We start from the raw sequence: 72,089 nt of genomic DNA on the forward strand, positions 1-72,089 counted from the left end.
TTTCTCCTTAAATCACACTATTCTCTATCTAAATTAAAGAAATATTTTCTCACCTTAGCAAATACTTTGAGTTTGAAAACAGTCTCAGAAACACACCAATTTGTCTTCAGCAGAGCAAAAGGTATGCACTCCAGAGTCTGCAGCTATCAAAAGCACAGAAATGCTGTAATTCTTCACACATATCTCTCATGTCACCCAATCAAAACTCTTCCCTCACTTTTTTTCAAATGAAAAACCTTCCCCCCTCTGCCATTTCATGCCTTTTCTGCATAGCAACCACCTCTTGGAAGACCTCTGGTGTTTGCAAGTTCACACAACAATGTTGCAATTGAACTCTGAACTCTCAGTGCACCTGCGTATCCACTGCAATCTTTCATTTAATGACTTTTTATTGACCATTCAAAATACATCTTTCAAAGAACTCATCCATGCACCCTAACTTTCTGTTTTCAGCAATCAAAATCCACCAATCACTGTTACTGCTTCATTAACACAGAAACTCCACAGTTTTTTTCATTTTAAACTCTCATTTTTTCAACTGCCATTTCATTGCCACACTTCATCTGACTGCAGCAGAACCTTCTCTCACCATGTTTTCTGTCTGGATTGTTGGACATAGTTATATCCACTGGGCTCACAGGTATGCTGAGAACAGAAATTTACCTAACCTCAATTTACAAGATGTGGAAATTAAGTGGTTTGGCCACAGAGGATTAAAATGTCACCAATTGATATCATTGGTGAAAACCTTTATGCATTTGCCAAAACCTGACCTGTTAATTGTGCACTGTGGAGGTACTGATTTGGGCACTTTGACTGGGGTAGGTCTGGAAATGCTTTTAAAGGACACCTTTGAGCAATTGATGGCACTTTTTCCTCAAACTGCCTTGGTATATTCAAATATATGCCAAAGACAGAAATGGAGGTGGTCAAACCAATTTTGTCCACAAATTGAGAAGTCGAGGAAGCATGTAAACAAATCTGTTTCAGCTTACATGAGAGACCATGGAATGGGCTCCCTGTACAACAATAACTTGCGTTACTACATGCAAGATATCTACAGAGGAGATGGAGTTCACTTCTCAGATGAGGGCAACAGAATTTTCATTCTGAATTTAAGACTGTGCATTGGTACCTACTTATAAGTACCTAAATGTACCATAAACCCAAAAGCTCTTCTCAGAGCTACCCTACATCTGATCACTCACAATTATTATTTTACTCTAACATTTTTCACTAATTTTCAACAAAGTACGCTCCCTAGGGCGCTTCCCGGTACGCGAACCGGGAGCTAACCTCGCGAAATTTTTTTAAAAAATGTTTTTTTTTCGCACATATAAGCCTCCTCAGCCACCCTCAGAAAACCTAGGGGGTCCAAATAAGTCTACCGTGCCCCCTTCTACCCATTCTGAACATTATTTGCCCTCCCTCTTGTATCTTAATTCGACCGAAACACAAAATGGTGGACTCCCGTAACGCTTAAGGTTCGCGAATCGGGGCGCTCACCAGTTCGCGTACCGGGTCGCTCCCTGGGAAGCGCACCATCAAAAAAGGTGGGAAAGTAGTTTACAGAAAAGCAACTGGAGACAATTTCACCAAATATAGATTAGCTCATACTACATACCAATCCCTACCATTTTCACAAATTTGATTGGAATTCCATTTAGCCATTTAGCCTGTAGACCTCTCTAAATACCCTGAGGTAAATTACTTCTCAAAACACATCTGAAGTGTTGGAATTGACAACCAATTAAAATGTTACTTTCATTTTCTACTTTTTTTACCTGACATTTGATTGGTTATGTACCTGAATATATATAAAGAAAGAGAGAGAAACACAGCCATTTTGACTACTACTTCCTGAATTACATTGCAAGATCATTTTCACTCACAACTTAAACTTGTTTTTAGAAGGTGAGATATTATTTTATAAATTTGAAAACATTTTCAGATAGTTATATACTATCCCTCTGTAAGAGTTAGACATTGAGAAAGGCTTCTTTATTATAATTATGGATTGATTTATGTTTCTGTGGTATAATTATGAATTTACTTAGGCTTCTTCACAGGCACTTTTTAATAGTACTACTTCACGCCTGAAACCATACAGTGCCCATAGATTACTTCTCTGTTATAAACTCACAAGTACCTGTCTGAACTTAAACCCAACAGTGCCCTATCACTACTGATATATTTATTTTTTATGCAAATTACAGCAATAAAATGGAAGGTGAGCAGAATGTTTCCTTCGAAATTGTTCTGGACAGCAACAATGAACAAGTTATGGAACCCATTGATGACTTAGAATTCATGGATGAGTCACGGGACTATGAATTACTTCAATGTGTAGAATCTGTCGATCATTTACTCCATTATGATGACGGTCAAATGTGGGAACTTATGTTCACTCAACAAGAGGACATATCGGGCAGTCAAATGCTAGACGTTCTATTAAATTTTGAAAAACAATCTGAAAAATAAAATTGTATGTAATATTAAAAAATTGTTTGAGTCTTTAATCATTTTTATATGTAATTCATAAACTAGTTAAATGTTAGAAATGTTATTAAATTTTGAAACACAATCACAATAATAAATAATTGCTTAAAAAATAAAAAAATAAAAAAATAATCAACAAAACCAACAATCAATTAACATACAGTATTTGAAAAGTCTCTCATTCATTTTTCATTATAGTACGCTGCCCAGAACGCTTCCCGGTTCGCGAACCGGGCGCTACCCACGCAAAAAAACAAAAACAAAATTATTTTTTTTTTGCCCCGCGGGGCCCTTTTAAAGCCTCCACATTAAACCTAGGGGGTCAGGGAGGATATACTATGCCCCCTTATGGTCATTTCCCCCTTTGTTTTGGCCTCCTCTTGTCTCTCGATCCTACCGAGAGACAAGATGGCGGCCGCTCCGGACTGTTTGGAATGTTGACAGACACCGGAGAGCCAATCAGCTTCGCTACGCGAAGTTCCGGTACGCGTAAAGTCCGCGAACCGGAGCGCTGCCCGGAGCGCGCTTACAGATATATATCTTTTTTTAAATGTTAATTTCTCAAAATCCACTGAAGCACATATATTGAGACCTAGCAAAGGCACATCGGGCTACCAGTCCCTACAATTTTGCCAAGTTTCGTGCAAATCCATTCAGCCAGTCGGGCTAAAAGTGAGGCCAACCGCCCTATGGAAAACTCAATGTTAAAAACACGTTTTGGGACCCCCCTTTTTTCTCGGCCCCTCCTTGACGAACTCCCCCCAAATTTCCAGGGGCTGCTCAGAAACAAAATGTTCCATTTTCCAGAAAATTTCAGCCAATTCCGTCAACAAACGCCAAAGTTATTAGACATAGAATTTTCAAAAATCCCATAGGGAAAAAATCCTAACTATATATACCTACTGGCGACCGCCAGTAGGTAATATATATATATATATATATATATATATATATATATATATATATATATATATATATATATATCTTTTTTCTCTTTTTTTTAAATAACATTATATACATTTTTTATTTTTTTTCCTTAAGTTTAAATTCAGTTGTGTTGTTTGTTTGTTATTTTTTATTTTTTTTCCCTTTTATAATATCCTTCAGGTTAGTGCAGAAGGTAGAAATAGCTGAAATAGCTTTTCTATAGGAACATATAGAGACCTGTAAGGACCCGAAGAAATCTATATACTATGTACTACTAGTCACGCCTAAATTAATTTGTTTTATGGGCCTGGGCTTGGGGGTGTTCTCGGATGGATTCTAATAGGTCATCAGCATCATGTACAGAGCGGATGTTATGCATCTTGTTGTTGTACATGATCCGTAGAAATGCAGGAAATCTCATCTGCACCGTGGCTCCCAATGACCTAAATTTGTCCATGCGCTGCCCAAGCTCCCACTGTCTATCCAGTGTAGTTTGGAAAGATCAGAACGTATCTCAAAGAACAAATCAAGGCCCTTCATTGTTCCAGTTTTCAGAGCAAGATTTAGAATCTTTTCTTTAAGTGCATAAGTCAGGAAATTGATTAGCACCTTTCTGGGTTTAGTTCTTGCCGGGTTCATGCGAAATGGATCTCTATGTATTCGCTGAATATCCTTGTCTAATTCTTCAACTGTTTCATCAAGATTAAGGGATCCCTTTAATAGCTGTATTATAAAGCCTTTAAGGTCACCACCTTCCTTGCCTTCTGGAATTTTCAGGAGTCAAATGTTGTTGCGTCTTGAATAATTTTCTAACACTTCGATCCTCTCTCTCATGTGTTCTCCATCTCTTGGAGGGTGTGTATTTTAGATCTAGCAGTCTCTAAATTTGTGGTCAAAAGACCTACTGAGTTTTCTAATATTTCAGTTCTTTCACATAGGCCATCCACCTTTTGACCTAGTACCTCACATGATGCTCTTATTTCACTCTGATTGATTTTAGAAACTGCAAAATCGTGTCTTATCTCCTCCCTCATTGCAGCAATAGAGCAGACTATGGCCTCAAGTGCATTTCCTACTCCCAGATCCTGACCCTGGCCTACTGCATCCTGCTTCTTCTCCTTTCCTGCTGCTAGTGTATCTTCATCTGGCATTTCATCTTGTCGGGTAGGTGTTTCGCTAGCAGTAGCATTCTCTATGAACGTTATTGGATCAGGCGGGATAGGTACTAACAGAGCATCGGACACTGCCACTTCAAGGGACGAAATAGAGGAGGAGGCTGAACTGGAGATAGCAGTAGACATACCCTGCCCTGCTTGCTTATCCTGCTGCAAGTTTTTTCCCATAACTGTGTAGTGTAGTTCCTATTATCCCAATAGGCTCTGCGCATTGGAATAATATCTTCAATAGTATAGACCTAGGGCAGAGGTTAACTAGGTCTTCTACCGACGATATTAGACTTAAAGTTTTGTGTTTGCCAGCTAGCTCAGAGTTCACTAGAAACTTTCTCGAATAGGCAAGGAGGATTTTAACCTCCCTGGATAGACAAGAAGGGATTTAGTTTCTGACAACCATAGAACATGACAACTTTGCTCTCCCCTAATCAAGAGTGTATCTCTAGAGTCGTGTGAAAACAATAGACAACTTATTTTACTCAGTCAGTACGTGCATTCTTAGTTTCACCAGTTTGTAGAGAAATAAGAGATGGGCGTGGTTCAATAAAAGATGTTATTTATTGATCAGTCTCTTTTCTCATACAAGAGAAATGAATCGCTATTATTGCAATACTTGTAGTTAAGTAAAGTGCATACAGTAGAGACAGAATTATAAAATAATACTGTAAAAGCATTGATTAAGCATGGGCGTAAAATCCGCTCCGCTCGCGGATTTTTCGGATTTTCGGCAAATCCGCAATCCGCGAACTCTCGCGAATTTGTCGAAAATCCGTGAATCCGCTCGCGGCGGATTTTTTGCTTGGTTGCGGCGCGCGGCGTGGTGCACGGCGTTCACTTTCCGTCATTTTAGCGTTTGCCGAGTTGTTTTTCTTTGCGAGTGACGCGCCATTTTAGATCTTGCTGCGTGTTCCCGCGGGAGTTTGTCGCCCGCGAATATGTACTCGCGGCTTGCCACCTTGCACAGCACACCTCGCGAGAGTTCGCAATTGCGAACACGTAGTTGCGGCGGAAAGGAACAATCTCGCACTTGCGAAATAGAGATTTTGCAATTTCGCACAAGAAAATCACCAGCAAACAGGATAAACCTTCAGAAAATTATGATTTTTATCAGAATCACTCCTCAGGTTGACATTTGCATGGCCTTTTTTTTTGCAAGGAGTCCATTTTGGGGGGGGGGAGGAAGGAAGTGCCCCACAGTCTCCAACTTCCTGTTCCTGTCCAGCAGGCTCCTCCCAGTGCTTTGTCCATCTCCTGGTCACTTTCATTTGGATCTGGAGCTGGAAGGATTACTTTTTGTGGGTGCTGCTGGATATTTGGATTTGAGGCCTTTTTGACTGTCTTTGGATCACTTTTGGATTAGAAATCAACTTTCACAAGTAAGTTTGTTTGGGGCATTACAGTTGCTGCAAGTACAATTTTTGAACTTTTTCAGAAAATTAAATAAATTATATTGTGGGTAGCCACAGTATCCAGTAGGACCAGGGTTGGTTATGGGTGCATGATACAACTGTGTTGTTGAATTTAGACACCATTGAGGCCATGGATGGGCTGGGATTGTGCAGATTTTATTGTTTTTTGTCGTTTTTTTGGGCCTGCTGGTGTGGCCCTTTGCCCAGGGGTGGTGAGTGAGTGTTGCATGGGCCTAGTCTTTCTGTGGGGTGTCTTCTTGAATTTAAACATAATTGAGGCCATGGATGGGCTGGGATTGTGCTTATTTTATTGTTTTTTGTCGTTTTTGGGGGGCTGCTGGTGTGGCCTTTTGCTTGCCCAGGGGTGGTGGTGGTGCATGGACTGAGTGTGCCTGTGGTGTGGTCTCACTCTCTTTGATGTAAACATCATGGATGGCATTGGATTGTGGTGATTTCTGGTTGTTTTTCTGTTTTTTGGGGGTGTACTGTTGATGTGGACTGGCCATGTGGGTGGTGGTGGTGGCCATCTTGAGTGCTGGCTGGTACAGGCAACATGTGCTTGGGGTGTAAGGGGGCCATTTTGAGGAGAGGCAGTGTCTGAGGCCTGCACTTATTTTGCCTACTTTTCATCCCTTATGCCCAGGGGTAGTGAGTGTTGCATGGGCCTAGTGTTTCTGAGGGGTGTCTTCTTGAATTTAAACACCATTGAGGCCATGGATGGGCTGGGATTGTGCAGATTTTATTGTTTTTTGTCGTTTTTTTGGGCCTGCTGGTGTGGCCCTTTGCCCAGGGGTGGTGAGTGTTGCATGGGCCTAGTCTTTCTGTGGGGTGTCTTCTTGAATTTAAACATAATTGAGGCCATGGATGGGTTGGGATTGTGCTTATTTTATTGTTTTTTGTCGTTTTTGGGGGGCTGCTGGTGTGGCCTTTTGCTTGCCCAGGGGTGGTGGTGGTGCATGGACTGAGTGTGCCTGTGGTGTGGTCTCACTCTCTTTGATGTAAACATCATGGATGGCATTGGATTGTGGTGATTTCTGGCTGTTTTTCTGTTTTTTGGGGGTGTACTGTTGATGTGGACTGGCCATGTGGGTGGTGGTGGTGGCCATCTTGAGTGCTGGCTGGTACAGGCAACATGTGCTTGGGGTGTAAGGGGGCCATTTTGAGGAGAGGCAGTGTCTGAGGCCTGCACTTATTTTGCCTACTTTTCATCCCTTATGCCCAGGGGTAGTGAGTGTTGCATGGGCCTAGTGTTTCTGAGGGGTGTCTTCTTGAATTTAAACACCATTGAGGCCATGGATGGGCTGGGATTGTGCAGATTTTATTGTTTTTTGTCGTTTTTTTGGGCCTGCTGGTGTGGCCCTTTGCCCAGGGGTGGTGAGTGTTGCATGGGCCTAGTCTTTCTGTGGGGTGTCTTCTTGAATTTAAACACCATTGAGGCCATGGATGGGCTGGAATTGTGCAGATTTTATTGTTTTTTGTCGTTTTTTTGGGCCTGCTGGTGTGGCCCTTTGCCCAGGGGTGGTGAGTGTTGCATGGGCCTAGTCTTTCTGTGGGGTGTCTTCTTGAATTTAAACATAATTGAGGCCATGGATGGGCTGGGATTGTGCTTATTTTATTGTTTTTTGTCGTTTTTGGGGGGCTGCTGGTGTGGCCTTTTGCTTGCCCAGGGGTGGTGGTGGTGCATGGACTGAGTGTGCCTGTGGTGTGGTCTCACTCTCTTTGATGTAAACATCATGGATGGCATTGGATTGTGGTGATTTCTGGCTGTTTTTCTGTTTTTTGGGGGTGTACTGTTGATGTGGACTGGCCATGTGGGTGGTGGTGGTGGCCATCTTGAGTGCTGGCTGGTACAGGCAACATGTGCTTGGGGTGTAAGGGGGCCATTTTGAGGAGAGGCAGTGTCTGAGGCCTGCACTTATTTTGCCTACTTTTCATCCCTTATGCCCAGGGGTAGTGAGTGTTGCATACTTGCATGTCCCTAGTCTTTCTGTGGGGTGTCTTCAATGTAAACATCATGGATGGCATGGGATTGTGCTCATTTTTCTGTGTTTTGTCGATTTTTTGGGGTGTATAACTGAACTGATGTTCCTCTGTCTTCCATTGCTTTTAGGTGCACAAGAAGACTCAATAGAACCACCAGTGCCAGGAAGAAGTCCTGCAGCGGTGTGTGCAGCATAACGTCACGCGACGTCACGTCTGGACACAGAACCCTCTGCAACTCGTGCAACTGCTGCCTGCTGACCTGCTCTGAAGAAGATGGCCCCAAAAAAAGTAACCCGTAGCTCCTCTAGCAAGAAAGGTGCCAGTAAGGAGCAGAAGAAGCAAGTTACCAAGGACACTGGTGTGCCGCCCGCCCCTTTTTTTGGGAGTAAAAAAAAAAGTATGCCTGCAGCAGCTGCAGCGGGATCTGCTGGGGACCAAGCTGGCAGCAGCACCCCCGCTCCATTGGGCTCAGTGCCACCACCACCACCACGCCAACTTAAGTCCAAGCCCTTGAGTGCTGCAGAGGCAGCCAGTATACTTCTTCAATCACCATCGACCAGTGATGTTGGCTCATCGCAAGAAAGCAGCAGCAATGTCCCTCAATCATCACAGGTTGTTGTAGCTCATCTGACGAGTGTTGAACAACCACAGCCGCAACAACAATCACATGTGCAAGTACAAGCCCAAGTACATGTGGAAGGAGAGGCAGCGCAAGGAGATGCGCAAGCAGAGGTGCATGGAGGGTCACAACAAGTGCCCACAATAGTTGTTCCTCCCGAAGTAGGGGCACATCAGGAAATCGACAATCAAGGCGAGGTATCATTTGAGGAAGCCACTCCTCCTGATGATCCTTCATTGTCTTCCACACCCCTAGCAAGGAAGAGATCAAGGGTGGTGTCTACATCCTCTTCAAGCACACCTCCTTCTGATGATACGGATCAAACTTGGGAACAAACAAAGGTAGTTAAGCGTAAAAGGAAGCTCGTCCAAAGTCTCAGAGTTATGGAGTGTGATGAGTCTCAACAAGAAGTGGCGGATACTGCTGCTGATGAAGACTCTGCCAACGACGACCCAGTCATCATAAAGGTCACTGCAGCCCCAGCGGGCATGCAGCAAACAGACATTTTGACCCTAGCCCGAAGAGCTGCTGAGCGTGATGATGATGTTGTCGATGAGGAGGCAGTGGAAACACCACAATCATTGGAGTTAAGTAGTACACCAACTCGTCCCGCTTCCATATTTCTTTCTGGCAAGAAGAGACCTCCGTCAACCTCGACCTTAATTAGTGGCGGTGAAAGTGCAAAACGTACAAAAGTTGGGCAATCCACATCCTCCACTTCATCTGGCATTAGCTTCATGACCACCACCACCAGTATCGCCGCCTCCTCCATGTCCCACAGACACTTCAAGTCCCCAGTTTGGGACTTCTTTACTGTTTGTCCAAAAAATCCAAAGTTTGCCATTTGTACCATTTGTAAGCAAGCAGTTAGTCGTGGTAAGCCAGGTACCAACTATGGTACCGGAGGCCAGAGAGGTCATCTTAGGAGACAGCACACTGTCAAATGGTTTGCGCACCTAGATGCGATCAAGAAAGGCCAAATTCAAGGAAACGTTGATGTTTCATCTGATGATGACGAGCAGGAAGAAGACGTGTCAAACACTTCCCTTACACCCAGTACCCCTGTCAGCAGCACACCCAATGTGAGGCACACTAAGAGTGTTGGAGCGAGTGAGACACCAACGCACAAAAGTTCACCAGCGAGCAAAATTGGGTCAACGAAGTCATTATCAGCCCGTAAATGCTTGGTCCAGGGCAACATTAGAACAATGCTTACTTCAGACGTGCCATATGAACGCAACCACCCACTGACGCGTCTGTATAACACTAAGCTGGCTAAAATGCTAGCTGTGGACCTTCTACCTTTTTCTTTTGTAGAAGCGGTAGGTTTTCTTGAATTAGTGGCAACGCTCTGCCCTAAATGGAAAGTTCCGAGCCGGTTCTATTTTGCCAGAGTTGCGGTTCCAGCACTACATGAAGATGTGCTGCAGGCGATTGGGGCAGCTTTGCAGAAGAGTGCTGTTCACACAATACATCTGACAACAGACATGTGGACCAGGGGCCCAGGCCATGATTACATGTGCATCACTGCACACTGGGTCTCTTTTTCAGGTGTTAAAGCAAAGCTAAACGCAGGTGTTGACCCGGACAAAGTTTTCAAAGCTGCTCGGAAACATGCAACACTAGCCATGTTTGGCTTGGAGAAAAGTCACACAGCAGAAAACCTTTTGCAAGAGTTTAACAAAAAGGTCTTGACAATGCTATCCCCCCTAAAACGCAAGATTGGTTATGTTTCCACGGATAATGGCTCCAATGTAGTTAAGGCCATGTCGGAGGGTGGCTATTTCAGAGTGCCATGTTTGGCGCACTGTATCAACCTGGTAGTTCAAAAATTCTTGAGTGATAGAGACAGTGCAGCGTTCGCGGTAATGGCCACCTGCCGCAAAATGTCCAACCATTTCAGCCATTCTTTTAAGGCCCAGAAGCATCTGCGGAGACTGCTACTTCAACGTAGAATGCCAGTGAAAGCACTCATCCAGGAGGTGGCAACACGTTGGAACTCAACCTTCTACATGCTTGAGCGTCTGTATGAGCAGTATACGGTACTCGATCACTATTTCTTCACAGAGGGTAAATCTCAGAAGGAGGACCTGCGGATGACTGCGGCGCAATGGGACATAGTTAAAAGCCTGACAGACATGCTTCGTCCTTTTGAGTTCTTCACGCGTGCAGTCAGCCAGGAGGACTGTAATTTGGGAAAAGCTATCCCATTGTTGTGCATGCTGGAGCACCAACTGATGGCGGTGTCTTCTGAGTTTGAAAAAGAAGATGAAGAAAAAAAAAACATTTCTTTTTGTCAGAGAAATTATTAGAGCGCCTACGTGGTGATGAACGTCTTCAAAAGATCAAGTCCGATCAGCATTACATTTGTGCTACTATTCTGGATCCACGCTACAAAAAGGCGCTGGCAGACGAAGCATTCTTTCCTTTTGATGATGCAGATGTTCAAAAGTACAAACATTGGTTAGCCTGGTCAGCCAATAGGTTTGAAAAAGAACGGCAGGTTATTGAAGGAGAAGCCAGTACATCAGCATCAGCATCAGCAGGCCATCCCCAGTCACAAGAATCCACTTCTGCACCTGTGGCTGGGGCACAAGTGACCTCTCAGCCGTTAAAGACACCGGCAACTGGATCATCTGCACCACACACAATGACAACACTAACAGTGGCTGCGGAGGAGGATTGGCTAAGTTTGATGGGGTATGGTTCTCGAAAAAATGTCACAGCCACAGCAAAAAGTAAGCAAAGTGGAGGAACCGTTGATGACCTTGAGTCGATGGTGCAGGACTATATGAATGACTCAACAGTGGTCTTTCTTAATGAGGAGCCATTGCAGTATTGGCATGGCAAAAAACAATTGTGGCCACAGCTCTACAACCTGGCTATAAACTATTTGTCTTGCCCACTCGCAAGTGTGTCTTCTGAACGTGTTTTCAGTGCTGCTGGTGGCATTGTAACTCCCAAACGGAGCCGCCTCTCGCCCAAAAATGTGGAGCGGCTGACAATGATCAAGATGAATCAGCACCTCATACCACCTGATTACAAAGTACGAGAAAGCACGCCACATGAAGACGAGGAGGACGGCAACATAGATGAGGGGATTTTTTCTCTGTTCGGTGGCACTGACCTCATCCAGCCTGAATTCGCAGAGTATGATGACGAAATCTTGTTCTTATTCCCTGACACCGAGCACTGAAAATGAGACAATCAATCAAGAACTTTCTTTTTCGTCCTTATTCCCTTTTATTCCTGTGTGCTTTGTGTCTCTCTTTCTTTGTTTTGCACAGTTAATTTAATTCAAACTTTAATCACCTAATCCCAAAAACAAGACCATCATCAGAACTGTCTTCACTTGTTTGCTTATTGCTTTGAAGGTGCCGCAGTCTACATTCCTCAGGTTCACAAGTTCCGAAGAACATGCTCCTCTATCCTCCTCCTCCAGACTGCGATTTCCCTCCAAGCAGAGTGCTGGATTACGCCCAATGAAGAAAGACTCAGCACTTGTGGGGGTGTTGTACTTCTTTGCGGGTGAGTTGACGGATTTGGGCCCATTGCTGTGAAGCTCTAATAATGGACAAAAGTGTTTTAGACCAAATATGAGGTGGAAATTTCTTGCCGTTTTTGCTGACTTGCTTGCCTTTGAGGTGCTCTTTGGCGGGGTTCCGGGGGTTTGTGGGTAATTTTTGGTGTCTGTCGAAGCACTGCTGCGACAGTCTAATCTTGATTGCATTTGCTTTTCAGGAAATCCGTGGTGGAAAACAGGAGTTATGATGATTGATGATGATGACCTAGCTGAACAGCGCCGCATTTGGACCGAAGGCCGAGAGATATTGTAAGTATGAGATTTAGCTTTTTCGCTGTTTGGGGGTGTTGTCGGTTGTTTTTTTGCGGGTGGGTTGGCGGGTCTTGCCTGGGGCATTCCTGGGAAGGTCTAATACCGGATAGAAGTGTTTTGGACAAAATCCATAAGGAACAGCCTTTTTTTTGCTATTTCTTCTGACATCTTGCTCAATGTAGCGTTTTGGGGGGCTTCCTGCTGTTCGTGGGTGGGTTGCGGCCGGGGTCTCTGTCGAAGCACTGCTGCGACAGTCTAATCTTGATTGCATTTGCTTTTCAGGAAATCCGTGGTGGAAAACAGGAGTTATGATGATTGATGATGATGATGACCTAGCTGAACAGCGCCGCATTTGGACCGAAGGCCGAGAGATATTGTAAGTATGAGATTTAGCTTTTTCGCTGTTTGGGGGTGTTGTCGGGTGGTTTTTTGCGGGTGGGTTGGCGCCGGCGGGTCTTGCCTGGGGCATTCCTGGGAAGGTCTAATACCGGATAGAAGTGTTTTGGACAAAATCCATAAGGAACAGCCTTTTTTTCAAGGTCAAATTTTGTTCTAAAACACAGTAGTACACCTACCTTGAGGGGAAAGATCCGCTATAATATTTTGGCCATACTTATTGATCCTTAAAAAGGTGACTCAGACAGAGCACGCAATTTCTAAAATATTGTACTGTCTATTAGGGAAATCAAACTGTGACTTTTTGCACCACACAGCGTACATACCTTTTATTTATTTATCAGTGGTATTGTAATAGCACTTCCTGTTTTCCGTTCAATAATTACAGGCCGGGTTTCAGTCAACATCCGCCAGGCAGGCAGTGGACAGGGTGTCTTCTGTCAGTGGTCACCACATTGATGGACGAAGCGTCAGCTGGAATGGAGGAGTGCCGCCAATAAGAGGAATTGTTTGCTGCATGCAACTTACTTACCAAATTCAACAGGACAACTCCAATAACATACGCAATACAGATACAGTATCCATTGTTGTCTTTTATTCTATGAGTGTGACTGCATGTGCTTACCTTTAGTTTGTAACCAAAGATTGTCTGTATCTTCAATTATTGTTTGTCCATGCTCTGCTTTTTTTTTCTTCTCTCAACAAAACCTACCCAAAAAGAAACCCCCATTCCCATCCATTTTACAAACCCTAACCCTCTTCCCCCGGGCTGTGTTGTTTTGCTTGATGTCTGACTAAAATGACATCAATAATTCCACACACTTGCTGGGGAGGATAAGGTCATAGCAGCAACAGGCTGGTGAAGGAATACGAGGATATCTTCTAGACTTACTCAGCTTCAGTACTATATCTTCTAGTAGTAGTAGCCAATGTCAAATAAATTCAACGCAAGTACTAGTTATACTTGCAAGCAAATACTTTACCATTTGTTAGGCTACATTATGGCACTGTTCTAGTGTACTGTCACCTGCTATTTTCTCGATCGTACCGTAACCGTTGTAATGCTACAGTAAGGAGGACAAACAAGGTTTCGTTTTCTTTTTTTCCATAGGCATGCAACTGCCACTGTGTCACACCACTAGTACCACCGCAATGAGGAAATGTCACCCGCCCAGGATTGACAACGTTAATCCCCATTTCACCTGGAGCCAGCCCTGGGCCTAGCCCTAATTTCTAACACAAATTACAGGTAAGATAAGCGTTTGGTGGGAGGTAGTATAATGGAGTATTATTTCGGAGTAGACAAGAGATTGACGGTTGTACTACTAAAGTCCTACGACTGTTCAGGAAAACAAAGTTACTGTTACACCCCCGCCCCCCACCCACCAGACTGAAAAGCAGTAAAAAACAGGTATGGTCAGATAAAGTTGAAAAATATATTTATTTAGCCCTAACAAAATAATCTCCCTCACCCACCCTAACCCCAACGATTGTCTCTGAAACGTCCCAAAACGATCCCAACTCCCAAATCCCACCCCCCAAAAGTCTATAAAAAAAGGGCAAGGGACACTCCACTACTGGAGGGTGCTGGTGCATGATGCGGCATGGGCATCATACTCCTTGCGGAGGGTGGCAAGCTCGGAGCGGAGGCCCTTAACCAAGTTCTTATACCTCAGGACCTCCTGCTCCAGGTTGGACAGGCGGACTCGTAGGCGGCGTTGGCGTTCCTTGCAGCTCCTGTGGGGGGCAGCTGGTATTTCGGTTGCTTGGCGGTGGCGGTCGTCTTTCTTAGCCCGGCTCGGTCCCGCTGGCTTAGTCACGGAGGAGGATGCAGTGGTCACAGTCGAGGATGTTGCCCCGCTCGACTGCGTGTCCTCCTCCTCCTCCAGGGCCACCAGCCGCCGATATTCGGCGACTGTGGCCTCCAGCCTCCGTTGCCGGGCCAATCTAGCCTGCTCCCTCCTTGTTGTTGATTTGGAAGGAGCAACTATATGAAGAAAGAAAGACATAGTCTGTAACCAATGCTCCTTATTAATAACACAAAGTGATTGAGCCGAAAGTTGGGTCACAGAGTACAAGTAGCAAATTGAAAGCACAGTACATAACTATTGAGGACAGTATCTATGTAACCTCCCACTTCTGCATCCTTGCTCTAACAGTAGTGGTAGTTTAATGAACTAATTCTACGACCACTATGGACTTCCATTACAGTCGACTATGACAGTACACCAGTCTTATTCTTCTTCTTCTCTCTTGTTTAGGGAAATGGGTACGTTATCTTATGCAAGCCGGCAGAATGACATGGACACAGCACAGTGAACTTGCACCCGAGAAAAAAAGTTGCACACCATGATGAGTGAGACAGACTTGCGTTACTGTACCGGTCCAGTACATGCAGGTGGTGAAGCTATTACTTTTCTATTACGGGTGGCACTGAGAATACTCTGTTACAAGGGCTACTGCTTAATTAATTTACCTTTCACCCTACAGTGCAAATGAGTACTAGAAAAGGAAACTGAAGAAGCTAACTAATTTGATTATCTATCACTTCACATGGGACGTATTTAATGACAGATGAGATGACTTTAGGTGCTTTGCTTAATATTGAGTGAACAGTGATACACCCACACATGAATGACGTACTACAAGTAAACTAAAGTTATTAAGAGAGGTACGGAGTGTCCACCGTAATAACCAGATATATGCTGTGAATGCAAACGCAATACAAAGTACTGCTACTATTCATGGTAGTATTGGACACATTTACAATTTCTTTTCCTTGCCTTCCCTGCACTGGAACGGACGTGCGGGTGCGGTGGTACATGCTCTTCAAGGTAACACTTACTTCACCTGGCGACCATCTACTCTCTCTAGATACACATGTGCTATCTAAGAGTCAGAGAATACCATGCTCCAGGCATCCATTCAGTCAAAGTATACGCACACATACAGTTTCTGTTTCACCCACCCAGGCTGCTGTCCTTCCACCCATCCTTGCTTCATCATTGACCCAGCCATGCACCATACCATATTCTTTCCTTCCCAGCCACCTCGGGGGCCAAGCAAACACATATCGTTCTTCTTTGCCAGCCATCATACAAGTTCGCGTCCCACTTACTTACACCCTTCTTTCGCTTTTCGTTCATCCCATCCATCACGTTCGTCTAAGAACTTATTGGGATTCTTCTCACCAAAAACTTCACAGCTAAGTCGAAGTACATTTCGAGGAGGCTACTACCTGGTTGATTTGTAATTGTAATACACCCGTGCAGAAAGCACACTATGCAGTCTTCAATCTCAATAAGTAAGGAATATATAGCTTACCTGTTTCCGCCACCACCGTTTGATCCCCCACAGGAACGTCCGCCAGCTCTTCTACCGCCGCCTCCTCCCCAGAGGCCTCCGAGTCCTGGTCCAACACAGCCACCTCCGCGCTGGCCCCGTCACCAGATGTTACACCTACAAAGTACATTTAAGAATGTTAGAATACACCACTCACTACTATATAATATTTGGTCTAGGAGAAATGTTAAAAAAACAGAATACAATGTAATAATTTGTGACTGTCTACTCCATAGTAAAAATGTCCCATTTTCCAGGGAAGGCTGTTGTCTTGCTGCACTTTTATGCACAACTGATGAATGCTTGCTTTTGATTTTTAACACGCACCACTTTTTCTCCTAACAGACAGAAGCTTGACTCCTGAGTCCTAAGAACACGACCAGGATCAAGTTCAAACCAGGTGAGAGTTCGGCTCGACCACAAGAAATGTGTCCAATTAATCGTCAGCACTAACCACTTTTCCGTTTACAGTTAAATAGTTTTATGACAAAGTAGATTTTAATAAATGTGTTTACTTTTAATAAAGCTTTTAAACTTAAATAGACTCTGTGGTTTTTGTTCCTCTAGACTAGAGTGGATGAGCTAAAGGTTTTGGAATTTTTGCAAGCATGAGTGCCTCTGACACTTCTTGACTGTGCTGTGACTCCGTACTACTCTCTTGTCCTGCGTACGATAATCTAGAGATCATTGGGGATCTATAATCGGTGACTTCGGGAGCTGAATGACTCTGCCACACTATCTAGTCAGTAAGGAGACAGTGCATAGAGGTATTGCTGAATATAATGGGAGTCCAATGGAATTGCCAAATGTCCAATCTTAGTTAGCTACACAGACAGACTAATAAGAATAGTCTAGTAATACCACAGGGAGTCATATTCGAGGCAGGATAAGAATTTATATCCAGTCTACAAGAAGATCAAAGACGATTTAGAAAAAATCGAATGAGGAACGCTAGGAAAAAATAGGTACTGTTTATTAAAATGTAAACTTACTGGGGCCAGCAAAGGAGCCCTCGCTTGCCCGATCCTGGCCTGCATCCTCAGCACCCTCCTCCTGTGTCCTCTTGCCCTTGGGGGGAGCTGATGTACAACATGAAAGAAAGAAAAACCAGAAAACATGGATGAGATTTTTCAACCAAATCAAACATTTCAAAAGAACAATAACAACATATTTTGGAAAAATAGCAAATAGATAGACAACTATTCCACGGGATCTATCTCATGTGGTATACTACGTTATTCGTATTGCCTGATTTGCGGAACGTTGACTTAGAAAGTTCCTATGTAACTCAATAAACAGACTACTAAAGAGGTTTGCCTAGGCCTGGCACTGCAGGCAGCAGTGCGCAACATGTGACAGACAAAGTCCATCCTGCTTGCAGATCAGTGAATACTCAAACTATCAATCCACCCGCCACCACCGCCACTATTTCTTCTTATAGCCATGTGACTGTCTAAAGGAAGTACTGGACTTCAGTCTGTTGGGGCTGATTTAGAAGTCCCTTGCGGAAGTTGCGGCTGATTTTCCTCCATTGTTGCGTGCCTTTTCTGACGCAGCGGCAGAACAAAAGACTCGCCATGGTGTTGGTGCGGCGTATATATTAAAAAAAAAACACATATGGGCATATGGGCGATGCATCACGTTGTAAAGCCCTGCGCCATCAGGGGGCGTTCCGGCGCAAGGGAGGGCGTACCTGCGCAGGAACGAATCCTAAAAGTGGCTGAGGGAAATCTACAAGATGTCAATCAGTCACTTTTAGGACAATGATGCATGACTCAAACCCTGCGCGCTTGAAGCCGACGTACGGCTTGATGCAGCATTGGGGAGATAGGGTACCCCAGAGCATTGCTGGAGCTGCGCCATCGTTGCCACGCAACTCCAGCAATGCGCTGCCTTTACGGCACAGATGCGTAAGGCTTCTGTGACGTTTTGGGCCAATGGGTGGTGGTGGCATGGCACACAATTACTGCCGCATCCCTGCTACTTTGCAGGGATGCACCGGTAATTGAAAATATGACCCTTACTGTCTAGCATTACGCAGTTCTTTTCTTTACAGTACACTCATACATAATTTCTCAGGCCAATGAAATGCTTCTGAACACAACATACAAAACAAAGAAGCATAGTAGCAAGCAAGGCTACTGAGAAGGAGAGCAGTGCACCTGAAATGCATAGAAGATTTTGAAATATAATTTACCTCAATGTAATCGGCAGCATTATTGCTCTTGGTAAAGAACAAAGATTTGCAAATAACAGAGCAGGATAAAACAGAGTAGTAAATGTACTACTACTACTACTCACCAAGCCCGGGGACCTCTACGCCGAGCGCGTCCAGCAAGTCCCGCTCCCGGTCCATGACATCGGTCCAGCGGTGGGTGGCCTGGTTATATGTGCGCCGGACCCCAGAGATCTTGTACATGGCCCGGCACACCTTCTCCCACCGCTTGCGACGCTCCTGGATGCCATAGCCGGTCGCGATCTTGCCGCCTCCCAGGATCGTCTTGGGGAGGCGGCGCTGGACATGGAAGATCAGTGCCGCCACTTCCTCCGCGCTGAAGATCTCCCTCGGGACCACTTGCTCCCCCCTTAAACGCCCGCACGGGAGCCGGGCACGGGGTGCGGGACCCTTCCCCTTCTCAGGGTGCTTCCCGGCTCCCTTTACCATGGTCTGGGCAGAAATAAACTTAAATGATAAAGAAGAAATAGAATAGTGAAGAAGAAAAGAAAAGAGTTTAAAAAAGTAGTTTAAAAGTAACTAAAAGCTGCAGAAAACACAAAAATATAGAGGTAGAAAAATAGAGGGATAGATAATAAGTAAAATTAGATCAAAAAAACTTCAAACAAGCAAAGGATGGCAGAGATTGAGAGAGGATAGAGAAAGCATGCCCAGAACCATAGCAATGAATGAGAAACAAGATGGCCGCGCCCGTTCACGACCGCGTGGGTAAGTTCGCGCGAGATTTTCCTTGCGAGTACGCGCGAAATTGTACTAGCGAGCAGCACACTTTGCGAGATTACACATAGCGGGCGGAAACGGAATTACGTCACGCCAACAAGATGGCCGCGCCCGTGTACGACCGATAGGGTAACTTGGCAAACGTATAGCTAGAAGCGCCTCGCGAACACGCGCAAGATCACGCGAACATACACGTCGCAACAAAAACAATTTTGTATTCGCACATATTCGCGGCTTCCGAAATCGATCTCGCACGGATTCGCGCCCCAAAAAACGCGCGAAATTGCAGAAAAAACGATTTTAGCTAAACTGAAAGCAATGAGCAGGTGCAAAAGTTCAAACTTAACATTAGTAACATTCAAGGTAGTGCTTCCTGATGGGCCCCTCCAGAGTTTGCAACTATTCTATGACCCTGCTATGACCCAAACAGCAGGCTCATAGAATAGCACCATAAAGGTCCTGTGAAAAAAAAATTTCACTGCAACAAAAAGCAAATTACAGATAAGGAAGGAAGCAGGTGCCAGCCAGACTGGAACTTTCAAAATTACTGACACATTAATGAAACACAAATTAATTGATGGCAGTTGAAGAAGGGCAGGTGTGCTTGCTTTTTTCAACCACCATAATCTACAGTGATAAATAAACCTAATAGGTGCCAGTGAGGATGTACCAGAGGGTGGCATGGGTGTCCCAGAGGGTGGCAGTGGTGAAACAGAGGGTGCTGTGAACCTGTGATGATAAACCAGACGTAGAAACAACATAGTCGCGGCCGTTGCGAGCCGAAAAGTAAGTTCGCAATTGCGAACTTGTCCCAAAATCGGCGCGAACACGCGCCAACACAAAAAACGGAAAAATCCGCAAATCCGCTAGAGTTCGCGGATCTTCGCGGATTGCGAATCCGTAAATCCGCAAGTTCGCGTACGCGAGATCCGCTAGATCCGCCCATGCTTAGCATTGATATGGTTTCTGAGCCATATGATACTTTAAAATGGATAAAATAGATACATACATATATACATTTGACTAATCATACTCAACTGGTGCTTCTAACCACGCCTACCCCAATGTACCTGACCTAAGCCTAATACGTGGGCGGGAGTAGATAAGTAGCAGTTTAAGTTAAGTTTGTTTTGCCAAGGGACTGACTCGAGAATTCTCTGCAAGGGGTTATTCAGTTCTGTACCTGAGATCTAGAATGATGGAGGGCTGGTATCTCTTATCCGAGGTCTTGATATTCCAGCTGCCTGCGAGGGCTGCTTGGAAGCGCCGGAGCTGGATTTCTCGGCAGGAGAAAGGCAGCGTCTCGTTTCTCAGCGCGTCAGGAAGGCGGGGCAGCGTCTGTGGGCTTCGCTCTCTGCTGGGCTCCTCAGGATGTCTCGCTGCTCCGATCTCGTCACTACCGCATGTCTTTGCTTAAGGCAATGTCGGTAATATTTATACCTGAAAGGTGCCGAGATTGACGTAAGGATGGACATATATACGTCAATAAGGATGTCATATGAACGGGCTCGTTCGCACATTCTTTTGCTGAAGTTCTCGGTGAAATCAAAACAATGGTTATGGGAATTTCCCAGGTCGCTGTAGGTTTGATTTGTTTTGAGAACTCCGTATGCCTTATCAGGGGCTGGAGGAATATCGCTTGTCTAATTAGATGGCATGCGTTATGACCTAATCAGATAACGCGCTTCTGTGCCGTGGTGTGGCTTAATCAGATAACGGTTTTTGCACCGTTGGATGGCTGCTAGTTAATTATTAACCAAACCAGGGTCAGGAATAGGGGAATCGATACAGTACCTATAGGAATACATCACACCCACTCCACGTAGACTATGTCCATATTTACAAATCTAGGCATAGTGAATATCAGTAGCGTTTGTGTATACCGTACCACCCCAAAAATACATTTATATGCATTCCGGAAATTGGATTTTATAAGATATATGAAACACAATCACATATACTGTCACGTATACTATATGCACAAGCAGTCTAATAATGCTAAACATATAACGCATATTTCTAAATTCAGCATAAATAAATGCGAAAATTACACATGAAATGGCTCTAAATACAGAAAAAAAAGTGCGAGACCATTTCATCACAATCATAAAGTTATATATAATAGTGCTAGAGGATAGCGAATGTCTCGTGACTACCTAAAATAGAAATTTAGTTCTCTAAGAATAATGTCTACTTTAAGCAGAAGATAAGTGTCCCAAAAATTGTAAATATTTTGGAATTGGGGAAAAGCTCTTGCAGTCTGAAAAAAATTATGAGAAAATTTTTCATATCGCTTTTCTTTAAAAAGTTGAAGGCCAAATTCAGCATGTAGGGAACTCCGAGTGCCAATTTGCTCAAAGTTATTCCTGCTGTTCTGGTGAAAACATCATATCATTTAGACTGTTGAAAAAACTGTCAACAGCTTCTTGCGTAAGTTCCACTAATTCGGAAAAAGTTGTTACCATGCATTCATGAGCTTGAGCATGATTGCCTCCATTGATGTTTTGATCAGCATAGCTGACTGAAGGTCGTACCTGATCGATGCTGCTTTCATCTTGTACTTCACTACCCCTCAATCGTAGTGGTGAAGACTCCACGAATGCCGTCATCAGGATTGGTAGCCGCTGGGGACAGCACAATGCATGAGCCGTTACCGGACCCAACAAGGTATCTGCGTCCATTGGCACATCCGATTGTAGTGACAGACAGGTGTCCAACATGCATTCTTCGCCGCATAGCAAGCATCTTAATACAGGCATAACACAACTTTGCCACATTGGTCTAAATGAAAGAAACCAAGTCATGTTCAGGTCTCTAAGCCGGGATAGTCCAAGGATTTTAGTTACCCGGTCCCGGTAGCCAATGGCTAGGATCATTTCTTCCCTTGTCGCAGGTGTTTTGTCTGTGACACGGTTTGCCATAGCGAAATAACAGGATCAAAAATAGAATACCCGCTACTAGTCCTAAAAGGAGAGGAAGTCCGCCAAAAATGGAATGGACAAAGTCTGGAAAAATACCCAGGATGGCTTTGAATGGAGTTAAAGCACCCGAAAACACTGCTTTAAATACACTGGAGATACCAGTGGTATCAGAAATATTTAAGATTTCGTTCAGTATTTCTGCGAAATGTATGGGGGAATTAGTTGATAACAATGAATGAATCTCTTCTGTTGTCCTTGCAACTTGGAGATCATACGTTTCATTTGATGACGTGAGCCTCGTCGGCGTCTGTAGGAGCACAGTCTTCATTCTGCTTAAAGTATCTATTCGAATAGAAGCAATTTTCAAATCGGGCCATAACCTTGCCTCCCTGTCTGCAGAGTCGCTGGGGAACAATACATGTTCACAGCACATGACCTTCCTAGTCACACTTATGAGATAAGGTTTTCTGGGCAGCAAACTACAACATCTGCGATCTACTATTAGAATGTAACTCCCGTTCGAGAGTCTCCTAAAGAATGGTTCTATTCGTGTTGCAGGTGTGCCTAGCTGGTAACATGAAAGGTTATTTGAAGTCCCTTCACAGGCTCCGTGCAAACTAATACCCTGACACAGAAGTGTACCGCTCAGTGATCTTGCACAATTATCGCCACTGAGAAACACTTTTTGGCCTTTATTGCTGACACATTCGTGTGTATAGGGCAAGTTCCATATTGACTTAATGTATCCTTTACCCAACCTTTCATACTGGCCTGCCTGTATATATTTTTGGCAGAATTGAAACTGGAAAGTAGTTATCGGAATATTTATTATTCCATGTATTATCCATTCAATTACAGGTCGTTCTGACATTGTCAATGGTAATCTCTCAAGTTTTTCAATGCTGAGAATTGTATAGTCAGCACCCTTCTGTGCCAAACTGATTTGTTTATCAGTGAGATTAAAGATATTAAATAATGACGTTGTGTTGATTAAACGCCAAGGCACATAGCCAGAACGCAAATTTTGTAACGTCCAGCCAAGCTGTACAATAGAACGCAATTGGGACTGACCGTGTTGTAACATCAGCAAGTCTTGCGATATTATATCGATTGCTGAAGACACAATGCTGTCCAGAGAATATATTCTGGAGGACAGAGTCATTAACCCATTGTCCACCACAGAAAGTGATTTTTCCAAATTAATACGGTCAATTTCCCGTATTTTTTCTGCTGTCTCAATTTGAGTTACTTTCCAAACTTCGTTATAAGCTGCATATATAGAGGCCGCTATGAAACGTTTTTGACGCTGTTTGCGTGGTCCCAATATGAAATCACGCAAGTCAGCACCTTCTGTAAGTAAAGTTAGGTGTTGCTTAATTTCAGCCAGTGTGGACGTTTGTAGCCATTGAAGGCAGAGCTTGCCCACGCTGTAGGTGGTTACTATCCCTGGATGTTGTCTTTGGGAATATCTAGGGTCTGGCCTAGTCAATGTGAACCCCTGTTCTTTGTTCAGGAATCTGTCTTGACAGTTATTTGTATCTGTGGGCCAGATCAACCATTTTTTCCATTCAGGATGTGTTCTGTTTTGGTTTAATATATGGTTTACGTCTATCTCAACATCTATACAGCTATTACTGTTCACTGTTGGCTTTGGAATAGACGGTTTGTTCAAATCTTTGATTTTGGCTAAGCCAAGACAGGTAGTTTGTTGAATAGTGTCGTTCAAAAATATAATTTGTTCTGGGATCATGCAGGCTCTAAACAATGATTCTATACCTTGTACTTGCCAATCTCTTGTACCCCAAACAGTTTTTGCTTCAATATTATTTTGTGTTTGTAAGCATGGTCTTCATACCTGTCTTATTTGACAATTTGAAATAAAATGTTTCTGCATTACTTGTGTTAAACCCTGAAAAGTATGAATATTTATCATAAAATGTTTTTGAGCTATCTTTTGGAGGAGTAGCACAATGTTCCCATTGGTTATAATTTAAAACATTTCTAGGTTGAGCAGATTTATGTAGATAATGGTTACCATAATGGTTGTAGCAGAACATCTGATCATAATTAGACGAACCCTGCAAATAATCATGTTCTGTGAATTTAGCAGACATAACAAGATCAGACATCATATCATTGATACTTTCAAAGTCCCAATCATCCGCAAATGAGCTTGGTTTTACAAAGTCACTCAATGAGATCTTGAGTTGGTGTGGATACTTCAGGATTTCAACCGGACCATAGATTTCATAATCAGTTTTGTCCCATGCTGCACCGCCTGGTATAGGATTGGCTGTGAAGTTTACTGAAGAAAGTTCTCTTTTCTCGATGTGTGAAGATGTGTGTGGTTTAAGGACCAAGTTGATTTTCTGGCTTGCTGTGTCCATTTTAGCATATTTCGCCTCAATGAAATGTCCCAAACATAGTACTAGGATGAGCCAAAGAATGAGGATAAATGCACCGAAGGCCACCCAAAATTCAATCCATGGAGAGATCAGATAGGTTTCTTTCAGCTGTTGAAAAAGTTCCTTAGCTTTGTCTTTAAAAGTTTTTGTTGATGGCTGTTTCTTTGCTTCACTCAGGTCTTCAGATGAATCATCGAAGTTGATGAAGTAGCCGGATGCTGTTCTGTCAATTGTTCCAATTGTTTTTGGATTTCGCTTTGTTTCATTAGCAAAGTCTGCAGTTACATCATCATAGGTTGTTGTTTCTTGATGAAAAGTTTTAATTTGGGTTTTAAGAGGTTCAAGTTCCATTGCTTTGTTGCATAGTCCTTGTTGATTCACTGTAGATTTCCCAAATGTGATCAGTCTTCCAGTTTGAGCCTCTGTATTCGTAGCAAACATTGGTGTTCTGCTACTTCTTGGGAGTCCACTTGGCCTACTGTTTGTTATCGGCCACATGATTGTGGTTTAACCAGGTCGATGGATACAACTCGGTTCTCCTTTTTACCAGCAAGGGGCGGTAGTACTACTGATCTTGTCCCGTTGACAGACAAGACAGGAACAGCTTTTCTGTAAGAAGGCCAAATTCCTTCTTTACCGCGATCTTTTCTCTGACTAGATCCCCGACTTTTGGAATCCAGACAGGTCTTGCTGGGACTGGTGGTTTCTCTTCAGTGGTTGTTGGCTGTTGTTTCAACTTTATGTTGCTCAGGTCTTTTCTTGTTTCATTTAAGTCCTGCAAAATAGCCAAACGATCTTTGATATCAAAGCTTTTGTCTTTAACCACTGAAGTCTGACTATCAAGATCTTGGATTATCATTCTAGTCCCGAACAGTAGTTCGTACGGACTGAACCCTTTCAGAGAATTCCTTGGCAGGTTATTTAGACTACGTTGGACACTTAGTAGATGTTTGACCCACCCAGTACCCGAACCTAATACCTTTTCCGTTATAGATTGCTTTATGTCTTGGTTTTTTCTTTACACCATCCCGTATCCCTCAGGAAGGAAGTGAGAAGAGTCCCGCTATGCAATGCTCATTTGGCCATGCTTCCCCATAAGCTTGAGGGCTAAAGGGAATACATTAGTCAAAACGTAGCATGCTCCTAGCGTATATGCCATTCTAGACTCGCAAATCTTTGTATAACAGTCCAGACGTCAGCCGAGCACTGGGGTCTACATTATAAGTGAAAATTAGTCTTTTTATGTTAATATAACGATTTTTCGTAATGGGTACTTTCTTATTGTTGTTCTTTTTCTGGAGTGAAGTGCCATGGTAATAGTCCTCCTCGCTCGCAACTGCGATCTCTATTGCAGTCTGGGCAGTTTTTTACAAAAATGTGATGATGCAGGCTCATGCCTGGCCACCAGTACACTGATTGTAATTCCTCCAGAGAATCTTTTAGCTTAAGGTGTCTGAGACCCTCACCCATATGTGCGTCTGCTATTAACAAGCCTCTCCTGTCCGTGTTTGGAATCACTCTATCCCCCACTCCAGGGATTCGAGCAAAAGGAACGGAGTTTGCATCGATTATGTATGTATAATTGAGTGGATAATTGATCGGTAGTGCTGAACCGTCGCCTTTTGATGACGTTTTCACCGCCAGCACAATTTCACCGTCAATGTGTTTTACTGCACGCTTTTTTGTAGCTACGGAAGCCGGTTTAGTTGCTACCGCTGTGGCTGTCTCAGCCAATGAATTCCCTGCAACGTGAACGCCATCACGCTGATGACTCAGTGAATGTATCACGTGAGTTTTTGGTAGTTCTTTCTGTAAAAGAACTATTTGTTCCCAAAGCACTTTTTGCTTTATTGTTGCACCTGTGTCATCTTTGTAATCGTTTTGAATCCATTTCTTCAAATCGTTATTGTATGTTTTGACGCAGTAATACGAATCGCACACAATAAGTGTCGGGAATTCGCGATCGGCATTATCTAGCGCCATTTTTAATGAAATTATTTCCGTTTGTTGTTCTGAATTATTTTCCACTGAGTGTGTTTTTGTAAGTAGAGGTCTTAATTTACCTCCGCGCCACACTTCTTTTACAATTTCGCATGTGGCCTTGTAAGCCAGCTCTCCCCAAACTGAGGGTTGAGCATGCCCGTCTGTATGTATTACACAGGCGTACTGTCGTAAAGGCAGAATGTCGATTGGCAGAGGGTATTCTCTCTCATATTCTAGATATTTTAATTCTTTCATTTCTGGGTCAAAATAGTATTTTACTTTGTCTGTAGCAACAGAATTTTCCCCATTGTATCCATTTTGGATTTAGTGCAGTTGTCGGTAAGTTACATGGTGTTGTTAATGCCTCAAAAGCTGATTCTGCTGTTCTGACTGTAACCTGTCTACCGTCTGCTTGGTATTTTTCCTTTGCTACAGCTGTTTGAACCGCTTGAACAATGTTTTCATTAATGCTGAACCTTTTTTCAGCTTCTGTGTACAAGTGTGATTTGTATGCTATTGGTACCTTCTCTCCCTCATTAGAGGTCAGGTATGTGAATCCGCATCTTCCTGGGATGACTCGAATCACAAGGTTGCGTGTGTTGTCACGTGTTTGTAATTTTGTTTTAACTAACATATCTGTTTGTAAAGATCTCAAAATTTCTGTGTGTTTTTGAGTCCAATTGATTCTTTTAAAATCTGGTTTTATTAGATCATAGAGAGGTTTAACTCTCTCTGCATAATTTATAATGTAAGTTCTTCCGAAATTCAGGAAGCCTAGAATTGATTGTAGGTTTTTTAGTGTTCTGGGTGCTTGGATTACAGCACATTTCTCTAGGAAATTGTCAGCCAGGCTTTTGCCTTCACTTGATAGTTCATATCCTAAAAACAGGACTGTTAGATGGGCAATTCTTGACTTTTTAAAGTTGAATTTGTAACCCTCTGCTGCGAACCCAAGTATTATGGTGTTCACTCTCTTCACGTGAGTATCCAAGTCATCGTCTGTTAGATAGATGTCGTCGACATAAGATAATGCCTCGTCATCATATGTTTGTAGTAATTCTGTTACTCTCGCTGAGAATAATCCTGGGCTGTTCTTGAACCCCTGGGGCAAACGACAGAAATTCTTTTGCGTGCCATTTATTGAGAACGCCGTCAAATATCTGCTCTCTGGTGCTATATTTTGACAAAAGAATCCATTAGAAATGTCTAATGTGGTTTTGTATTTTTTGCGCACTATGTTATTCATTAGTGCAGCACTATGCGAGTTTTGTACTGCAAATGTTTTGCAACATGAGTTAAGGTGTCTGTAGTCCAAAACAAGACGATATGAATTGTCTGGCTTGGAGACAGGAAACAAAGGGTTGTTCATTTGTGAGGTGCAAGTTTCAATCACCCCCTGGTATTCAAGTTGATCTAGGATCTCTTTTACCTGTTTTTTAGCTTCTTGCTTAATCGGGTACTGCCTCTGGGCAGTAGGTTGTGATTTTAACTGGATTTTGTGAGGAGGAGAGTCCTCATCCCATCCCACATGATTTTTATATAAGGCAGGGGCTTGAGCTACTGCCCACTTTCTTGCAAGTGTATATTTTTTATTAATTGGAATATGGTTTGAGAAGGCAGGCATAATTATTTCTTCGCCATGTGGGCACTCCCTGACAAACTCTGGAGGCCAGTCTTGTTCAGCTAGAAGGATGTCATAGCCCTTGGACAAATTATCCCAAAATAGTCCCCTTATTTTTCTAGTCTTATCCCCCTCTATACGCAATGTTATTTCATATATTTTATGAGGTTTGCTAACTCTGGTATCTGCAGTTTCCACCTGAATGTATTCATTCGTGTCCACTGTCTCCAGATGATTCATAAGGACTTTGCGAGCTATGCTCACTTCTGCTGCGCTGTCTAGCATTGTCTGAGCCCATTCTCCGTTTTTCAGCTGTGTCCTCAGTATTCTCGGCATTGTTGATTACTTTAATACTGGCTACCTTCTTTTTTGGAAATTGTAATTTTTTATTCAGATGAGCAGGTTCTTTGTCTTTGGACTTGACGTGCTCTTCCCTTTGTTCTGATCGTCCTCTTCTTTCCGATTTCTGCGAGGAAGTCTGAAAAGATTTAGAGGGATGTGTATCAATATCTTGATATCTATCAGGTTTCTTTATATTATCCCTATTTCTAAGGTTGTATTTTTTCACAGAGGGCTCCCGTTGGGGAGACTTGCGTCCTTGGTCGGGAGATCTTTCTCTCTGCCAAGGAGACCTTCCTCTGGACTGGAATCTTTTTTCTTTAGGATTGGATTGTTTATTTCCATCCCAGCTCTTTTTTTGATTGTTTAAATTATTTTTTATAAATACCTTTTCAGGACTTTCAACTAGTTGGGGTTTCACTGGTATTCCACCCAAACTATCTCTTCCTAGTTCTTCATATGATTTTTCTATGATTCTGGCAATTTCAGATGGTTGGTCTGCTATATTTGTCTCTTTTAACCTCTGGCGAATCGCCACATTTGCTGCTTCTCCCTTTATGTTGGCTAATAATATTGCAGAGACCTGCTTGAAGTCTTTCAGTAATTTCATACCGAGAGTTAAAGTGGGTTCTGGACCGTATTCATCTTGAATCTGTTTTAGCACATCTGGTATTACTGACATGGATGGTACACCATGTGTTTTTGTGTAAATGGAAGCAAAGACTGTTCCCCAAGTGTCACAGTCCTCCACATGTGGTGCGATTCCCATTGGAAGACAGATAGTCAGAATCCTATGTTTCTCAACAGGGGTGGTATCTGGAAACACTGCCTCTATTTGAGTTATTTTTTGTGCTAGCCAGAAAGGAAGTTGTTCCCGTTTTGCGGGTACTTTACCCAGACAGGACTGTATGTTCTGAGGTGTAATTTTATTTGTGTTCCCCTGACGAGTGGTCAGCTGTGGAATTTTAATTGCTGGTTGGATTGTTGAAGTCCGCATTACATATTGGACTAATTGTCTATGTATTTTTATTAATTGTTTTAGCTGTGCTAAAAGCTCTGGTGCAGGCATTTCTTCAATGTCTGGATGTGGTGTATATCCGGCTAGGACCGGCCACGTTGTTTCTGGTCTACCTAGTGGACCGAGCCTGGTGATGTGATTATTATGTTTTAGGGCGCCATTAAACAAGAGCAGATGCTCTTGGAATTTGAGTGGTATTTCCACTTCCTCAAAAGGAGTGTACTCACTAGGAGGTTCCTCTATTTTGTAATAGTGGAAGTCCTTTGTTACAGCGTTTGCTGCTGGAAAGTTTATCCATGAATAGAATACCTCTGTCTGACGATATTCGTGTGCCTCAATTACGAATATGACTGTACCACCTCTTGGTGTCAGTCCATTTTCTATAAGTTTTAAGGTTATAGATTTCCTTATGTTGACCGGGATGAGTATTGCATTTGGGTCATTTTCCAGCAGAGTATTGTCTGCTTCTAGGAGTTCAGCTGCTAGTCTAGCTGTCTCCCTTTCTTCTTCAGTTTTTGACATACTATTGTCAAGAAGATTATTTTATTTATTTGCAGATCAGGTTTCTATGGAAACAAAAATTAGATGCACAATATTTTGGAACAGTGTATCCTTCAACGTTGAATAAACCAAGAACCATACATAGGAGTTTCCTCCTGCGCGGTTTGGCGGATATGACCTTTCACCCACTCCAGACGTCTTTGGAGTATTATGGGAAAAAAGGGGTCTGTGTGAAAAAGCACGACTGAGTTACTCTAATGTCTTGCGTTAGTTTTATCGCCTATCCAAACGTTGGGCGCCATGTAGTGTAGTTCCTATTATCCCAATAGGCTCTGCGCATTGGAATAATATCTTCAATAGTATAGACCTAGGGCAGAGGTTAACTAGGTCTTCTACCGACGATATTAGACTAAAAGTTTTGTGTTTGCCAGCTAGCTCAGAGTTCACTAGAAACTTTCTCGAATAGGCAAGGAGGATTTTAACCTCCCTGGATAGACAAGAAGGGATTTAGTTTCTGACAACCATAGAACATGACAACTTTGCTCTCCCCTAATCAAGAGTGTATCTCTAGAGTCGTGTGAAAACAATAGACAACTTATTTTACTCAGTCAGTACGTGCATTCTTAGTTCCACCAGTTTGTAGAGAAATAAGAGATGGGCGTGGTTCAATAAAAGATGTTATTTATTGATCAGTCTCTTTTCTCATACAAGAGAAATGAATCGCTATTATTGCAATACTTGTAGTTAAGTAAAGTGCATACAGTAGAGACAGAATTATAAAATAATACTGTAAAAGCATTGATATGGTTTCTGAGCCATATGATACTTTAAAATGGATAAAATAGATACATACATATATACATTTGACTAATCGTACTCAACTGGTGCTTCTAACCACGCCTACCCCAATGTACCTGACCTAAGCCTAATACGTGGGCGGGAGTAGATAAGTAGCAGTTTAAGTTAAGTTTGTTTTGCCAAGGGACTGACTTGAGAATTCTCTGCAAGGGGTTATTCAGTTCTGTACCTGAGATCTAGAATGATGGGGGGCTGGTATCTCTTATCCCAGGTCTTGATATTCCAGCTGCCTGCGAGGGCTGCTTGGAAGCGCCGGAGCTGGATTTCTCGGCAGGAGAAAGGCAGCGTCTCGTTTCTCAGCGCGTCAGGAAGGCGGGGCAGCGTCTGTGGGCTTCGCTCTCTGCTGGGCTCCTCAGCACGTCTCGCTGCTCCGATCTCGTCACCACCGCATGTGTTTGCTTAAGGCAATGTCGGTAATATTTATACCTGAAAGGTGCCGAGATTGACGTAAGGATGGACATATATACGTCAATAAGGATGTCATATGAACGGGCTCGTTCGCACATTCTTTTGCTGAAGTTCTCGGTGAAATCAAAACAATGGTTATGGGAATTTCCCAGGTCGCTGTAGGTTTGATTTGTTTTGAGAACTCCGTATGCCTTATCAGGGGCTGGAGGAATATCGCTTGTCTAATTAGATGGCATGCGTTATGACCTAATCAGATAACGCGCTTCTGTGCCGTGGTGTGGCTTAATCAGATAACGGTTTTTGCACCGTTGGATGGCTGCTAGTTAATTATTAACCAAACCAGGGTCAGGAATAGGGGAATCGATACAGTACCTATAGGCATACATCACAACTGCAGCCATATCCTGCATGATCTGTAGTACTTGGGGCAGAGCTCTAAAGTAAGAGCGCAGTGATGGAGTTATATCAGCTGGAGCTTTCAGATTTTTATTTTTGTTTTTATTTTGGGCTGTTTTTGCCTGATAGTTCCCTCTTTCACAGTCTCTAACCTTTTTTTACACTCCTGAACTTTTCTTGGAGCCTCCCCCAAGGTGCACCCTGGGAGCTATAGTGTGTTTTCTTCCAACCCAAGTTCCTTACCTCGATTTTTGGTTTTACTCCTTGTAATCCTCACTTGCAGGCCTTTATTTTTATCACTGCCTGCTTTCGGACCGTCCTTAAATAAATCAAACACCTTACTTTCACTTGAAGCAGAAACAGAAACCCCCAGGTCTTCTGGCTCCTCTGCCGCTGGTACTCCGACTGTTTCTCCAGTAAAGGCAGAACTGTCCAGTGCTGTGTCCCTCGGGGTTATTTCTCTTCTTCCTCTGCTAATCAAGACCGCGGTAGGCGACCTCCAAGCGGCGGCCGCGCGGCCGCGCCAAAACTCCACGGCTGCCCGTCTCCAACACAAGAGAGAGGCGGAGACAGGTGAGGGAGATGCCGCCGGCGGACACATTCGCCGGACCTGTCGTTCTGCAATGTAAGTCTCCTTCCTGTGGAATCTTTTTGAAATCAGACTATTTCAAACATGCTCAGCCCTAGAGCCTCTCCGCAAGTCAAAGGTTTGTCGGAATGATTTAAATATCATCAGCGGGTCCCGGGAGGCTGATCAGAGCGTGCGTGCCGCTCTAGCTTGCGGCCGCCATGTTTCCCCCACGACACCCTTGGGAGAATATTACGCAGGGAACCTGGGCTTCACTAGCACACCTGTACTTGAAAGAACAACAACCTAAGTATCACCATACATGTAGGGGTATAGGCAAGAACACGTTACACATGATGCATCACAACATTCAGAGGTGTAGGGAAGGAAAACACATGATGCATAAACATACATTCAGCGGTGTAAGAACAAGGCACATGACGCATCAAAACACATTCAGAGGTGCAGCACAGGAGAACACATGATGCATAAACAACACATTCAGAGGTGTAAGAACAATTGCGCAGAAATCACATTAGTCACCGCCTGTGACTGTCCCTAGGCCAACTGGCCTCTCCAGGGCTAGGACGCCCTGTGTCCCAAAGTCAGGGGGGCCTAAACGTGGCAGCTGCCCACTAAGTGCTGGGCAGCTGGGGACTCGAGCCTGGCACCAGCGTGCCTCCGGGCTCTCCTGTGGGCTCAACAACACAACGGTGTCCCCAAAATCACGTGGGGGCCGGGGAGCCTTGATGGCTCTGAATAAACAAAAGCCCTCTGAGCCTTGCAGGCTCTAAATAACAAAATGGCCCCTGGGAGCCTTGGGGCTCCAAGCTACAACTGTGGGGCAAGGTGGGAGCGGAACGCTGCCTTCCAGGGCCGCTCTACTATTCCCAATGCCCCCAAAGACGTGGGAGTCCCTCTCGGGGGACTCGAAGTAGAATTGGGCCACAGAGCCTCTATGGCTCGAAATCAACAAAATGCCCCATAGCTTCTCTGGGCTAGAAATTACCAAATGCCCCTGAGCCTCTCCAGGCTCGAAATGCAGCAATGCCCCTGAGCCTCTCGGGGCTCTTATGCTGCCACACTGCCCAGAGCGGAGGAGCGACCCCGGCGACGCCCGCACTCACCGGCTGCCTGAGGCAGCGGCTCCTCGTGGCGTCGGCTCCTCTCCACTGGGCTTTTCCAGGTGGCGGTGGCGGGGCTCTCTCCTCGGGAGAGCCTCGCCGGAGGACGGCTCTTCCTTTTTCCCCGGCAGGAGTGCGGGGTGGCCTCCCACCCGCTTCCTGGTTTTTTCACATTTCACCAGCCAATCGGAGCACGGCGCTGGCGTTGGGTCCAATCCCGGAGCGGCTCGTGGCACTGCGGGCAGGCTTCTCGGGGGCTGGGGAGACTTGGGCTTGCGGCGTTGATCTGGGGGATCACAACGAGGCGTGGGCTCCCTCTATTAAATAAAGAATGATGCCGGCAAGGTCCCTGGCGGGGTGGGCACGCATCAAGGGTCAACAAAGGGGCAGGCACACGGCAAAACGTGGCGTGGGCAGCCGCGAAAGGGAAATAAAAGCGCTACCAAGCGCTTAGAAGAAGAATCTAGCGCTCCCAGGTGCTAGGTAAAATAAAGCGCTCCCAAGCGCTATAAGTAAAATAAAGCTCCAGAAAAGTTCTTTTAGGCAGGCAGGGGGGCAAGGCTGGGCCCAGAGCCAGCTCACTGGGCCTCCAGGCAGGGAGGCTGTCCAAGTGGCGGTCCTCCGGGTGCCCAGCAGCAGCCCCCCTCAGAAAGGATCCTGGAAGAGAACAGTTTGTAAGGGGACACAGCCCCTTTTTATACACAGTATTCCTTTGTCTTTGCTCAGGGTGAGGGGAAAAAACAGTCACAGCTGGTTTGTGAGCACTCTTGATGTGCTCAGCCCCTCACTCTATTCACTGGCAGGGCTAGGGATATTAGACGCACCACAGGGGGCAGGCCAGCATTGTGTGGGGTAAGCCCAGCCCTATTCAGGACCCAGGTGCACTCCTCCCCAGCCATCAGCATGCTAATCTCCACACTCCCCACCGGGGTAGACCCATCCAGACTCCTGGAGCCAGGCTCACCAGCCAGCTCCAGCCAATCACGTGCCAGCACACTCTCTACACTAGACACATACACGCTGCATACATCATTGCGCAGCATTCAATTACACGAGTCCGCACATACCAGACTCGAGCCTGCACACCCCACGCATCAGGAACTACCAGGGACACATACATTCCCCATGCATTCCTATGGGAGGGCAGGCCTATCTCACCATATGCACTCAGAGTGCACACGCACTTTCCACTGGGACACAGTGAAAGTGCGCAGAAACCAAAAATCACCATCACCAGGTCACCATTACAAGCAAAAAGTTTAGAGGGGAACCTGCGAGAAGGGCCAAGTCCAACAGTGCACAATATTTTGGAACACCGTATCCTTCAACGTTGAACAAACCAAAAACTAATACATGGGATTTTTCGTCCTACTCAGTTTTGGCAGATATTATCCTTTCACCCACTCCAGACGACTATGGAGTATTTTATGGGAATAAGGGGTCTGTGTGAAAAGCAGGACTGAGTTACTCTATGATCTAGCGTTAAATTATCGCCTTCTCAAACGTTGGGCGCCATGCAGTGTTGTTCTTATATTCCCAATAGGCTCTGCGCATTGGAATAATATATCCTGTAGTTTAGACGTAGGACTGAGGTCCACTAGGTCTCTACCGAATCTATTAGACTTAATTGTGAGTGCCAGCTAGCTCAGAGGTCACTAGAAACGTTCTCGAATTCACAAGAAGGGATTAGTTTCTGACAACCGCTTAAACATGACAACTTTGTTTCCCAAGAATAAGAAATCAATCTCGGTACTGAGAAAATAGAGAGACGGGCGTTTTCAATAAAAAGTATTTATTGAACAGTCTTCTTTCTCAAGCATAAGAAATGTACTGCTACAATTGTAATACTGGTTATAAAGTACAAGGCATATAATACGGTAAGTATTATAAAGTAGTACTGTAAAAGCATGATATGCTTTCTCAGCCATAAAATACCTAAAATACATACAATACATACAGTGATAAAATAATGACTAAAAGTACTCAACTGGTGCTTCTAAAATATGCCTACCCCGGTGTACCTAACCTAAGTCTAGTACAAGGGAAGAAGTAAGTGAGGTGTAGCTTAAGTTTAGTATTCTTTGCCAAGAATCTATTCCAAGAATTCTCTTAAGGGTCTAATCAGCTCAGTACCTTGGTTTTAGAATGAAGGAGGTCTTGTATCTCTCTCTCAGGACTCGATTTCCCAGCAACCCGCAATTGTAGCCTGGAAACACTGGAGCTGGATTTCTCGGCAGGAGAAAAGACAGCGTCTCTCAGTGCGTCAGCTGGAGGGTCGGCTTCCTTCGGCACTTGCTGCTGCAGGGCATCGGGCAAGTAGTTAGTCGATCTGCTCCAAATCACTGTGTGTTTGTCTGGGCAAATGTAGGCATATTTATACCTTGAAGGTGCCGAGTTTGACGTATGATTGGACATAATAACGTCACTCAAAAAATCAGTTCTTTGAAAACTCCATGATTTCCTAGATAAATTAGTATTCAGGCGAGGGGAAGTCCCTAGCTGCTGAAGGCGGGGTTTTCTAAGAAATCGTTGTTGATTCTCGGAACTTAGTGGAAGTAGCCATGCCGTATTTGGGCTGCATAGGCTCAATCTAAATATGCTAATGATTTCTATGCCTATATAAGGATCGGGTAATTTATACCTATATATGGGCATGAATCGGGAAAATTACACTACGGTCCTAGATTCCTACACAACAGAACAGCCATATGTGCATACAACCACTTCACAGGAGTACACCAGCAGCACAACACACAGGGCCCATTGACACACTCCATGACTGCCAAACACCAGGAGGGTAGTACATACATACCCCCCTCACACCAGCAGCACACAACACCAGTGCCAAACACACTGAAGGCTGGCAATACATGCCAGTCTATACACACACAAACAGAAACACACCCTGGGTGTAGCCACAAACATCACACACACACAGGGATGCCAGAACAAATGTCTGCATAAAACAACAGACAGACACATAACCCAACAGAAACACACACAGAACCACAACAAAAACAGACATGCTCTGTGCAGCCAAACTGTGGCAAGGTAATATGAGCACAGACACAACAGGAGTGCACTACCTAATCACTTAGGAACAATGCACATACAACATACCACTACACACGCAAGAAGTGCACCATCATAGAAAAACACAGCCACATTAAACAAACAACAGATGCACATGCAAAAGAATCAGAGCAAACACTGCAGGACATCAGGAAATGCACACCAGGCAATGACAAGGCAACATACACACAGCATTGCATGCACAACAAGCAGTGTGTTCTCACCAAGCAAACCACAGCATGTCACACACAGACATGAGTGACACAACTTCAACCCACACAACACAAATCAGCACAGCACAAATACAACAGCACACCCAGGAAGTGAAGCTATACCACAGCCAACACACATACATCCAACACAAAAACAACAGATGCACAAGTCTGGGATACAAAGGTGGAATCAATTTGAGCAGAGGACTGGGCAACACACACAGCTGAACAGCAGATGAGCAACCATGACTGCCAAACAGCACAGGAACATGACAAATAAACAATTGTGGTAATATCCTGATTGGCACATTGTTCCTAGACAAAGAACTGCATCACAAAGCACAGTGACACAAATGAAGTGATGAGGAGGCACACCAAGGAGACAGGTGACATCTAAGTGAAGTGTACTGCACGTCAGTAGTGGACATGGCAGGAGTGCATCACACACAAACAGAGGGAGTACAGACCCACAATGGGTAGGCATCTGAAGCACACATAGGGGATGGCATGACACCACACACAACATGCCATACTGGACACAAAATGGCACCATGTGACAGCAATGCATGAGAAAGCACAACCACAATGGCAGTGTGCAGCAGCAGGTCTGCACAATGTACACAAACAGTATCAAGACACATGTATAATCAACTAAACACAAAACTGACCTGCCAGTCACACACTCTGCATACTCACAAGTGACAAAAACAACAAGTAGGAGTCAGACAGAACTGCATGGACACACCAACACACTGCACAGTGCACAACATACAACTCACACATGTGCATACAACCACATCTACAGGGTTGAACAATCCAAATACCAGGCACCCAACTCCTGGGTGACACATGTGTGTAGCTGACAAAGCAGGGGCACACACACATCAACACTCCCTACAAAGTCCCACACAGCATACTGCACACTTCTTAACTACTCAAGAGCACACATGGAAGGTAGGCCATGGGACGAGGATGACTGGCAATCACAAGATGACCACACACATATACTGCAGTGCACACATAAAAGAATAACACACATACATGATGATACTAGCCAGCCTGCCTGCAAACCTGTAGAGATAATTACACTCTGTGCTGACAGTGCCCCCCAAGCTGACATGTGAAGAATCTAGCCAACATTTACAAACCAAGAAAATGACAACTGCATTACAGGTAAAATTGACATCATAGACACCAAAAGTATCAGTGTCATGAAAAACTGAAGTCCCTGTCAGAGTAGGCGAGCAAAGACATTGGCAATGTTGAAGTGGCACACAGAGCATGGGGCACAGTCAACCATTTAAACACACTAAAATAACTTTATTCAGTAAGGAGACTGACAAAACAGACAACAGGAGTAGGTGTCTTTATTCACATATTGCACAGATAGGCACCAGCAGTAGAGAAGAGCAAGGCACAAAATGCAGAGCATGTCAATGAGAAGTTGCACAGGCAAGGTCAAAACAGCAAGACCAGTGGCCAGTCCAGGGTACAGAGTGAGTACATGAGAATCTGCACAGGCAAGGGCAAAACAGCAAGACCAGTGGCCAGTCCAGGGTACAGAGTGAGTACATGAGAGGCTGCACAGGGAAAAGGCCGACACAGCAAAGAGCAACAAGGCCAGTGTCCAGGGCAAAGTGCAGAGAGAGTACATGAGACCCTGCACAGGTAAGGGCAAAACAGGAAGGCATGTGTCCAGGTCAAAGTGCAGAGCGAGTACATGACAGGCTGCACAGGGAATAGTCCAACACAGCAAAGAGCAACAAGGCCAGTGTCCAGTACAAAGTGCAGAGCGAGTACATGGGAGCCTGCACAGGTAAGGACAAAACAGGAAGGCCAGTGTCCAGGGTAAAGTGCAGAGTGAGTACATGAGAGGCTGCACAGGGAATAGCCCAACACAGCAAAGAACAACAAGGCCAGTGTCATGGGCAAGGTGCAGAGCGAGTACATGAGAGCCTGCACAGGCAAGGGCAAAACAAGAAGGCCAGTGTCCAGGGCAAAGTGCAGAGCGAGTACATAAGAGGTTGCACAGGGAATAGTCCAACACAACAAAGAGCAACAAGGCCAGTGTCCAGGGCAAAGTGCAGAGCGAGTACATGAGAGCCTGCACAGGGAATGTGTGCGACTGTACCTTTACATGAGCAGCATCACAGTCTGTCGTGCAGGCCTCAGCCAGACACGCTAGTGCAAGGGGTTCGCCCTTCTCTGCACGAAGTCCTCAGACCAAATAGAAAGAAGTTGGCACAGAACTGGAAATAGAAAACGTAGCATTTATTACACCTTATGAGGTGGTGCTACGGTTCAAACAGTACCCTTCGGTATTGCAAGAAGTAGCACCACAAGCTAAGAAAGCATGGTTTATTTATACCCGCACAGGGGCTCAAAAGAAGGCGGTACAAAGCACAAGAGCACATTTTATGTACATATAAGATAATATCGAGAGGCACAATTTATCAGTGGGAGGAGCTAACAGTCTTGGGGGCTTGACAAACACATTCCTATCTGGAACTAATCACTACCAGATGTGAACCCTAACGGACAACGGCAAAGTAGGGGATGCTAAATATAGCTTGTTGCTGGGCAGATTCAAGCACCATGAACAGGAAGATAGAACAAAGCACATGGTCGGCACGAGGCAGCATGTAGCAAACACAATGGCTGCCATGAATACAAAATGGAGTCCGCTAAATGTCAAGATAACGGCTAGAACTAAGATGTCTTCCACTAGTGCTCAATCTAATCGCTGTCAAATTACAACAATTCAGGGTGTAACAATGTGCAGTACAGGCCCACCTGTGTGAGAGGCAGGTGTGTGAGGGTGACTACCACTCAGACGTGGCTGTCAGGTGGACTGGGAGCTGGCTGTGTGTTGGGGACAGTAGGAGCACTTGACCGGGAAGAGAGCCGCCCAGCTGAAGTAGAGCTATCAGTGGCTTGGCAAGCCAAATGGCTGCTTGGACCAGGTGGTGTAGTGACACGTGGAGGTGAAGTCGTGCTGACCTGAGACACAGTGTGGCTGGGAAATTGTGGAGGGGTGCCTTTCCACTTCTTGGGGACTCTAAATGGCTTCCCTGTATTGGGATTGATGGAAAGTGTTGTGGACACAACTGGCACACTCACCAACAAAGCATACACTGGCACTCCCTCTGGGTATGTGCTGGATCCAGCTGAATGCTTTGCCTGGCTTCGCCTTTGACCCTCCATCCCCTGTTTGACAGGTGTAACCCCTACAGTGCCCTCCTTCCCCTGCTTCACTGGGCTTGGAATGGGAGTCGAGGTGGTGGGTGTAACTGTCTTGGAACCCTTCTTAGGTGTACCCTTGCCATGCACCAACTCCTCAGTGGGCACAGAAACTGCATGCCGCTCTTTGCGAGATGCTTTAGGGACAGGACAGTCCTTAGCTGGGGATGCCTTTGAGGCATGTGTGTCTGAGGTCTGCTTTGCTCTTTGGGCCTTGCTGTTGCCTGATGGGCTTTTGTCTTTGCGCTCTGGGGTGGCTTTGGTCTTCTGTGCGGATGGTGTCTGCGGGCGGGGCCACTTGGTTTGTTGATGCTGTGTGATGCGTGTGCTGTATCGGGACTTTGATGTCTGTGGACCGTGGTCACTATCCTCAGACATGGCCACAACCTCGAGAGTGGACAAAGGCCCCGGAGCAGGACTGGTAGTATGTGCCTGTTGAATGGCAGATGTCACTGTGGAGGACAAAGCCTGGACAGTATGGTTCAGCCCACCCACTTCTGAATGTATGCTCTGCATGAAAGGAACCACCTGGGCCAATTTTTTGTCATGGTCAATGAAGGCATTGAGGAGAGCTGTCTGGCCTACACACAGCTGGTGCAAAAGCTCCACAGACTCAGCACTGATGGCAGCAGGGGGGACAGGGGCAGAGGCAGCGGTGCCAGGTATGAAGGTACCTCGTTCCCTCTTACTGACCCGGACACGTGTCAGTACGAGAGGAAGTGGCTGGGAGAGTGGGCACTGGCCGCTGTGTGGTAGAAGATAATGCAGAGTCCCCATTCCCTGTGTGCACAAACATGGATGCATCCCCGCTGGCATCTGATGATGTGGTACTGTGCGTTTCAGGCTGGGATTCCTCCTGTAGACTCCGGTATCCCTCTGAGGCTCTGGTGACATCTGTGTCACTCTGCTCCTGTGCAGCTATTGTGCTAGTTTCAACCCCACTGGTGTCCGGCTCCTGTCCCTCCATGACCACAGGAGATTCTGCATGCAACAGAGATGCAGGGTTAGGTCAGTGGCAGCAACAGAACAAACCTATGCAAGCAATGCATTACAAAAGATGACCAAATCTACATGTTGCACACCACCCTCTGCAATCACATCGCGGCAACTCACTACAAAAGAACCAAACAGTGTGTGTAAACCAAAATTTCAGTCATGATTGCTTAATGTGACGACCACACAGTACAACACCCGTTTGTGGATCTATTCAACCAGACACACAACTAGCTCTGCGCACACCTATGGACATGATGGGGGCACACAACTTGTTGCCACTGACAGATCTGGATGGAACAGGAGGGGACAACACAGACACAGATTACAACATGACAATCCAGAATGGCGAAGAGCCCATGCCAACAACCATGTTGTACTTTGGTACTCAGAGACTGGTGCACATTGTTGTCAGAAGTCTAGGCCTCAACAATCTGGGTGCATGCAATGGACGCATTGATGAAGTCACACTCAGATTGGGAACACTGCTGTTCCCTCCCAATGTGATTCCCAAGACTACCTCAATGCTGAAGAAACCCAAAGAGCACAACTCAGACTGCAATGGTAATCCTTCATCATACCACCAACATCACATAGGCCAGCGCTGGCACTGGCATTGTACACATGCAGCCACTCCCAGCCAAAGTCACCCGCCCCAAATACTCACCCCTCCCTTGTTGCTGATGCTCCTTCAAATGTGCATCCAGCTCAAGGTGAGTCACCGCCAAGATGCGGCCCAATAGTGGTGTCATACTGCGCCGTGCCAAACGCCCGGTGCGAGAAAGCAGCCCCAAGGTCATCTTTGCCACGTTTTTTGCCAGCCGGCTGATGTCGTCCCACCTCTTGTGGCAATGGGTGCGCCATCGGTTAGAGACCCCCAGAGCTCGCACCTTAGCTGCAATGGCCCTCCACACGGCATTACGCTGGTGTACCTTTAGCTGCAGGCATGGGAGACAAGAGGGGGAAATAATCAGTGAAACAGTGTTATGTTCAGACATCTATCAGTATAGCAGCAAGATACAAACTCATTACAAATTCAACGATATGTCCATCAGAGACTAGGGTACATCTCACATGGGACATCTGCATGGAGTAAGCTGATATGATTGCATGCAGATGTGTGGAGGAACACATAGTGCCTGCACATCTCACACAAATGCAGGATGCCAGCACTGAAACACCTATGTGGCCTGCACACATCTCCAGTGCATTGTTTGGTAGATCAACACATACATCACATATCAACATGTGTCTGGGGTGGACTCACTGTGTCTAAGACTGCACAGCACTCAATATCCCTGCCCTGTGAATAGATAACTATTTCATGGGTGTCGCATTGAGGGACATGGATTCACAAACATAAATTCCTCAACAAAAGGCCGGTCCTGTGCAATCTGCAGGGCTGAGAAGGCACATAGCTGGAGTGCAATGAGAAATAACTTAGGAAATACACAGTAAGTGAATTGATGTGTCCTTGTCTTTGTGGGTGGGCACTGTGCTGACCATATGGGCTCATACTGAGATGGACAACAGGGGCACACACAGCCATTCAGCCAAGCAATCACTGTCCAGATTCCTGCATGACCAACCTACTGTGTCACTGTATGGCTGACAACACAACACAGTTTACTCATACCTACAACTGCAGGCAGGGTAACCTGTAACATTGGGCCACACACCTTCCCCCTGGAGACAGCATGTTTGTCAGTGCATGACACAACTCCACACCCTCAGGCGCATACTGCATCAGTCCAACTGCATGTGTGCCCCGATGCCCTACACCTCCACTTTTGAGGAATTACCATGACATTTGGGGCACCATACAGCCCTGGGTACTGTGTGAGCACCTCGTCCACCAGGACATCAAGCTCCTCGCTTGAGAATGGACTGGCACAGATCTTCTATGTCCTTGCCATCACTGTGGACATGGAACAACTGTGGTGAAATTGCGTGATGAGGGGTCTCAGGTAGCAGTCCCTGGAGGCAGCAGCAGATGAGGGGTCTCAGACAGCAGGCGCTGGAGGCAGCAGCAGATGAGGGGTCTCAGGCAGCAGTCCCTGGAGACAGCAGCAGATGAGGGCTCTTTGGCAGAAGTCCCTGGAGGCAGCAGCAGAAGGTCAGGCGTCTCCGGCAGCAGGCTCTGCGAGCATAAAGTGAGGCTCCCTCCCACACACATATAGCCCCCTGGGGTGGTGTCAAAGGTGCCAAGCTGCAGCAATTAGTGTTCCAGGTCTGCCTCTTTTAAAAGCATCCAATGACCGCCTCCGAGGTAGCAGAGCACGGCTGCCGCGATTTTCAAAATTGCATCATGCCACTGCAATCATCGTTCCCATTGGCTCTAGGGTATGCTCCATGACAGTGACACACCTCTGGGGCCAGGCGGTAGGTACCGCGATTTGGGTGCCATACAATCACATGACCATACAAACAAAACAACTGCCAATACTGATAGACATTTATAAGTCTTAATTCACTAGGCGCAAGATCAATGAATCAATGCAACCTTTCACTACTCAATAGTATTTATTTAAACAGCGTCAGTTTGTTATGTTTCTCATTTTTTTACATATTTTTCATTATTTTGCACAAAAAATGCTTTATATACAAAAATCCGACAACCACGACAAAAGTGCAACGCAAACGATTTTCAGAAAAATTTGATACAACAAAATCATATACTCATTCCACTCACAATCCTACTAATTCATTCAAACAACATTCCCCAATCACCAACAACTAACATCCTACATAAAACCACATGCCCACTCCTTGGATCCCTGAATGAAATCTCTAGTTAGTTGACCAAGGGGTTTAGACCAAACAAAGCAATAATGAATACACCAACTGGTTGTGCATGCCAACTAATCTTGGTAATTCTAAATTCTAAAAACTGTAATTTACAGGTGCACACCACATAATTTAGACAAACAATTGTTAGGTACAAAAAAGAAGAGGGTCTACGCATTTCGAACCTGCTTTTTTACGGGGTTCTCTTCAGGACCAAGGCACAATTCAACTCTCACGAATGGTGGAGGTTCAACAGAAGTTTGAACTGTGAATACATTCCATTGCTTGTGTGCCGTGTCGTGGTTTAAAAACCGGCTGCAATATGGATGTGTATCTCTTAGCAAAATGGTTTCTTTAAACAAGCCCAACTCTTATTAGCCTCTGAGGGCTGGGGGGAATACGAGCCGTCATCGACGACGCTGGAATAGAGAGAGATTTCCGAAGACGAATGGGGGAGCAGCAGTTGTGATTAGTGCCAGCATGCCAACCGCCATTTGGGCATGTCTCCATGCCAATGACTACTGCACCTGTGTGAATGGGGAGTGCTGGTGACACACCGCTGGGGCCAGGTGGTAGTTACCGCAATTTGGGTGCCATTCAATCAAATGAGGCACCGCGATTTGGGTGGCGGAGCATGCCAACCGCTATTTGGGCATGTCTCCATTCCAATGACTACCGCACTGGTTTGAAAGGGGGGTGCTGGCGACACACCGCTGGGTCCAGGCAGTGGCATCCACGATTTGGGTGCCATACAATGGCAACGGCCATCTACCACACATCAACAGTGCACAGTGGCCACATGGTCAATGGCACATCATTGTGCACACGATGCCAATGTTCCATTGACTCCACTGGTGACTACAAATGCCATGTTTGTGTATGTGTGTCATAGATTGGCCTGTACTCCCTCACAGGTCACTTATCAATTTGATGGTCGATGAGGCAGGACAGTGTTGTAGTGGACTTTACAATGTGTACACATGTCAGTGTGTTGAGGTGCAGTGATAATCACAGCAAGGCTCATCTCACTGTATGGTGTAGTTTCTTGCATGGCCTCTTATGTCTGCTCATACACACAATTGTCATTCCTGCGCCAACTGTGGTCATTGTCTTGTGAAAGTGTGCCAGGTTGAAATGATGCATTAAGGTGTAACAGGTACATCAGCTAAGTATGAGACAGTGGTGTTGATTTGTTACACATTTGCTGGATGACGTGCTCACAGGCGTGCACACGTGAGATGTGGCCATTTCACTATGTACATTCACATTGAACTATTTGGTGTTTGAGGTACTTGTGTATTGCAATTGGAGAGGGGTGCCCTTTGTGTAGCTGAACGCGTCCCTACATGTAAGCTGGTGTTTCCCTCAATTATTAACTCAGTCATTGTTGTCGCTGTGTCATCCAGAACGTGATATGCTGTGCCCATCTCATGATGGATTGCATTGACATGTGTCTACTTTCATCTCAACTAGGTGGAGCCAAAATTTACTTCGTCACTTGACAGTGCTGGAGGACATGGAGGATGTGGTGATCATCCTGAAATTCCGTCTGGATAGAGCCACCCTAAAAACCCTTTGTGATATGTTGGAGCCCCACCTGCAGCCTGACCGGACATATCCAACAGCTTTCACCCCAACTTATAAGGTGGTGACAGCCCTGCATTTCTTTGCCACTGGATAATTCCAGGAGACAGTGGCCAGTGCTGGTGGGATGTCACAACCGATGTTCAGCATGGTGCAGCGTGATGTTCTGTCCGCCATGATGATATACAAGGACAGATATATCCATTTCCCCAGGGGTGCTGAATTGCCAGCTGTAAATGGAGACTTCTATCCCCTTGGGCACATCCCCCATGTTGTTGGTGCCATTGATTGCACACATGTCGGGCTTGTGCCACCACAGGCAAGTGAGCACATTTACAGGAATGGCAAACATTACCACTCCATAAATGTGCAAGTGGTGTGCCTGGCAGATATGATCATCTCGCATGTGTGTGCCAGATTCCCAGGCTCAGCCCATGACTCCAACATCCTGTGGAACAGCATTGTGCCCCAGCTGATGGCTAATCTGCTTCCTGAGCGTGCATGGATTGTGGGTGAGTATGTCTAGTCGTATGGCGTGCTGGGGAATTGACCTGCAGGCCTCTGCCTCTGCGACATTACAATGTTGATTTGTCATACCTAGGTGACTCTGCATATCCCAACCGTCCCTGGTTGCTGAGCCCACTGCGGAATCCCAGGACCCTGGCTGAACTCCGCTTCAATGAAGCCCACGGGAGGACACGTCGTGTGGTGGAGCGTACTTTTGGTCTGCTGAAGTCACGTTTCCGCTGCCTGGACAATACCGGAGGTGCACTGGCATACTCGCCCAGGAAGGTGTTTCCGATCGTAGTTGCAGGCTCCATAACCTAGTCATTCACAAGGAGATTCCCCTGCTCATGGATGATGATGAGGACCCAAGGCCCCCACCTGCACACCAACCTGAGTCCAGTGATGAGGACAGTGGAGAGGAGGAAGGTGTTGACATGCGTCAACAGCTCATCACTCGCTACTTCACTTGAAGGTGGGTGACAATGTACAACATACCCATTGTCTGATGATATTGCTGTTGTCATGAAGGGGTATGTGAGAATCGTAACAACAGCCAGTTGTAGACTCAGCAGTAGGTGGCAATGTTTCTGGGACATGTCATTTTGGAACGTATCTGGGACATGTATGTTGGCACTTGTTGACCATTGTGACGTCTGCATGTTGGCTTATGTAGATGGTAGGTGTTGTTCTGTTGTGTTTCCCTAAGTGCCTTAAAAGTATCCTTGCCTACATACCGTACACACTCCTGATACATTATGGACATGTTGAAAACTGTCCATCCTGCAATAAAGGTAGAGCTGACACGACAACATGTGTGTAAGGTTTTTTATTTCCAATATTGACATGTGAGGGGGGTGTACATTTCCAGTGAGATGGTGATGGAGCAGTGAGTTGACAGTCATGCTAAATGAGATAACAGGGTGGTCACCCAGTCCAACAGACAGATGACATTTACAAGGCAGTGTGGGGAAGGACAGTCCAAATGATTAATGCATTGGTGAAGAGGGTTGCCATCAGGGCTGGCTCAGTGATTGGTGTTTTGCAGGTGCTTTGCCTCCAGATACTCCCAGGCTCTTCTTAGGACGGCCCTTTGGTTGCTTTACAGGGGTGGGCCCTGCTGCATGGCCAGTTGCATCTGAGGACTCACCCCTCTCTGTGGCCGCAGGGGAGGATGGTGAACTGTCATCGTGCGGCCCACCAGAGGGAGGTGGATGTGGTGGTTGTGGTGCAGGCCTGTACCCTCAGTAACGCCACTTGCTGGGCCATGAGTTTCACCATTTGTCCAATAGGGATGTCGATGGACCTCATCAGCAGGATGAGCTTGCGGAACAGTACATTGGACCGGCCCGTTTGTCCCTGAGCCTGTTCATATGCGCCAAGGACTCTGGTGATGTGTTCCAGGGATTGGGTTCCAGCCTCCTGGCCCTCTAACCTACCCTGCTGACCCGGACCTGTTGCCTCACCACTGCGGGCACCCACATCCTCTCCCTGCCGTCCTCAGTCATTGGTGTGGGGTGGTTATCCTCTGGGATAGGGAGGGTGTTGCAGGCAGCACTGTTGGTGGTGGTGTTGGTGGACGCACAACTGTAACAGCAGGAGCCTGCAGTGAAGTTGTTGTTGCAGCAGATGTGGTGGGGGGAGGATGGGGTCCTGGGACCTGTTGCTCACTGGTACACCAGATGGGCCGCGTCGAGCTCATCGTCCTGAAAATCCTGGCAGTCAACATCTGAGAGTCCATGTACCGGGGGGAGACTGGCTCTGCAGGTTGCTGGTGTTGTCCTCTGCAGTGAGTTCTTGGTCACCTGTGGATTAGATGTGAAATGGTCATTGAAGTCCACCCTGCAAGCTTTGTGTTAGTTGTGTGTCACCTACTGTTTGTACACCACACAACTGACTGATCATCACTTTGTTTGTCATGTACACTACTGTGTCTACACCCTCCCACAGAGATGAAACTCGTGAGGTGTTATTCAGAAAAATTCAAATTACCTTGTGATGTTGCAGGTGTCCTTAATGCTCAATCTCAAGGTGTGGCAAGCTCATTAGGAAAATTTCAACCGGTACTAGCCTGAATCAATCTCTAGATGACACTCTACGTTGTGCAGCCCTGCAGAAGTAATGGAGCCTTGGATTAAACTCTCCATCTGTGCCCATGTGATTTGAACATGCCAAGCAAAACTCTTGCAATTACCTGTATTCCAGGGTCAATCAGATGCTACTCCTCGCAGTATACTATCAAAAGGATTCGGGGCAGCGCGCTCCCATCTTGCATCTATAAATCATTAATTAACCAGCATTATTCACAGGGACAATCGTACCAGATCCAACTGGTAGTTGAAAATAACCCAAGGGTGACAAAGACGCTTACTGAGTATCTGTGTTCAATCACATCAGCGTCTCTCTATCATGAGCCTCCTCGAAGCTTCTGCGTTAGTGGTAATGAAATAGACGACAGACTGGTGCTGCTCATCTGCACGAGTCAGTATACAATTAGTGGCTGCACTCCTCTGTCGGATTCAATGAATCATTGCCGATTCTCAACAGAATTTGGTCCAATGGTATATGAATTGTGGACATTAAAATTAAGGTCAAAAAGAAATTTATAAACAGATCGGAACAGCCCTTGTGGCCGCCATCTTGGATCGGGACCACGGGCACGACATCGAGCTTCTTGTAATAGTGGTCCTTGTAGATCGATGTGTATTGTAAACCATAAATGTGTACATATTGGCCTCATAACGGGACGAAGTGTTACTATAGTCCACATTGGGATGTCAAAGCCAATCCTGCAATTTGTAACCAAGTTGTATTAGCGGGCGCCATCTTGTTATGGGCTCGCACTCAGAAGCACTAAAATCAACCATATAGTTTCAGGGGCCCCTCAGCAAAAGAGCTATACAAAAGTTACACAAAAAGACACATAAAATACATAGTTTACAAAATAACATTCAAACAATTAACAGTACAAAATTGTCTCATCAATGACATATATATTGCATCCTCATGTATGTTAGCAAAACTACTTAACAATCAAAATTGTGACATACATGCTACATCATAATATGTGGGAACCGGACTACTAATTGACAGATTATACCATTATTACGTGAATTGAAATGGGGAAATCAGTCGTATACAGTTGCCGGAAAAATGGGTAAATGCTGACAAAGGAGGCATAATTATACTCTCAACAATGACACCTGTCTATTGATCTCCTCTAATTCATTCAATCCTTTGTTTATCATGTCAAGTTGATGTATCCATTTGCATTCCCTTCTACTTAAGATCCCACTCAGGTCGCCACCTCCGGGATTCACCTTTACCTTTTCGATAACCCACCACCTAAAGCTATTAGCCTCATGTTTGAACGTGGTAAAATGTAAGCATGGGCGAATTTTGCGAATTCGCGGTTCGCGAATTTGCGGATTTGCAAACTCTCGATTCGCAAAATTCGTGAATTCGTGCGAATTAGCGAATTTGCTGTTTTTGCCAGTTCGTGAGGGTTTTGTACAAGTTCGGGAACACAAACTTACTTGTGTGGTCGCAACTGTCGCGACCATGTTGTTTCTACGTGTCCAGCCTGTTAGCGACCCTGTGGTTCCTCCCTGCCAACCTTTGGTTCATCACTGCCACCCTCTGGTTTGCCACTGCCACCCTCTGGATCATCACTGTCCCCCTCTGGTTTATCACAGCACCCTCTGGTTCACCACTACCACTGTAGATTATGGGTGGAAAACAAAGCACACCTTCCCAGCCTCAACTGAGATGAATTAATTTGGGGCTGGTTAATGTGTCACTGAATTTGTGCTTCAAGTCTGGCACCTGCTTCCTTAGCTGTAAGACCTTCCTGTTGCAGTTATTTTTTTTACAGGAGCAATGTGTCATACTTGTAACTATTCTCTGACCCTGCTTTGAGGGTCAGAGCAGGGTCAGAGAATAGTTGAAAGTAGGCAACTGAACTCTGGAGGGGCCCCTCAGGAAGCACTACAGGGAATGGTTACAAATTAGTTTGAACTTTTGCACCTGCTAAGTGCTTTCAGTTTTCCAAAATTTGTTTTTCTTCCATTTCGCGAGATTTGCGGGACGCGAAATCGAACTTGCAATCCGCAAATTCGAATTTGCTGATTTCTCTTTTTTTTTTGCATGTTCGGGCATTTTTTCTTTTTTTTGTGTGTTCGGGCGGTTTTTTGCTTCTTCGCGGGCCTCTTGCAGCGCACCGACTCCGAGGTTGCCCATGAGGTCATGTACGGGCGCGGCCATCTTGTTTGCGTGACGTGTTTCCGTTTCCGCCCACTCATTGCAAGTTTGCGTCGTATGCGGCGCGCGATTAAGTATTCATGGGCGTTTTTGCGTGCTCGCGGGGGAAATATCGCGCGAACTTACCCACGCGGTCCTCTATGGGCGCGGCCATCTTGTTTTTCATTCACTGCTATGGTTTTGGGCATGCTACCTTTCTATCCACCTTACATCTTTGCAATCCTATGTTTTTCTGAACTTTTTGGTTTTTTTTTTGCTTATTATCTCTCTCTTCAATTTCCTACATCTATATTTTGTGTTTTTTTAACTTTTTGTTACTTTATTACCTACTTTATTTCTTTTGCTCTCTCTCTTATTTTTTTTCACACCTATTCTTCTTTCCTTCTTCTTGTGCCCAGGACCATGGCTAAGGGAGGCAACAAGGGCAAGGGTAAGGGCCCAGCCCCGCGTACCCGGCTCCCTTGCGGGCGTTGGAGGGGGGAGGAAGTGCAGCCCAGGGAGATCTTTTCTGCGGTGGAGGTGGCCGCCTTGCTGGTTTTTGTCCAGGTCCACCTCGCTAAGACCATGGCAGCAGGTGGGCGGATTGCTTCCGGTTACGGCCTCCGGGAGCGTCGCCAGCTGTGGGACACGGTGTGCCGGCGCATGCATAAGGAGTCTGGGGTCCGGCGCACCTACCACCAAGTGACGCACCGGTGGAGTGACATCTTGGACCGGGAGCATGACCTTGTCGACCTACTTGGTGTGGAGATCCCTGGGCTTGGTAAGTAGCTATTTAATAACTACTTTTTTTCCTTCTGCTCTGTTATATTGCTAATCTATTTTTTTCCTGAAGAGTACAAATGCTGCTGATTAGATTACATTGCAGGTAAATTAATGTTTAAATAACTTCAGTTATTGCAGGTGCTCGCCTGGTTATTGGCGTTGCTACTATGCTTACTTGTTTGCAACTTTTTGGTCATTTGAGAGTATTACTACGTAATGTTAGAGACAGTAGACTCAAGTCTAGTCCTTCTTTGTACTCCTGCTGCTGCCACTTTGAAGAGATAGTGGTGGATTGATATGTTGAGTATACTATTTATTACTTGTTCTAGGACATTTTTTAGTGGTCTGCAATCATAATGACGGACTGTGTCTGTCACGCGACGTCTCGTGCTGCTGAGTGATGGCAGTCGTAGTAGAACCTTTTTGTTGTTGAAGTAGTTAGTGAATTACATAACTTTCCTATTAGACGGTCTGCGAATCCTGCAATACTGTACTACTATCCTCTTAGTTGACCAGATCAGATGCAAATGATGTTAATTTGTTTCCACAACATAATTTTAGATTGAGTACAAAGAAATCAAATATTTCCCAAAAAACAATCATCCATGTTGTGTTTCTTTATTCCATGATCACCAGAAGCAACTTCCAGGGGCAACGCGACGGCAGCGACAGAGACTCCGGTGGCAGAAGTTGGACAGGAGCAGTCCCTTCCAGGCTCTTCTGCTGGCCCCAGTAAGTTGTCTTATTGTTATCTTAATACTTATACTTCCCTAACTTTTACAGCCCCTATTTATTATAAACTGGTTCCTAATAATTCTATGTTTTACAAAATAGTCTTGGATCTTCTTCTAATGTAGACTACTTTCTACATTCTTATCCTGCCTCTACCATCACTCTCTTTGCTACTACTATTTACAATTATGAGTCGGTCTGTGTAGGTAGCTAAGCTTGCCCATTTGGCAAACGGTGTGAAACAAAACTCTGATACAGCTATAGCTCTAGGCACTGAGTGTAGTCCTCTGGGTTGCCCTTGCTGTCTATTCCAGTCTTCTTAATGTAAGTGCTTTGACAATTTGCAACAACAAAATGTAATTGTTTACACCAAGTAAAAGGTAGCAGTGTCCTTTTTGATTTGAGAGGAGCACATCCCATACCGCTAGTGTTTCAGGGACTATTCTGCACACAAAGAAGTATGGACAAGATGATAGGTGCAGTTCATCTTTCGACATACCTCAGTCTGAACAGAAGTTGAACCCCCAATCCCCTGCCCGACTATCTAGAATGTCTGACCAATGATTTTTACGACCCAGAAGAACAGAAGAAGACTACCTCCGAGTCCCGGCCTATCTGAGTCACTGAAACATGACTGCCAAGTGCAGTAGTTCAAACCATTCCGCTCACTCACTCGTAAACAAAAACCACACAGTACTGCTGGTGATGACTTACTAGTAGTTGGAGAATTGTCTGGCAGAAGGGCAATGGAATCTTCTTTCTGTAATGAGAAAAATGGTGCCCGTTAAGCAAGCATTCATCAGTTGTCATAAGAACAAGTGTAGCATTTAATGGAATAAGCATATAAAAGGTTAACACCCTCCCCAAAACCGTTACTTTTTTTCAATCCCAGTAATAAAAAAAATGTGTTATGTAACATTTTCTTCCGTTACGAGACAAAATAGGGGGTTGTGTATGGCATCTGAAAATATGACATGTTTTTCCTAGACGTCACAACATCTGACGCGGCACAGATGACAACCAGTGCCGGGGCCAGCAGTGCGGAGGGGTCCACTCCGGATGGGGCGGCGCCAACAGGAGGAGCTGGGGGGAAGACTCAGCGGCGGTGGACAGTGGTAAGTTATTATACTCCTTACTTATTGACATTTTTTTGAGTAGACGAATCTGCTAGAACCTCGACAGTACCCGGTAGCCGGGTCGGAATTAGAACCAACTGAGAGCACCTAGCCATTGTGGCAATAGCTTTGAAACCGCTGCCCGTGGGAGCCCTGAGAAAGTCGCAGGCTACTAGCCCAGACGAAACACGTGTTGGCTGGGCGTGGTGGATAAAATCTGAATTGAAGAAAAACTTCTATCAAGACTACTTCCACATTGTTTGTCTGGTTGTGTTGTTTGATTACCAACAGCATTTACTCTGTAAAAGGCGACGTGTGCACAGATACCTGCTATATCAATTATGTTTGGATCTTGGTCCTAATTGGAGGTTTAGGTTCTTCCTCCTATCTGGGGCACCCTCAAAATAGTGGTTAGAAATGATAAATAACGTCACATACGGGAGGCGCCAGTTGTTGATCGACAATCAAAAAAAACCTGGTCCGTTATCTTAAAAATGTTATACGGTGTTTGCTACTTGCTGGTGTTACTTATGCTGGTGTTACTGAGTGTCAACTTTCTGTTGAATTATTTTGACTTTATGTTAAAGACTATTGGCTACAGTATTTTTCTTTCTTTTTTCATAGATGCTACTCCCAAAAAGCTCACCCGTAAGGAGATGGCTGTCCAGGGCCCGTAAGCTGGAGGCTATTTGTGTCGAGTATCGACGGTTGTGGGCTCGGGAGCATGAGGAGGAAACTACAACAACCTCCACATCCTCCTCCACTGCCCCCGGGTCCACCAGCCACAAGCCTCCAGCCAAACGGAGCCGTGGCCCGACAGCCTCCCGCCGCCGCCACACAGCAGCAAAAACAACAGCGCCCCCCCCCCAAGCCTGGATGGTACGCCAGCACCGCCTCCGAAAGCGAGTAAACTACCTGGAGCGCCAGGTCCGGGACCTCCGCAAAGAGCTGTGGGACGTGCAGCACCAGCTCTCTAAACGCCACCGGAGGAAGTGACTGTCCCTTGTCCCGTTTTTAAAGACTGTTGGGGGGGTGGGAATTGGGTTTTTGGGTAAGGGTACTTTTTGATTTTTGGACATTGGTTTGGTTAGGGAGGGGGGTGAGTTGGGGTAATTCTATTTTTGTGACGACAACAACATCCATAATTTATATTTCTCAATAATTATATTTTTCATTAAAAAACACAGTAAACGCGCTCATATTATTTTGTGTGGGGGTTGGCGGTGGTTACTGGACGTTTGGTTTTTCAAACTTACCAGCATGAATGAAACATCTTGTCCTAAATGTACCAAAATGCAAGTAACCGAGTTAGTCAATTCAGTAGCCCTACTACTGTACTTTACTAGTAGTACTGTTAGTCTCTGCTCTCCTCCAAACTTAGTCCTAGCCCATTATTCTACTACCTCCCCAATATGCTTATCTTACCTGTGATTTGCGAATCACGGTTGGTGAATAAGGTTGGTTGTTGACTTGAATCCTCGACGGATGCAATATCATTGTTGTGCTGGTAGCAGTAGTGGTACACACTGGCAGTATCACCATATGAAAAAAAGAGGACATTAAACATTGAGTGGCCTGAGCGTAGCATTAGAAACAGTACAATATAGATAGTACGGTACAGAACAGTGCCCTAAATTGAAGCCTAAGCAGTGCCAATGTAAGGTAAGCATTAAGCATTAGATTGTTCACGTCGTGTAGGAGGAGGATGTTCTTATTATCAATCCAGGATGGCGCACATGAACTTCTGGTTGCTTTGACCTTATCCTCCCCAGCAAGTGTGTGGAATTTATTGTTGTTGTCAGTCACACATCAATGAAATACCACACAGCCCGGGGGAAGAGGGTTAGGGTTTGAAAATTGGATGGGAATGGTTTTTTTTGTAGAAAAGTTTGGTAGAGAGGAAAAAAACACAACATGGTCAGTAAAACAACAAATGAAGAGAAACAAATCTTTGGATTTGAAGATATCGATAAACCTTTAAAGGGACATAAAGAAAGTGCACTACTGCATGCGAGAAGTTATTTGGTAAATGGATGGTTAGCTTACTGAAAAGTAGTACTACTACTTACTGCAACTTACTAGTAACTACGAAGGAACAAGTTGTCAAACTTGGCAGTACAGGGCTGCAGTCATTACGCAATTTCACTTGCCTCTCTGCCCTCAGACAATAAACACTTAGAACATTAAATTAGTGTTAAACATAGCAAAGACGTATCAAATAGCTGGAGGGATGAATTTGAAGCAGAGATCAAACAAACGCACAGAGTCACACTCGTAGAAGTAAGTTCATGTTCACAAGAATATCATTGAAAAGATAAGGAGAATTTTGGATACTGTTACTGTTTTTTGTAGTGGTCCCGTAGAATTTGTGAAGTCGATGCATCCAGCCATTCCTCTTACTCGCGGTACTCCTTCATTCCATCGGATGCTCCGTCGATCAATCTTGGTGACCAGACACACTGTCCACTGCCTGCCTGATGCGGATTTGCGGATCGCTAATTGTACGCCTGAGTAGTACATCGATGCCACAGGGTAAAAGCCTGCCTGTAATTGATGATGGAAAAATACAACAGTAAGTGTTAAAGACACCTCGGAGAAAAAAATATGTAATGCACGCTGTGTAGTGCAAAAATTATACTTTCAGAGATGACAATCCCCAAAATCTAGAACACCCCCCATTACCCTCCCAAAAACGTGCAGAATACTGCTGCTACCTCACAGAGGCCTAATTTCAAATCGTGTCAAAACGCACTCAGAAAGTATGGCCAAAACCCCCCTTTCCCACCATGGATTATGTTCAAACAACTTGCAATCAAAATTAGACATTACAACAAGTTTTCCAAGACCCCACCCAGTCGTAAAAATCTATAACCCCCGCCCAAACACATGCAATACAATACTGCTAACCCTAACGAGCCCTAAGTTAAGAATAGTGGCAAACGCTTTCTTTCACTAGGCAACATCCACCCTTTCCCACCATGGATTTTCTTCAAACCACTAGTTGCAACCAAGATTACACATTCCCATGAGTGCTGTAAGACCCCAGAACCCAGTTGCAAAAATCTAGAACCCCCCAAACACATGGAATACTGCTGCTAGTGCTAACCCTAACGAACCCTAAGTTACAAAAAATGCCAAAAGGCTTTTCAGCATGGATTTGGTCCAAACCAGTTTTATCCGGTATTAGACCTTCCCTGCAATGCCCCAAGACCCGCCAACCCACCCGCAAAAAAACACAACACCCCCAAACAGGCAAAAACCAAAAATTTAAAATCTCATACTTACAATATTTTTCAGCCTTCTTCAATGTTGTCCAAACGCGCTGTGCAGCTAGGCCATAACTCCCGTTTTCCACCATGGATTTCCTGAAAAACAAATGCAATCAAAATTAGACTGTGCCAGCAGTGCTCCCAGACACCAAAACCCACCCACAAACACCCGGAACCCCCCCAAAGAGCACCTCAACGACAAGCAAGTCAGCAAAAACGCAAAAGATTTTCGCCTCCGATTTGTACAAACCACTTTTATCCGGTATTAGAGCTTCCAAGCAATGGCCCCAGAGCCGTCAACCCAGGAAAACAAGTAGAAGACCCCCAAACAGCCAAAAAGCAAAAGTACAAAAATGGGCACTTAGTCATTTTCTGGGCAATTTCCAAAATCACTCCGCGCGCGCTCTGCAGCTAGGCCCTAACTCCCCTCTGCCACCATGGATTTTCTTCAAACCTCTTGCTATCAAAACTATCCATACCCAGCAGTGCTCCCAGACCCCGAAACCCACCCACATACACCAGGAAGCCCCCCAAACTGGCCTCCGAAAACGCTGCATTGACTGAAATGTCAGAAAAAGCAAACACTTTTTCCTCATGGATTTGGTCCAAACCAGTTTTATCCGGTATTACAGCTTCCCAGCAATGGCCCCAGAGCTGTCAACCCAGGCGAAAACAAGTAGAAGACCCCCAAACAGCCAAAAAGCGAAAAAACAAAAATGGGCACTTAGTCATTTTCTGGGCAATTTCCAAAATCACACCGCGCGCGCTCTGCAGCTAGGCCCTAACTCCCCTCTGCCACCATGGATTTTCTTCACACCTCTTGCTATCAAAACTATCCATACCCAGCAGTGCTCCCAGGCCCTGAAACCCACCCACAAACACCAGGAAGCCCCCAAACCGGCCCCCGAAAACGCTACATTGACCGAAATGTCAGAAAAAGCAAAAACTTTTTCCTCATGGATTTGGTCCAAACCAGTTTTATCCGGTATTAGACCTTCGCAGCAATGGCCCCAGAGCCGTCAACCCAGGCGAAAACAAGTAGAAGACCCCCAAACAGCCAAAAAGCAAAAATCCAAAAATGGGCACTTAGTCATTTTCTGGGCAATTTCCAAAATCACTCCGCGCGCGCTCTGCAGCTAGGCCCTAACTCCCCTCTGCCACCATGGATTTTCTTCAAACCTCTTGCTATCAAAACTATCCATACCCAGCAGTGCTCCCAGACCCGAAACCCACCCACAAACACCAGGAAGCCCCCCAACCGGCCCCCCAAAAAAGCTACATTGACCGAAATGTCAGAAAAAGCAAAAACTTTTTCCTCATGGATTTGGTCCAAACCAGTTTTATCCGGTATTAGAGCTTCCCAGCAATGGCCCCAGAGCCGTCAGCCCAGGTGAAAACAAGTAGAAGACCCCCAAACAGCCAAAAAGCAAAAGTACAAATATGGGCACTTAGTCATTTTCTGGGCAATATCCAAAATCACTCCCCGCGCGCTCTGCAGCTAGGCCCTAACTCCCCTCTGCCACCATGGATTTTCTTCAAACCTCTTGCTATCAAAACTATCCATACCCAGCAGTGCTCCCAGACCCCGAAACCCACTCACAAACACCAGGAAGCCCCCCAAACCGGCCCCCGAAAACGCTGCATTGACCGAAATGTCAGAAAAAGCAAAAACTTTTTCCTCATGGATTTGGTCCAAACCAGTTTTATCCGGTATTAGAGCTTCCCAGCAATGGCCCCAGAGCTGTCAACCCAGGTGAAAACAAGTAGAAGACCCCCAAACAGCCAAAAAGCAAAAAAACAAAAATGGGCACTTAGTCATTTTCTGGACAATTTCCAAAATCACTTCCCGCACGCTCTGCAGCTAGGCCCTAACTCCCCTCTGCCACCATGGATTTTCTTCAAACCTCTTGCTATCAAAACTATCCATACCCAGCAGTGCTCCCAGACCCTGAAACCCACCCACAAACACCAGGAAGCCCCCCAAACCGGCCCCCAAAAATGCTGCATTGACCGGAATGTCAGAAAAAGCAAAAACTTTTTCCTCATGGATTTGGTCCAAACCAGTTTTATCCGGTATTACAGCTTCCCAGCAATGGCCCCAGAGCTGTCAACCCAGGCGAAAACAAGTAGAAGACCCCCAAACAGCCAAAAAGCGAAAAAACAAAAATGGGCACTTAGTCATTTTCTGGGCAATTTCCAAAATCACACCGCGCGCGCTCTGCAGCTAGGCCCTAACTCCCCTCTGCCACCATGGATTTTCTTCACACCTCTTGCTATCAAAACTATCCATACCCAGCAGTGCTCCCAGGCCCTGAAACCCACCCACAAACACCAGGAAGCCCCCCAAACCGGCCCCCGAAAACGCTACATTGACCGAAATGTCAGAAAAAGCAAAAACTTTTTCCTCATGGAGTTGGTCCAAACCAGTTTTATCCGGTATTAGACCTTCGCAGCAATGGCCCCAGAGCCGTCAACCCAGGCGAAAACAAGTAGAAGACCCCCAAACAGCCAAAAAGCAAAAATCCAAAAATGGGCACTTAGTCATTTTCTGGGCAATTTCCAAAATCACTCCGCGCGCGCTCTGCAGCTAGGCCCTAACTCCCCTCTGCCACCATGGATTTTCTTCAAACCTCTTGCTATCAAAACTATCCATACCCAGCAGTGCTCCCAGACCCGAAACCCACCCACAAACACCAGGAAGCCCCCCAACCGGCCCCCCAAAAAAGCTACATTGACCGAAATGTCAGAAAAAGCAAAAACTTTTTCCTCATGGATTTGGTCCAAACCAGTTTTATCCGGTATTAGACCTTCGCAGCAATGGCCCCAGAGCCGTCAACCCAGGCGAAAACAAGTAGAAGACCCCCAAACAGCCAAAAAGCAAAAGTACAAATATGGGCACTTAGTCATTTTCTGGGCAATTTCCAAAATCACTCCCCGCGCGCTCTGCAGCTAGGCCCTAACTCCCCTCTGCCACCATGGATTTTCTTCAAACCTCTTGCTATCAAAACTATCCATACCCAGCAGTGCTCCCAGACCCCGAAACCCACTCACAAACACCAGGAAGCCCCCCAAACCGGCCCCCGAAAACGCTGCATTGACCGAAATGTCAGAAAAAGCAAAAACTTTTTCCTCATGGATTTGGTCCACACCAGTTTTATCCGGTATTAGAGCTTCCCAGCAATGGCCCCAGAGCTGTCAACCCAGGTGAAAACAAGTAGAAGACCCCCAAACAGCCAAAAAGCAAAAAAACAAAAATGGGCACTTAGTCATTTTCTGGACAATTTCCAAAATCACTTCCCGCACGCTCTGCAGCTAGGCCCTAACTCCCCTCTGCCACCATGGATTTTCTTCAAACCTCTTGCTATCAAAACTATCCATACCCAGCAGTGCTCCCAGACCCTGAAACCCACCCACAAACACCAGGAAGCCCCCCAAACCGGCCCCCAAAAATGCTGCATTGACCGGAATGTCAGAAAAAGCAAAAACTTTTTCCTCATGGATTTGGTCCAAACCAGTTTTATCCGGTATTACAGCTTCCCAGCAATGGCCCCAGAGCTGTCAACCCAGGCGAAAACAAGTAGAAGACCCCCAAACAGCCAAAAAGCGAAAAAACAAAAATGGGCACTTAGTCATTTTCTGGGCAATTTCCAAAATCACACCGCGCGCGCTCTGCAGCTAGGCCCTAACTCCCCTCTGCCACCATGGATTTTCTTCACACCTCTTGCTATCAAAACTATCCATACCCAGCAGTGCTCCCAGGCCCTGAAACCCACCCACAAACACCAGGAAGCCCCCAAACCGGCCCCCGAAAACGCTACATTGACCGAAATGTCAGAAAAAGCAAAAACTTTTTCCTCATGGATTTGGTCCAAACCAGTTTTATCCGGTATTATACCTTCGCAGCAATGGCCCCAGAGCCGTCAACCCAGGCGAAAACAAGTAGAAGACCCCCAAACAGCCAAAAAGCAAAAATCCAAAAATGGGCACTTAGTCATTTTCTGGGCAATTTCCAAAATCACTCCGCGCGCGCTCTGCAGCTAGGCCCTAACTCCCCTCTGCCACCATGGATTTTCTTCAAACCTCTTGCTATCAAAACTATCCATACCCAGCAGTGCTCCCAGACCCGAAACCCACCCACAAACACCAGGAAGCCCCCCAACCGGCCCCCCAAAAAAGCTACATTGACCCAAATGTCAGAAAAAGCAAAAACTTTTTCCTCATGGATTTGGTCCAAACCAGTTTTATCCGGTATTAGAGCTTCCCAGCAATGGCCCCAGAGCCGTCAGCCCAGGTGAAAACAAGTAGAAGACCCCCAAACAGCCAAAAAGCAAAAGTACAAATATGGGCACTTAGTCATTTTCTGGGCAATTTCCAAAATCACTCCCCGCGCGCTCTGCAGCTAGGCCCTAACTCCCCTCTGCCACCATGGATTTTCTTCAAACCTCTTGCTATCAAAACTATCCATACCCAGCAGTGCTCCCAGACCCCGAAACCCACTCACAAACACCAGGAAGCCCCCCAAACCGGCCCCCGAAAACGCTGCATTGACCGAAATGTCAGAAAAAGCAAAAACTTTTTCCTCATGGATTTGGTCCAAACCAGTATTATCCGGTATTAGAGCTTCCCAGCAATGGCCCCAGAGCTGTCAACCCAGGTGAAAACAAGTAGAAGACCCCCAAACAGCCAAAAAGCAAAAAAACAAAAATGGGCACTTAGTCATTTTCTGGACAATTTCCAAAATCACTTCCCGCACGCTCTGCAGCTAGGCCCTAACTCCCCTCTGCCACCATGGATTTTCTTCAAACCTCTTGCTATCAAAACTATCCATACCCAGCAGTGCTCCCAGACCCTGAAACCCACCCACAAACACCAGGAAGCCCCCCAAACCGGCCCCCAAAAATGCTGCATTGACCGGAATGTCAGAAAAAGCAAAAACTTTTTCCTCATGGATTTGGTCCAAACCAGTTTTATCCGGTATTAGAGCTTCCCAGCAATGGCCCCAGAGCTGTCAACCCAGGTGAAAACAAGTAGAAGACCCCCAAACAGCCAAAAAGCAAAAAAACAAAAATGGGCACTTAGTCATTTTCTGGGCAATTTCCAAAATCACACCGCGCGCGCTCTGCAGCTAGGACCTAACTCCCCTCTGCCACCATGGATTTTCTTCAAACCTCTTTCTATCAAAACTATCCATACCCAGCAGTGCTCCCAGACCCTGAAACCCACCCACAAACACCAGGAAGCCCCCCAAACCGGCCCCCGAAAACGCTACATTGACCGAAATGTCAGAAAAAGCAACAACTTTTTCCTCATGGATTTGGTCCAAACCAGTTTTATCAGGTATTAGAGTTTCCCAGCAATGGCCCCAGAGCTGTCAACCCAGGTGAAAACAAGTAGAAGACCCCCAAACAGCCAAAAAGCAAAAAAACAAAAATGGGCACTTAGTCATTTTCTGGGCAATTTCCAAAATCACACCGCGCGCGCTCTGCAGCTAGACCCTAACTCCCCTCTGCCACCATGGATTTTCTTCACACCTCTTGCTATCAAAACTATCCACACCCAGCAGTACTCCCAGACCCGAAACCCACCCAAAAACACCAGGAAGCCCCCCCAAACTGGCCCCCCAAAAAAGCTACATTGACCGAAATGTCAGAAAAAGCAAAAACTTTTTCCTCATGGATTTGGTCCAAACTAGTTTTATCCGGTATTAGAGCTTCCCAGCAATGGCCCCAGAACCGTCAGCCCAGGCGAAAACAAGTAGAAGACCCCCAAACAGCCAAAAAGCAAAAGTACAAAAATGGGCACTTAGTCATTTTCTGGGCAATTTCCAAAATCACTTCCCGCTCGCTCTGCAGCTAGGCCCTAACTCCCCTCTGCCACCATGGATTTTCTTCACACCTCTTGCTATCAAAACTATCCATACCCAGCAGTGCTCCCAGACCCCGAAACCCACACACAAACACCAGGAAGCCCCCCAAACCGGCCCCCCAAAAAAGCTACATTGACCGCAATGTCAGAAAAAGCTAAAACTTTTTCCTCGTGGATTTGGTCCAAACCAGTTTTATTTGGTATTAGAGCTTCCCAGCTATGGCCCCAGAGCTGTCAACCCAGGCGAAAACAAGTAGAAGACCCCCAAACAGTCAAAAAGCAAAAGTACAAAAATGGGCACTTAGTCATTTTCTGGGCAATTTCCAAAATCACTCCGCGCGCGCTCTGCAGCTAGGCCCTAACTCCCCTCTGCCACCATGGATTTTCTTCAAACCTCTTGCTATCAAAACTATCCATACCCAGCAGTGCTCCCAGACCCTGAAACCCACCCACAAACACCAGGAAGCCCCCCAAACCGGCCCCCGAAAACGCTATATTGACCGAAATGTCAGAAAAAGCAAAAACTTTTTCCTCATAGATTTGGTCCAAACCAGTTTTATCCGGGATTAGACCTTCCCAGCAATGCCCCAAGACCCGCCAACCCACCCGCAAAAAAGCACAACACCCCCAAACAGCCAAAAACCAAAAATGGAAAATCTCATACTTACAATATTTTTCGGCCTTCTGTCCAAACGCGCTGTGCAGCTAGGTCATAACTCCCATTTTCCACCATGGATTTACTGAAAAACAAATGCAATCAAAATTAGACTGTGCCAGCAGTGCTCCCAGACCACAAAACCCACCCACAAACACCCGGAACCCCCGCAAACAGCACCTCAAAGACAAGCAAGTCAGCAAAAATGCAAAAAAAAAATCGCCTCCGATTTTGTCCACACCACTTTTATCCGGTATTAGACCTTCCCAGCAATGGCCCCAGAGCCGTCAACTCACCCGCAAAGAAGTAGAACACCCCCACAAGTGCAGAGTATTTCTTCATTGGGCGTAATCCAGCCCTCTGCTTTGAGGGAAATAGGAGTCTGGAGTAGGTGGATAGAGGAGCATGTTCTTGTGAACTTGTGAACCTGAGGAATGCAGACTGCGGCACCTTCAAATCAATAAGCAAATAAGTGAAGACAGTTCTGCTGATGGGCTTGTTTTTGTGATTAGGTGATTAATTTTTTTATTTATATTGACTTTGCAAAACAAAGGAAGACATACACACAGCAATAAAAGTGAATAAGGACAAAAAAGAAAGGTATTGATTCATTGGCTCATTTTCAGGGCTCGGTGTCAGGGAAGCAGAGTTCGTCCGCATACTCTGCAAATTCAGGCAGGAGTAGGTCACCTAACAGAGAAGAAATTCCCTCATCTAAGTTGGTGTCCTCCTCGTCTTCTTCCGGCGTGTATTCTCGTACTTTGTAATCTGGTGGTATGAGGTGCTGATTCATCTCGATCATTGTTAACCTCTCCACATTTTTGGGCGAGAGGCGGGTCCTTTTGCAAGTTACAATGCCACCAGCAGCACTGAAAACACGTTCAGAAGACACACTTGCAAGTGGGCATGACAAGTAATTTATAGCTAGGTTGGTGATCTCTGGCCACAATTCTCTTTTCCCATGCCAATACGCCAATGGGTCATCATGAATATAGACCTCTGTTTGGTCATTCAGATAGTCCTGCACCATCGACTCAAGGTTCTGCAGGGTTCCTCCACTTTGCTTACTTTTTGCCGGGACCTTTTCAGAAGCCAACCCAAGCTGAGTTAGCTAATCGTCTTCTTCACACAATGGTACTGTTGTGTATGGTGCAGATGATCCGGTTGCTGGTGTCTTTAACGGCTGAGAGGTCACTTCTGCCACAGCCACAGGTGCAGGAGTGGATTCTTTGGACTCCGGATGGCCTGCTGATGCTGATGTACTGCCTTTTCCTTCAATTTCCTGCCGTTCTCTTTCAAACCTCATGGCTGACAGAGCTAGCCAACGTTTGTACTTTGAAACTTCTGCGTCACCAAAAGCAAACAATGCTCTGCCTGCCAGTGCCTTTTTGTAGCGTGGATACAGAATAGTAGCACAAATGTAATGCTGTTCTGTGTGGATCTTTTGAAGACGTTCATCGCAAAGTAGGCAATGTAATAATTTCTCTGCCAAATCAAAAGCTTCTTGCTTTTCTTCATCTTTTTGAAACATAGAAGACACCGCCTTCAGTTGGTGCTCTAGCATGCGCAACAATGGGATAGCTTTTCCCAAAATACAGTCCTCCCTGCTGACTGCACGCGTGAAGACCTCAAAAGGACGAAGCATGTCTGTCAGGCTTTTAACTAGCTCCCATTGCCTCGCATGTAACCTCAGGTCCTTCACAGCTGTAACCAGTGTAAGGAAATACTGATCGAGTACCGTAAACTGCTCATACAGAGGCTCAAGCATGTAGAAGGTTGAGTTCCAACGTGTTGCCACCTCCAGGATGAGTGCTTTCACTGGCAGTCTATGTTCATGTAGCAGGCCCCTCAGATGCTTCCGGGCCTTAAAAGAATGGCTGAAATGTGTGCACATTCTTCGGCAGGTGGTCAGTAACTTGCACGCTGGACTTTCTTCACTCAAGAATTTTTTAACAACCAGGTTTATACAGTGCGCCAAACACGGCACTCTGAAATAGTTACCCTTATCCATAGCCTTAACTACATTGGCGCCATTATCCGTGGAAACATAACCAATCATCCGTTTTTTGGGGGACAGCCATTGAAAGACCTTTGTGTTGAACTCCTGCAAAATGTTTTCTGCTGTATGACTTGACTCCATGCCAAACATGGCTAGTGTTGCATGTTTCTGAGCAGCTTTAAAAACGTTGTGCGTGTCAACACCTGCCCTTAGCTTTGCTGTAACTCCAGAAAAAGAGACCCAGTGTGCAGTGATGCACATGTAATCAGTTCCTGCGCCACTGGTCCACATGTCTGTTGTCAGATGTATAGTGTGAACAGCACTCTTCTTCAAAGCTGCCCCAATCGCCTCCAGCACATCTGCATGTAGTGCTGGAACCGCAACTCTGGCAAAATAGAACCGGCTAGGAACCTTCCATTTAGGGCAGAGCGTTACCACTAATTCAAGAAAACCAACCCCTTCCACAAAAGAAAAAGGGAGAAGGTCCAGCGCTAGCATTTTAGCCAGCTTAGTGTTATACAGATGAACCATTGGGTGGTTGCGTTCAAATGGCGCATCTGAAAACAACATGCTTCTAATGGTGGGCTGGACCATTTTTTTACGGGTAGATGATGACTTCTTCGACCCAGTTACGCTCTGTGATGAAGTTTTTCGCATTGGTGTCTCACTCTCTCCCACACTCTTAGTGTGGTGCACAGGGGGTGTGCTGCTGACAGGGGTACTGGGTGTGGGTGAAGAAATCGTTGACGCTTCTACCTCCTCGTCATCATCAGATGAAACATCAACGGATACAGTTTGTTGACTTCCAATTCGGGCTTCCTTGATCTCCTTTAGGTGCGCAAGCCATTGGACAGTGTGCTGTCTCTTAAGATGACCTCTCTGGCCTCTGGTACCATAGTTGGTACCAAGCTTACAACGACTAACTGCAAGCTTACAAATGCTACAAATGGCTATGTTTTCCCATTTTGGGCAAACTCTAAAGAAGTCCCAAACTGCGGACTTCAAATTTCTGTGGGGGGCGGAGGAGGCGATACAGGGAATGCTGCTAATGCCAGATGAAGTGGAGGATGTGTGTTGCCGAACTTTACTACGTTGTGCACTTGCAGCACTACTAATTGAGGAAATGGAGGTCGAGGTGGATGGAGGTCCCTTCTGGCGAGAAAATATGGAAGCGGTAGGTGGTGGTGTACTAGTTAACTGCAATGGTGGTGGTCCCACTCCCAATAACCTCGTCGACAACATCACGCTCAGCAGCTTTTCGGCCTAGGGTAAAAATGTCTGTTTGCTGCATGCCCGCTGGGGCTGCAGTTACGTTTATGATGACTGCGTCGTCGTTGTGAGAGTCTTCATCAGCAGTAGTATACGCCACTTCTTGTTCAGCGTCATCATCACACTCCATAAGTACGAGAGTTTCGGGGACCTTCCTTTTACGCTTAGCTACCTTTGTCAGATCATGATGTGCCTCACTCTCAGACGGCAGTGGTGGTTCCCAAGTTTCATCCATATCATCAGAAGGAAGGGGGCTTGAAGAAGATGTAGACACCATCCTTGATCTTTTCCTTGCTGGGGATCTGGAAGACAATGAATCATCAGGAGGAGTGGCTTCCTCATGTGATACCTCGGCTTGAATGTCGATTTCCTGATGTGCCCCTACTTCGGGAGGAACAACTATTGTGGGAACTTGTGCCGCTCCACGCACCTCTGCTTGCGCATCTCCTTGCGCTGCCTCTCCTTCCAAATGTACTTGGGCTTGTACATGAACATGTGGTTGTTGTTGCGGCTGTGGTTGTTGAACACTCGTCAGATGAGTTACAACAACCTGTGTTGATTGAGGGACATTGCTGCTACTTTCTTGCGATGAGCCAACATCACTGGTCGATGGTGATTGAACAACTATACTGGCGGCCTCTAAAGCACTCAAGGGCATGGACCTAAGTTGGCGTGGTGGTGGTGGCACTGAGCCCACTTGCTTCTTCTGCTCCTTACTGGCAACTTTCTTGCTAGAGGAGCTACGGGGAACTTTTTTTGGGGCCATCTTCTTCAGAGGTCAGAACAGCAGGCCGCAGTTGCACGAGTTGCAGAGTTGTCTTGTCTGTGGCCACACGTGACGTCGCGTGACGTTATGCTGCACACACACCGCTGCAGGACTTCTTCCTGGCACTGGTGGTTCTCTTGTGCACCTAAAAGCAATTGAAGACAGAGGAACATCAGTTATACACCCCAAAAAGTCGAAAAACACATAAAAATCAGCACCATCCCATGCCATCCATGCCCTCAATAATGTTTAAATTCAAGAAGACACCCCACAGAAAGACTAGGCCCATGCACCACTCACTACCCCTGGGCATAATGGATGAAAGCTAGGCAAAATGGGTGCAGGCCTGAGAACACTGTCTGCATTCAAAATGGCCCCTTGCACCCCAAGCACATGGCCAGGGCCTGCCTGTACCAGCACTCAAAATGGCCCCCACCCACATGGCCAGTCCCCATCAACAGTACACCCCAAAAAACCGAAAACCACACAAAAATCACCACAATCCAATGCCATCCATGATGTTTACATTAAAGAGACCTCACAGACAGACTCAGTCCATGCACCACTCACTACCCATGGGCATAATGGATTAAAGCTAGGCAAAATGGGTGCAGGCCTGACAACACTGCCTGCATTCAAAATGGCCCCTTGCACCCCAAGCACATGGCCAGGGCCTGCCTGTACCAGCACTCAAAATGGCCCCCACCCACATGGCCAGTCCCCATCAACAGTACACCCCAAAAAAGCGAAAAACACACAAAAATCACCACAATCCAATGCCATCCATGATGTTTACATTAAAGAGACCCCACAGACAGACTCAGTCCATGCACCACTCACTACCCCTGGGCATAATGGATGAAAGCTAGGCAAAATGGGTGCAGGCCTGACAACACTGCCTGCATTCAAAATGTCCCCTTGCACCCCAAGCACATGGCCAGGGCCTGCCTGTACCAGCACTCAAAATGGCCCCCACCCACATGGCCAGTCCCCATCAACAGTACACCCCGAAAAAAACGAAAAACACACAAAAATCACCAGAATCCAATGCCATCCATGATGTTTACATTAAAGAGACCCCACAGACAGACTCAGTCCATGCACCACTCACTACCCCTGGGCATAATGGATGAAAGCTAGGCAAAATGGGTGCAGGCCTGACAACACTGCCTGCATTCAAAATGGCCCCTTGCACCCCAAGCACATGGCCAGGGCCTGCCTGTACCAGCACTCAAAATGGCCCCCACCCACATAGCCAGTCCCCTTCAACAGTACACCCCAAAAAAATGAAAAACACACAAAAATCACCACAATCCAATGCCATCCATGATGTTCACATTAAAGAGACCCCACAGACAGACTCAGTCCATGCACCACTCACTACCCATGGGCATAATGGATGAAAGCTAGGCAAAATGGGTGCAGGCCTGACAACACTGCCTGCATTCAAAATGGCCCCTTGCACCCCAAGCACATGGCCAGGGCCTGCCTGTACCAGCACTCAAAATGGCCCCCACCCACATAGCCAGTCCCCATCAACAGTACACCCCAAAAAAACGAAAAACACACAAATATCACCTCAATCCAATGCCATCCATGATGTTTACATTAAAGAGACCCCACAGACAGACTCAGTCCATGCACCACTCACTACCCCTGGGCATAATGGATGAAAGCTAGGCAAAATGGGTGCAGGCCTGACAACACTGCCTGCATTCAAAATGGCCCCTTGCACCCCAAGCACATGGCCAGGGCCTGCCTGTACCAGCACTCAAAATGGCCCCCACCCACATGGCCAGTCCCCATCAACAGTACACCCCAAAAAAAGAAAAACACACAACAATCACCACAATCCAATGCCATCAATGATGTTTACATTAAAGAGACCACACAGACAGACTCAGTCCATGCACCACTCACTACCCCTGGGCATAATGGATGAAAGCTAGGCAAAATGGGTGCAGGCCTGAAAACACTGCCTGCATTCAAAATGGCCCCTTGCACCCCAAGCACATGGCCAGGGCCTGCCTGTACCAGCACTCAAAATGGCCCCCACCCACATGGCCAGTCCCCATCAACAGTACACCCCAAAAAACGAAAAACATACAAAAATCACCACAATCCAATGCCATCCATGATGTTTACATTAAAGAGACCCCACAGACAGACTCAGTCCATGCACCACTCACTATCCCTGGGCATAATGGATGAAAGCTAGGCAAAATGGGTGCAGGCCTGACAACACTGCCTGCATTCAAAATGGCTCCTTGCACCCCAAGCACATGGCCAGGGCCTGCCTGTACCAGCACTCAAAATGGCCCCCACCCACATTGGCCAGTCCCCATCAACAGTACACCCCAAAAAAACGAAAAACACACAAAAATCACCACAATCCAATGCCATCCATGATGTTTACATTAAAGAGACCCCACAGACAGACTCAGTCCATGCACCACTCACTACCCCTGGGCATAATGGATGAAAGCTAGGCAAAATGGGTGCAGGCCTGACAACACTGCCTGCATTCAAAATGGCCCCTTGCACCCCAAGCACATGGCCAGAGCCTGCCTGTAACAGCACTCAAAATGGCCCCCACCCACATGGCCAGTCCCCATCAACCATACACCCCAAAAAAACGAAAAACACACAAAAATCACCACAATACAATGCCATCCATGATGTTTACATTAAAGAGACCCACAGACAGACTCAGTCCATGCACCACTCACTTGTCCTGGGCATAATGGATGAAAGCTAGGCAAAATGGGTGCAGGCCTGACAACACTGCCTGCATTCAAAATGGCCCCTTGCACCCCAAGCACATGGCCAGGGCCTGCCTGTACCAGCACTCAAAATGGCCCCCACCCACATGGCCAGTCCCCATCAACAGTACACCCCGAAAAAAACGAAAAACACACAAAAATCACCAGAATCCAATGCCATCCATGATGTTTACATTAAAGAGACCCCACAGACAGACTCAGTCTATCCACCACTCACTACCCCTGGGCATAATGGATGAAAGCTAGGCAAAATGGGTGCAGGCCTGACAACACTGCCTGCATTCAAAATGCCCCCTTGCACTCCAAGCACATGGCCAGGGCCTGCCTGTACCAGCACTCAAACTGGCCCCCACCCACATGGCCAGTCCCCATCAACAGTACACCCCAAAAAAACGAAAAACACACAAAAATCACCACAATCCAATGCCATCCATGCCCTCGATGATGTTTACATTAAAGAGACCCCACAGACAGACTCAGTCCATGCACCACTCACTACCCCTGGGCAAAAGGCCTCAACAGCAGCCCCAAAAATCGAAAAACACACACAGATCACCACAATCTAATGCCATTCATGATGTTTACATTAAAGAGACCCCACAGACAGACTCAATCCATGCAACACTCACTACCCCTGGGCAAAAGGCCCCAACAGCAGCCCAAAACATCGAAAAAACACAAAAATCAGCACAATCCCATGCCATCCATGCCCTCAATGATGTTTAAATTCAACAAAACAGTTGTATCATGCACCCATAACTAAACCTGGTCCTACTGGATACTGTGGCTACCCACAATATATTTTATTTAATGTTCTGAAAAAGTTCCAAAATTGTAGTTGCAGCAACTGTAATGCCCCAAACAAACTTACTTGTGAAAGTTGATTTCTAATCCAAAAGTGATCCAAAGAAAGTCAAAAAGGCCTCAAATCCAAATATCCAGCAGCATCCACAAAAAGTAATCCTTCCAGCTCAAGATCCAAATGAAAGTGACCAGCACATGAAGAAAGCACTGGGAGGAGCCTGCTGGACAGGAACAGGAAGTTGGAGTCTGTGGGGCACTTCCTTCCTCCCACCCCCTCCCCCCAAAATGGACTCCTTGCAAAAATAAGTGCAGGCAAATGTCAACCTTAGGAGTTATTCTGATAAAAATCATCATTTTCAAGGTTTATGCTGCTTGCTGGTGGATTTCTTGTGCAGAATTGCAAATTTTGCAATTTCGCTAGTGCGAGATTGTTGCTGCCCGCCGCATCTACGTGTTCGCAATTGTTTACTCCCGCGATGCGTGATCACGAGCCTTTATGACGTACTCGCGTTGACAAACTCTCGCTGTGCAAGGTGGTGGGTGCGATGACGTAATCGCGGTCGACAAACTCCCGCGGGATCAAGCAGCAAGATCCAAAATGGCGCAGCACACGCATACATGGAGAAAAACAACTCTTCAAACGCTGAATGACGGTAAGTGAACGCCGGGCGCCGCAATATTGTATTTGTCAAGCGAGACCAAGCAAAAAAATCTGCTGCGTGCAAATTTACAAATTTTCGACAAATTCGCGAGAATTCCCGGATCACGAATTTACCAAAAATCCGCAAATTCCGCAAGCGGAACGGATTTTACGCCCATGCTTAGTAAAATGTTCGACCAACGGGGCACCTGGTGTGTTGCAACATATGCGACTCATGTGCTGTAGGATGCGGCATTTAACCCTCTGTATAGTCTGGCCCATATATAGAAACCCACAGGGGCACAAGATGACATAAATGACCCCCGTTGAGTTACAATTGCTATGGTCTTTTAACACAAATGTGTGATCATTGTGGGTGAATGTAACACACTCTGTAGTCAGAGGGCATGCCTTACACGTGCTACATTTAGTGTGACCCACCACTGGTGGGAAACCTCATAACGTGGTTTGCTTCTCAGTATAGACAATTGTTAAAAGGGATTTTATTAGGTAGGTTCAAGTCCCCCTACTTCTTCCTTCACCAAGTGCCAATGCCGATTTATTGCCTTTTTGATTGCATTGCTCTTTGTATTAAAAGTGGTCACACACACAAGTCTTTCTTCACCATTTGCCTTTTGCTGTACATTCAACAGATGTTCCCGGTGATTATGCCAAGCCCGTTTTCTGGCCTTCTTGAGTAGACGTATAGGGTACCCTCGTTCACTTAAACGGGCAATAAGTAGTGAAGATTCAGCAAAGAAATCTTCTTTCTTAGTACAATTTCTCCGTATCCTCAGGAATTGCCCAAAGGGCAAATTATCCCTGAGGTTACGGGGATGATGACTTGTGTACCTGAGAAGTGTGTTTCGTTCACTACTTTTCCTATACAGACTCGTGTAGAGGGAGCCTGCGTCTGCTTTAATTTGAATGTCCAGAAAATTAATTGAGACATTGTCATACTCTAGTGTGAATTGGATGTCTTCTAGGCGTGTATTCAGCCACCCATGGAATTGGACCAAAGCCTCTTTTGTTCCATCCCAAATCATAAGGACATCATCGATGTACCTGGCCCATACCGAAATATGATTTTGGTATGGGTTGTTTTGACTTAGCACATGGTTCTGTTCATACTCACTCATGAATATGATTGCCAAATTTGGGGCAAAACTTGCCCCCATTGCCACACCCTTTGTCTGCACGTAAAACTTCTCTTGAAACATAAAATAATTACGAGTCATGGCTAATGTAAGGAGTTCAATAATGAACTCCGTTGGGACCCTATGCGGGGTCGGTCTCCGGTTCTAGATTGTTTCAATACAAACTAAAGCAGCTTGCTGACGGATGTTCGTATACAAGGACGTGATGTCCAAGGTTACTAGAAGACATGTCTTCTGATCATACAAACGTCCCTCTACCAACTGGATTGTTTGAGTTGTATCACGCAAATATGTAGGAGTAGATGTTGCTATAGGTTTAAGAAAAACATCTACATATTTAC

This window comes from Lissotriton helveticus, chromosome 7 (genome assembly GCF_964261635.1).
Source record: "Lissotriton helveticus chromosome 7, aLisHel1.1, whole genome shotgun sequence".
Lineage (NCBI taxonomy): Eukaryota > Metazoa > Chordata > Amphibia > Caudata > Salamandridae > Lissotriton > Lissotriton helveticus.